General features: G+C 44.8%; 1 protein-coding gene and 2 long non-coding RNA genes across 3 annotated transcripts in view; all 3 read left to right on the forward strand.

Moving 5' to 3' along the window:
• LOC135982642 (uncharacterized) overlaps positions 1 to 1,145 on the forward strand; it is a 2,414-nt gene extending 1,269 nt beyond the window's left edge. Inside the window, exon 2 of the long non-coding RNA XR_010600122.1 lies at positions 737 to 1,145. This is a non-coding gene — a long non-coding RNA (uncharacterized LOC135982642). The remainder of the gene's footprint in view (positions 1 to 736) is intronic.
• The window catches only part of IYD (iodotyrosine deiodinase), a 24,753-nt gene extending 16,131 nt beyond the window's left edge, over positions 1 to 8,622 (forward strand). The window contains exon 5 of the mRNA XM_008177387.4: positions 6,005 to 8,622. Coding sequence (XP_008175609.2) covers positions 6,005 to 6,187 — 183 coding nt within the window. The 3' untranslated portion in view covers positions 6,188 to 8,622. The remainder of the gene's footprint in view (positions 1 to 6,004) is intronic.
• Positions 8,623 to 11,971: 3,349 nt separating this feature from the next.
• LOC135982643 (uncharacterized) lies at positions 11,972 to 43,339 on the forward strand. Its single transcript, XR_010600123.1, has 3 exons — positions 11,972 to 12,376; positions 30,215 to 30,341; positions 42,217 to 43,339. It is a non-coding gene; the product is annotated as an uncharacterized LOC135982643 (long non-coding RNA).
• Positions 43,340 to 72,089: the final 28,750 nt, after the last annotated feature.

Consider the following 72,089-nt stretch of genomic DNA (forward strand, 5'->3'; position numbering starts at 1 on the left):
GGGGTAAGCCCTGTGGAAGCTAATGCAGCATCCTGTTGATTTCTTCATGAATTCTGACCCAATCCCAGGTGCTGATAGCTGCAAACATTTCCTGAAGCAGGAACCCCAGATAGGCATATTTTCCAAGACCACTTTAGTAGCTAATTAGGCCACTCTACTCACAGGGCCAGATTTACACCTTACACACCCATAAGGTGCATCTTCAGCACCCCTACCTCCTGCCTACAGCTGACCTTTGTGTTTGCCAGAAAAAATGAAACTTTTAACCTTAGGCGCCGCATGAATGCCGGCACCCGTAGGCACGTGTCTACTGTGCCTACTTGGAAATCCGGCAGTGTCTACTCATAGATGTGCTACTCAGTCACTATATATTTGAATACTTCAGCTGCCTATACTGCAGGTTTCCTACCAGCAGCTTTGCCAATATGCCACCACAAGATGGCCTCCAAAATGTGAAGTGATAGGAAAAGTCTTTTGTAGCAAGGTCACTGACTCCTCCGTACCCCAACATAAGTAGTTCTCAGAGTAGCAGCTGTGTTGGTCTATATCTGCAAAAAGAACAGGAGTACTTGCGGCACCTTAGAGACTAACAAAGAAAGCATATGCTCAAATAAATCTGTTAGTCTCTAACGTGCCACGTACTTCTGTTCTTTTTATAAGTAGTTCTGCAATTTTTGTAAAACAAAAACAGCTTAGAATTTTTAACTTACCATTGTCTCTGCATTACTTTAACTAGGCCGTGTCCAGGGAGATTCTGTGGACTGAAACATCTCTTTCACAATATATCCCTCCACAGCTTGACCCCTGACAGCGCAGGACAAGCCTGGCCCAGCATACCTCCTGGACTGTTCCAAGAGAAAGCATTTCTGTGATGAACTTATGGTTTAACAAGCAGGGCCAGTACCCGAACCAGAGGGACTTATGACTGGAGAAAAAGTGTGCCAAGAGGCAGGAGGAAGACTGAGGCTTTCTGCACAGCTAGAGGTCAGTGTTTCAGCGTGGGACCAGGCAGTTGCTACGCAGTTCCTGGTTTTTTGGAAATGTTCTTTTGTAACTGTTTGGATATTGCAAGGGCAGTTGCCTGCATGGCAATGGGTGACTGTTGTATTGTTTCAACATATTTATAAATAAAGCCTTTTATCTCATCAAAGTTTATTGCTATCAATGCATCTTGAAATAATAAAGCTAAACACATGATTGGAAACAATTAGGATTTAATAAACAAACACTATTCCTCTATACAGTTAGGTACAGCAATCCACTCTTCAATCACTTCCTTATATGAATACATATTGTGACTCATCCCCCACCCCCATTTTATAAGTGGTCATGTCATTAGTAAGTACATTGTGTGGCAATCAAGCCCCCACCCCTCCAAGCACTGAACCCACCCCAAAGCAATTAGCCCCATCCCTCCCCCCCAACAGCACATTCATAGAGTACTATTCCCTCTCTTCCATGGGGCCATGCAAGTCCATAATGTGGGAGCACAAAGCATCCCTGACTTCTGATGCCTGCGTGCACCCAGGGCCAGCTGTGCTAGGTGCACTTTCTGGCTGAGGGCACTGATTCAGCGGCCCCTCACTGTCATAGGTCCATTCAGGGGGAAATGGCTTACCTCTGGCTCCACAAAGATTGTGAAGAGCACAGCAAGGTACACTAATGCAGACAGCATTGATGACACTGGCATCCAAACATGTCTGTAGACCTCTCCAGTGGGATCGCAATCTGCCAAAAGCACATTCAAACAACCATTCTACACCTGCTCATTGCGTAATTAAATCATCTTTTGTCAAGGCCTCTGAAATCAGGGCATGATTCATATGCCAAGGCAAAAGGGAGCACCTAGCGTCCCCCAGAATAATGGTAGGGACATTTATAACCATGTCATTTGGTGGGAATAGTGTCCCAGCCTGTCCATGAATGTAGACTCCTGATTGGTGAGAAACCCTGGCATTGTGAATTTTCCCAGTGAAGCCTACATTGACATTCATAAATTGATCTTTGTGGTCCACGAGGGCCTCTATAACAATGAAGTAGTCCCCTTTGTACTTTATGTACTCATGTGGTCCTTGAGGAGGGTAAACTATGGACACATGACTCCTGTCAATGGCCCTGGCACAGTTTGGAAACCCCATTCTCTCAAAGCCAGCTATTACCCCAGGAATAGTTTTGTATGCATGCCATCTTGGAGTTAACCAAACGCCTGACTGCCTCAGAAACCTCTGCCACTGCTGTACCCACTGTCAACTTTCCAACACCAAACTGGTTGACCACGTTCTGGTAGCAGTCTGGGGTAGCCAGTTCCAGACAGCAACCTGTTTCTGAGCAGGCAAAGGTACCCTCATGCCTTTATGTTGAAGCGTTGGGACAAGCTGCTCACAAAGCTCCAGAAATGTAGCTTTCTTCATGCGAAAGGTCTGAACCCACTGCTGGTCATCCCAGGTCCCTATGACAATGTGATCCCACCAGTCTGTGCTTATGGCCCAGCACCAGTCTTGGTAGGAGGCGTCAGTGGCTATGCTGAGTGTAACAAGCAGCATCAGCTAGTGTGAGTCTGCCATGCCAGGTTACTCTTCTTCCTCCTGCTGCTCCATCCAAAGCTCTGTTACGCTCCTTTGGTGTGTCAGAAAATGCTTCCAAAATGTCCACCAGTGCCTCATGGAAGCTCTGCCTGTTTCCTGACACCGGAGTGAAAGTGCAAGCAAGAAAACTTCTTGAAAAGGGGTCTCCTCCATGTTGCTTGGCAGGCTGTGTTGGCTGGCTATAACTTCCTGTGACATGCAGGGTGGGCAGTACAGTTTTCCTACAGTGGACCAGTCAAAGGGCTAGAGCGACCACATTTCGGGAGAGTGCTAGGAGCCTGAGATATGGTTGGTTTGACTCGGGTCTGCATGCTGCACTGTGGAAGCCAGAGCCCCAGGTTAGAAAATTCTTAACGTAGGGTTAAGAATCAGTGTAGATGCTCAGGCCCTGGGTTCTTGAACAAAGGTCAGCTGATTTGAATCTCTCTCTAACCCTGGTTTTACATTGCAATGTAGACATACCCTATGTGATTCTCCACTCCCCCTCCACGTAACTGCGTATAAAGGAGATGCAATGAGGATGTGGCTAAAGGAAAAAGGGCAGAACCAGCATTTTATGTCCCCAGATGCATAGGTGCCAACTTCTTCTGGTGCCGGTGGGTGCTCGACCCCAGCCCTGGCCCTGCCCCGACTTCACCCCTGCCCCACCCCCATTCAAACCCCTTCCCCAAAGTCCCCACCCCAACTCCACCCCCTCCCTGCCCCTATTGGACTCCTTCCCCAAATCTCTGCCCCACCTCTTCCCCACCTCCTCCCCTGAGCATGCTGCGTTCCTGCTCCTCTCCCCCCCCCAGCTTGTTATGCCGTGAAACAGCTGTTTTGCAGTGGCAAGTGCTGGGAGGAGAAGCGGGGACGCGGCGTGCTCAGGGGAGGAGGTGGAGGTGAGGTGAGCTGGGGCGGGGAGCTTGGCTGCCAGTGGGTGCAGAGCACCCACCAATTTTTCTCCATAGGTGCTCCAGCCCCGGGGCACCCATGGAGTTGGTGCCTATGCCCAGATGGCATGGTGCTCCAAACATCCTGCTCTTAAGTTACTCTAAGTGTCTGTACAGTTAGTCAGTCAGCCATCATCCCCAGCTACAGAGACTTGTATTGCACACCTTGCTCCCTTTCCCAGTCAGAATTAGTGGGTGTGATCAGGCCCCATATTTTCTCCAGTGCCACCTTAGCCAATGCCTCATTCAGCCTGACTCTTGATGCTCCCTGCCAGCTCAACAGTGGCCCTGCTCCTCATGGTCACTTGCCCAGCTCAGAGGCAGATTAAGGTTTCCTGGGGCCCTGGGCCAGAACAAGTGAGGGCCCCTCCCCACCCCTTCCATCTGAAGCCCCGCCCACAGCCCCACCGCTTTCTGCACCTTTCCCGGGGCCCATTCCTATTCCACCCAGGGTCCCCTCCATTCTCCCCCCCCCCCCGCCCCACTGCAGCCCCAAAGCCCATTTTGCTCCTTTCTGCCCCCCACACTGCAGCCCCAAGACCAGAGAAGTTCTGTCCCTGGGCCCCCCTGGGGCGCAGCGGGGAGTGAGAGCTCCTCCAGTCCCAGGGCTGCAGCAGGGGGGCAGAGCATGGGGGCTTCCCCTGCCACCCCATGGCTTCTGCCAGGGACAGGTGGGGGGCGCTGGGGCTTCCCTCACCCGGGGGCTTCTGCCAGGGATGGGATTGGGTCCACTGTGGGGGGAGCTTCCCCTTCCCCACCCGGCACTGCTGCCGCAGAGCAAGGTCAGGGTGCGGGAGTTTCCCCCGCCCCACCCACCCAGCGACTGGTGCTCTGGGCTTCTGCCACCCGGCAGCAGATTTTTTCCAGGGCCTCCCAGTTGAATGGGGCCCCTGGCATGGGCCCCGTCGGCCCAGTGGCTAATCTGGCATGGCCCAGCTTCTAGAAATTATTTTATACTCTTTCAGAAGAGAACCAGCCCTATGACTCCATAATACTTAGCACTACTGCAGCTAGCACTCTGCCTCTTCAGAGCACTAGACCAGCTATTTCAACATGGGAGGTGGAACCTGTGAAAATGTCATAAAACTGGCTCTCCTTTAAACTTAGTATATGCCCTTTCATTCTAAAGCACTCCCAAAATGCTTAACCAATTAAGCATTGGGCCATGTTCTGCAGTCAACTTCTGGAACTCCTTGCCTGAGGAGGTTGTGAAGGCTAGCACTATAACAACGTTTAAAAGAGAACTGGATAAATTCATGGAGGTTAAGTCCGTTAATGGCTATTAGCCAGGATGGGTAAGGAATGGTGTCCCTAGCCTCTGTTTGTCAGAGGGTGGAGATGGATGGCAGGAGAGAGCTCACTTGATCATTGCCTGTTAGGTTCATTCCCTCTGGGACACCTGGCATTGGTCACTGTCGGTAGCCAGGATACTGGGCTAGATGACCTTTGGTCTGACGAACGGTATGGCCGTTCTTATGTTCTTAAATCCACATGCAAACTACTATTGAATCAATGAGAGCTGTATGCTCATGTCATGTCTAGTATCTGATCTTACAACAACAACCTCCCCCCACCACACCCCACCCACACACTTTCATAGAAGATTACAGGCTAATCCTGTGTGGCACCTCCTGAGAGGCACAGCACTAAAGGTGCAAACCCTGGGGAAAGGGGAAAAGCCCCGGGTGTAAGTTTGAGCAGCCCACAGGATTGATCTAACTTCCAACAGCCTCCTCCTTTGGCCTTGGCTACACTGGTGCTATACAGTGCTGCAACTTGCTGCGCTCAGGGGTCTGAAAACGCACCCCCCCCCCCGAGCGCAGCGAGTGCAGCGCTGTAAAGCGCCAGTGTAATCAGCGCCTTCAGCACTGCACGGTCGCTCGCAGTGCTGCAAGCTATTCCCCTCGGAGAGGTGGAGTACTTGCAGCGCTGCAAGAGAGCGCTGTGCTGTGAATCCCCAAGTGTAGCCAAGGCCTTTGATCAGAATCCCAATAACTCTGAGCGCTAAGGTTAGGTCCCCTCTCAGCCCATCTACCTTGAGGCCTGTGAGACAATAGGCTGCATAGGATTGCTTAGGCTAGCCTATGCTACTCCCGCAGTGGAGGAGTTCCTTTTGACTCCTTCACTGCCCTCTAGGCTGCTGGAACTATGTGCAGGGGCTGGAGTGAGAATTGGCCTCTGAATATCAGTGGTAGTGGTAGTGGTAGTGGGGGTGGGGTGGGGGAGGAGGGGAGTGGAATGTGCCATTTGCCCAGCAGCCCAGTGTGTTTTATTTATAAGTAGGGTAGGAAATCTCCTTTGCTCCTGGTAAGGATACAAATACGTTAGAGATGAGCTTTAAAGGTTCAAAGCGTGTGAGAATGTTTGGACTGTACAATAGGAAGATGGGCATGGAAGGTCAGCTACAAACTTGGAGGACTGAATTTTGTGTCATTCAGTTTAAACTGCACCTTGCTTCTGTTTGTCTATCTCTCTCTCTTGTTCTAGAACGTGGGTCTGGTCACAGTGACCTCAACACCTCTGAACTGTGGTCCTCGCCTCAGGGTGCTGCTCCAACGCCCAAAAAATGAGAAGTTACTCTTGCTGCTCCCTGTTGGGTACCCCAGCAAAGATGCCACTGTGCCTGATTTGACACGAAAGCCACTGGATAACATTAGGGTGGTTATGTGAGCATGGAACAACCAAAGAAAGAAACTACTAAAATGCTCACTGTAAAGCAACAGCCCACTATCTGCTGCTTTTCTGTCTATTATACACAGCTTCTTTGTCCTCTTAAATGTACCTGTGGGTCTGGCGGTTTATACTCACATGCCTTCTTAGCACTAGTAATTGCAGTGGCTGCATCCAGTAATAGCAGCAAGCAATCAAGCTCTGTGAATCTGACAGCTCCTATTATTGATGAGCCTGATTGATTGTTCCAGGGGATATGCACAATAGCACTTCAATTGCTTTTATCTCTTCAGTTTCCTCTCCCCGTTAGGGAGCGACTCTTTCCCTGAATTGGAAAGAACCTCCTCATCCTGATATCTTTTGATTGTCACTTGCACAGTTATCTTCACTTCGGGGGTTTCAGCAGAGCAAGGCAGCAGAGAGGTTAGCAGAGAGTAAGCCATTTGTACATTGCTTGATGTACACCAGTCAAAGATCCCCTGCCCACCAGCTGCATTATCCTTTGCAGAGGAAGAGGATATCTTCACATATGTTAGTACTACTTCTGCTTGACTGAGCTACTTGGAGGCCTTGTCTAAGCTAAACGTTTTCTCTAAACTTCCTTCCTTTGCTGCCACTGGTGCAAGTCCCCATTAGGGGAAATCTAGGGCAGACATGATACCCACGATGTTTTAACTGGTGTCATCTACATGTGCTCTGGCCAGTTAGGTGGCATGACAGTGAAAATGCTGGTTCCCTGTCTATGCTAGTGCTCCCATCATTGCTGCCCCTAGTGAAGCAAATAGAGGGCATGTCTACACTGCAATTAATAACCCATGGCTGGCCTGCACCAGCTGACCTGGATTCGGGCCAAGGGGCTGTTTAATTGCAGTTCAGATATTCAGGCTTGGCCTGGACCCCAGGCTCCAGGACTCAGCAAGGTGGGAGGGTCCCATAGAGTAAACCACAATACTGACTTTGGATCTGTCTGCACACAGAGGTGCTCCAGCTTAACTGAAGTTGTCATTTTTAACTGATTTTGTTAAACACATGCAAAAGACTATGTGTGTGGACAGTCTCATTTTGAAACCTTTTACTACAATGTTACAATGAAATGTTAACATACTACATTGTACATCATTTCTTCGGGATCTGGTTAATATTCAAAGAACCTGGCTAAAAATTCTGTCTGGGTAGCCTACCTCCTCTTACACTAAAAAGGGTGAGCATATTTCTAAACACCCATCCTCTTTTTGGCATTTATCTTGTTTATGTATTGGTATGAAAGCTTTTCATTACAAGGACAGTCCATATTTTACTATATCACAGTTATGTAGGAGGAGGTCACATTTTCCCAATAAAATGCAATGCAAAGTCTAACAGTAAAAAAAAAAAATTTTTTTTTTTTACTTGTCATTCTACTTACAGTGCAGATGCTTTACTGGAGAGTTAAGTAAGCAGGTCAGGGGACCTCTAGGAAGCCAGCATGTTGTTTAAGATAAAGCTCTTTAATAATTTCCTTACAAAACCATCTAATTCCTGCACATAACCACCACATGTGCAAGTACGTTCCCTTTTCTCCACAACCACTGCAACAGAGCACCTCTCTAGCTGCAAAAATATTGCTCTTAACTGGAGTCAAATGCCATCTATGTGGTCATTCATAAACAATTTCTATGAGCTACTCTCTTGTTTTGGTCTAAACCAGACTTATTGTGGTTTAGCTTAAGTTTATTAGGAAGAGGTTTAATCTATACAAAACTAAGGCCTTGTCTATAGTGAAAAGTTGTACTGGTGTGACTTCAATTAGTTTTTAAAGGAGTATAGTTAAATTGGCGCAAAGCTGTGTATGGACACACAAAATTTGGTTTAGCTTACACCTGTTCCCAGTTGACTTAAGATAAACCAAAGTTCCTTTTAAACTGAAATAAGTGGACCCACCTACGGGTTTCGACTTGTTTAACTGAACCAGTTTAATTAAACCAGTGTGTGTGAGCAAGGTTCTATATTATAGGGTGGTGGTTAAAAGAGAAAACACAAAATGAACTGTCAAAAAACAAAAACTGTTCTCTTTTTCCATTTGTTGACTCTGGAAATTAACATTAACACATCAAAAAGAAAATGAGCCTGTAAATTGTTCATCAATTGTATGGAAATGACTCTGGTGAAGATTCCATCCAGCAAAGAACCTTTGACACTGCAAAGCACATGTAAAAAACAGAAAAATATCAATCCAAATACAAACATCTTGATAGTATTACAACTGTTGATGACGCTGCATGAGAGAACCTTTTCAATCATGTTTAATGCTGCTGTTATGTCAAGCCTGCTTAGATCTGCCAATATTCTACAATTGTGCTATCATTTTTAAAACAGAAGTGAAATTAGAAGATAAGAAATTTTGCTCTTGTGTTTTCCTGCAGGACTTTCTTAAATAAAATGAAACATTCCATCTACAGTGGTTATTCTCTTATTAATTAAAGGCTTTTAACTTGTTTGGTTCTAATAACTAATATGGGCAGAGACTAGCATGGTGGAAATGTCTCCCAGGCATTTTGTGAAGGGTTTCATTTTATATTCAGCCACCCATTAAAAATTTGAACCACGGTAAACCAGAGGTTCCAGATTTTCTGAAGAGCTCAGCACCCAGCTGCTCACCTTGTGACACTTATGGCCAGGTTTTCGAAACGGCTCAGAACCCAGATTACGGAGCTTGTGAAAATCTGGTACTGAGTGAGCAATACACGAAAGCCTGGGAAATCAAAGGTGTAAATGGAAAACACAAAGTTCTTAAATCATCTAGTCCATCTCCCTGCTAATTCAGGGTTGTTCCCTACAAGACACTTTCTAATGTTTTCATTATTCAGTTTCTTACTGTGCTTAGTTACAGCTCAGAAGTTTTTGATTCTTAACCCCCTTCTGAATCTCACCCAGTAGAAAGCTTGACCTTTGAGAAGCTGTTAGCATGGAATAAAGATGATAAACTCAACTTTCTGATACCCCAGAAAGCTCTAACGGCTGGCCTCATATTTCAATAGAGTATGATTTTTCCCCACTGAAATAGTTATACTAGTATAAAGGTGCCTTATACCATGATAGCTTATTCCCCTTCCTGTGTGGGAATAACTGTGTCAGTCGGCAATGCAAGTAGGGCGGTCCAGTCCAGTACGCCATACCAGCAAGATATTTATAGTTGATATGGCGTACCGGAAAGACACAGGAGGAGCAGAACATGGGGCCACCAGGCGGCCCCACACCAGCAGCTCCTCCAGTGTGGCTGTACCGCCCCCAATCCTGCTGCTGTACAGACGGAGGAGACCCTGCATGGAAGGGCTGGGGCGGTAGAGCGGCTCCACATTCTGCTCCTTTCGCCACTGCCGTTCTGAAGTCTCCAGTGCAGTGGGAGGAGGAGAAAGCCCCCCCCCAGACACCGGTAAGGGGGGTAGATCATGGAAAGGGGCTGGGGAGAGCGTGGAGGCCTTGGGCTGGGGGCGAGGAGGGTCATGTGAGGTGGTCACGTGCCCCCTTGTTAGCTGCTTCCCCACCCTGTACCAGTAAGAAATGGAGTGCACTTGCACCATTGGTGCCAGTATTGTTAAAGCAGTACAATTTCTGTGTGCAGAGAAGCCCCAAGAATCAAATCCAGACCCGAGCTGGGTCCTAAGTAGCCAGCATGGGCAGCGCAAGAGGGGATTGAATCCTTAATGCCTGATTGTGGATCTACTCTGCATAAGCCACTTCAGCTCAAAAATGAAGGAGCAAAAGTTAAATAAAGAAGCAGAACAGCATATAAAAAAGAGAGGCAGGCCAAAGCTGAGTGCTGCTTTCACTGAAGTCCATTGAAAAATTTCAGTGAGGGAAGAGGTAGGCCATCACTGTCCTTTCAAAAATCCCACCCACCTTGTATGACTTAGCCATCTCACTATTGTGGGGCTTATCCTATATTCAGTCATGACTCAGACTTGACAGGGTCTTTTCATTGTTCCTCTGCCTCTCTTACATATTACTTGTTCCACATACTGGAGAGATCTGTAACATCCTTGCTTCTCGGTCAAAAATGTGACTGGGATGGCTGGGGCACACACATGCTTGCTGAAAAAATAAGGAGAAGCCTTAAAGGTATGAAGAGTGACTATCACTTGTGCTTCCAAAGTTAGGAAGGAGGGGCATGCTAGAATCTAGAATTTGCAATGCAGCACGTGCTGTCTACCCGCTGAAGATCACATCTTCTGAGCAAAACAACAGATAGAGGACCTCTCCCTTTGACTAGATTTGCTGTGTTCACAAGTAAAACACAAACCAGGAAGAGTCTTAAGAGCCAGGGGCAGCAGCCTTATTGTCCTGTTGTGGTTACTGGAAGATGATGGGCCTGGCCCACCCAAACCTAAAGGCCTAGTCCCTCAACATAGGGGAGGAGCTGTTGAACCCAGGCCACAAGTCAAAGGTTAAAAATCAGGGAAGCAGAAGGGGACACCCAGTAGAGAGTTCCTGACAGCGCCCACTGCTCCTTAAAGGCACCTAAGGAGTCAGTGGCCATGCCCAGAGGAACTCTGCTCAGAGGCATGACTTAACAAGGGATCAGAGATAAGCCCCTCACTCTCAGAGCACTCTCCTTCCTCCTCCTCCAGCTACCAGCCTTTTTATTTGTGACCTGAGTAAAAGCCTGCTCTAGCTGAACCTTTGCTTACATATTTATTAAGTTACACACAGTGCCACTGTCTGAACTGCATACAGAATAGAGAGTGGGATTAATAGTGGGGGGTCAGTTTGCATTTCAGGCAATCATGATACCAGCTGAGCAGAGAGAATCCATCCAATCATTCTACTATAGTCAAAGGGACATTAGTACAAGTCTTGGCTTCATTTTCTGATGTAAGTGTGAATTCCAGATGCACATAGGGAATGCAGCAAGGATGACCAGAGTTAAGGCAGGGATTGTGTCCTGGGTAGAGTTTAGGGAAGAAACTCATTACAGCACCCTTTTAAAAGCCTTTAAAAACAAGGAGTGGTTTGCAAAGCTCCTCACACACCAGCCACTTCAGAAAAGGATTGCTAGCGAACGATTAAGGTTGTTGCTGTGGTTGGAAGGCAGAGACAAGAGTTCACAGGCTGGGTTGGTTGTTCATTTTTTCTCCTAAAATGACTGTTGCCACTAGAGCTGTCCCAGACAGCAACCCCATTTAAAAACACTTGCTACACAGTACTTTTATTTATAAAAGAGTGAATGCAGATGCTAAAAAAAAAAATTGATAGTCATAAACGTATGCATTAAATGTAGGGTCTGCATTAATCAGCTGATTGATTACACACTGTCCAGGTGCAACTCCATAGCAGTGATCCCCAGCTACTTGTCAGACTCCAGTGCTACTTTTGTGACATTCTCATGCCCTATGCTGTGAATTGCCCAAACCTCACCAGGCTTAGTATTTTTTCAAACTATCCAACGAGCTCAAACCCATAAATATAACAATTTGCAGCTTGCAATAGAAATTTGTATAACCCGTTGTAGTTGGGACTAGGGCTAGCTCACTCACCCTGCCCCCTCTACTTTGTTTCATAAAAGAGGCATGTTCCCCACCAGCTCACTCCTAAAGACACCCTGCAGCTGAACAGCAGCATTGCCAGTTGGAATGGTGTAAAGGAAAAAAAGAAAAGAGAAACAAATATCTTGGGATAGCAGTTACTTCTCCCAGTGATGCAAGGTAAGTCCTAAAGACTGCTTCCAGGGCCTACCCCTTTCCTACCTTCACTATTTATCTGGGTCTGGTTCCAAGCACAGCCCAATTCTATCTCTCTGTAGAAATCTTCACTGGCTTTATTGGTTACAGCCTGAGCCACCTCTTGTCTAGCCTTGACCATGTACATAAAATCAAGAATACTGTAAACTAGCAGCAGGAAAAAGAAACAATCTCTTCCAGTATTTAAGCTACAGCTGCTCTCTACCACAAGCTCACATGTCCTGGTAGAATCTCAAGGACTAACCAAGGTTAATAATATACAGCACCTGCTGACTCAGGTTAATGAGGGCCTGAACTTAAGTGTGCAAATGTGTTCTGGAAAGAGGTGAATTCAGTGGTGTTGCAAGGTTTTAGTTGGTCAGTTTTCTGGCCCATAAGATAAATTAGCAGTATTTTGTACTTATATGTACTCCCCCCCCCTCCCCCGAGGATCTCAATATGCTTTACATAAGAATGGAACCTCAGTGTCCTGGTGAGTTAAGCAAATGGTTATTCATGCTTTATCAATGAGTAAACTGAAGCACGAAGAGTCAGGGAGTAGCTAGTCCCTGAGCAGCCTTGCAAGGGGAGGAATGGGTTGAAGATGAAAGGAACTTTCCTGCACCTTCACCAGAGTGGCAGGAGATGCATTTTATAAACGGGGGGAAATGGGGGTGTGTGTTTTTTTTCTAGAGAGTCCACTTTGCTACTTCATATGACTTTCTCAGATAAATAGGATCCACCTGAAACATCTTTCTTCCTCCCTCTATCCAGTTATATGCTTGGACACCCTAACATATGAGAATTGACTCTAACATTTCAGCAGGAGGGTACTATGAAACTACTAAAAATGTATGCAATTCAAAATGATTAAGTAGTAGAGCCATACTGACAAGCAATGATTGGGAGTGGCTGATAGGGGATGGGTCACTCAATATTTGTCTGTTCTGTTCATTCCCTCTGAAGCACCTGGCTCTGGCTACGGTCTGAAGACAGGATACTGAGCTAGATGGACCATTGGTCTGACCCAGTATGGCCATTCTTATCTTATGCCTTATTTAGCTACTACCAGTTTGAACTATTATGATGCAACTTTTATTTTGTATAGAGAAGCGTTTCTCAAACTGGGGTCCCCGAGGGTACTCCAGTTAGTCCGTGGGCCCCTCTGATCAACTCCTCCCTGTCTCTCCCAGCATCTCTTGGAATCAGGTGGGATCTCCTGGAGGCTATTGAAGCCAAATTGGGAGATTTTAGGTGCTAAAAGTCCAGCGGGGGCTAAGGCAGACTCTCTACCTGCCCTGGCTCCACACCGCTCCCAGAAGTGGCTGGCACATTCCTGCAGCCCCTGTGAGAGGGCAGGGGGTCTCTGTGTGCACTGCCCCCACCCCGAGTGCTGACTCCACAGCTCCCATTGGCCAGGAACTGCAGCCAATGGGAGCTGCAGGGGTGATGCCTGTGGGCAGGGGCAGCATACGGAGGACCCCTAACCTGCCCGCTAAGGAGCCACTGCCAGAGGGTTGTGCCAGTCGCTTTCAGGAGCTGCCTGAGGTAAGCACCGCCCAGCTGGAGCCTTCACCCCTCACTCTCTCCCGCACCGCAACACCCTCCCCCAGCCCAGAGCCTGCACCTAAACTCCCTCCTAGAGCCCTCCCCCCTTCCTGCACCCAAACTCCCTCCCAGAGCCTGCATCCAACCCCCTGCCCCAGCCCAGAGCCTGTACCCAAACTCCCTCCCCAAGCCTGCACCTCCTCCTGCACCACAACCCCTCCCCCAGCCTGGTGAAAGTGAATGAGGGTGTGGGAGAATGAGCGATGGGGGGGGGGGGGAATGGAGTGAGTGGGGGCAGGGCCTCAGAGAAGGAGCGGGGCAGGGGCATGGCCTCTGGGAAGGGGGTGGGACAAGGGCTGAATGGGGGAGCTCGGGGATCCCTGAAAAACTTTAAATCAAAATGGGGGGTCCTCGGGTTGCTAAAATTTGAGAACCGCTGGAATAGAGTCTCTCATACAAGCTATATCCTCAAATGCTGTGCAGAGTTCATTCAATAGCAGATTCAGAGAGAGATTTTATTTCAATTTTTTTGTTTTCTGTGTAATGTTACTGTACAGGTGATGTATATAGAAAACCTACTTCATCCATAATTGCAATGCAGACAAAGATAAATGTTGATCAAATGCATAATATAAATAGATCATTGAAAAATAATACAAGACTTTCTTATGCATTGAAAGGTGTCAGCTATAGCTTGTAGAGTTTCGTAAGGGTATAAAGTATAGCAGTAGCAGCTATGTTTTAATCCAGGGTGAATTGTCAATTAACTTGGGCAGTGGCTGGCAGACTTCAAAACAAAGAATTTAAATATTTATTATTGTAAGATGTATTTAGAAAACAAAGTCACTAGAAATACTGACTACCAGCTGGAATTGTCAGAGGAACTGAGGAGCTGGGTGACTGACGATGCTCTTTTGAATATCCCAGCAAGAATGTGCAAGTGGAATAATTTTAAAGCCATGTAAGATTCATTTTATACCAAGAATGTGTTTAAATAAAAGCATATTTCAATCTTTCCCTGAAACAATCTGTAGTGTTTCCAAAATGTACTGCTATGCCAGGATGTCAGCCCAGGATTTGAGCATCACGATGCTGTTCTAATTTATAACCTTAAAGGCCCACTATGAGATAGGCCTGCTATAGAATCATAGGACTGGAAGGGACCTCAAGAGGTCATCTAGTCCAGTCCCGTGCACTCATGGACTAAGTGTTATTTAGACCATTCCTGACAGGTGTTTGTCTAACCTGCTCTTAAAAATCTTCTATGATGGAGATTCCACAACCTCCTGAGGCAATTTATTGCAGTGCTTAACCACTCTGACAGTTAGGAAGTTTTTCCTAATGTCCAACCTAAACCTCCCTTGCTGCAATTTAAGCCCATTGTTTCTTGTCCTATCCTCAGAGGTTAAGAAAAACAATTTTTCTCCCTCCTCTTTGTAACAACCCTTTATGTACTAGAACACTGTCATCATGTCCCCCCATCAGTCTTCTCTTTTCCAGACTAAACAAATCCAATTTTTTCAATCTTCCCTCATAGGTCATGTTTTCTAGACCTTTAATCATGTTTGTTGCTCTTCTCTGGACTCTCTCTAATTTGTCCACTTCCTTCCTGAAATGTGGTGCCTAGAACTGGACACAATACTTCAGCTGAGGCCTAATCAGCGCAGAGTAGACCGGAAGAATTACTTCTCATGTCTTGCTTACAACACTCTTGCTAATACATCCCAGAATGATGTTTGCTTTTTTTGCAACAACGTTACACTGTTGACTCATATTTAGCTTGTGGTCCACTCTGACCCCCAGATCCCTTTCCGCAGTACTCCTTCCTAGGCAGTCATTTCGCATTTTGTATGTGTTCCTTCCTAAATGGAGTAGGATCATAGAATATCAGGGTTGGAAGGGACCTCAGGAGGTCATCTAGTCCAACCCCCTGCTCAAAGCAGGACCAATCCCCAGACAAATTTTTGCCCCAGATCCCTAAATGGCCCCCTCAAGGATTGAACTCACAATCTTGCGTTTAGCAGGCCAATGCTCAAACCACTGAGCTATCCCTCCCCCCTTTGCATAGCAGAATTATATCTGACTGATATCTGAATGGTCAGTCATCTACAAGAGGTTTCAAGCACTCCCCTAGAAAGGAAGAGCTCTGACTTTCTTAGGGAGACATCAGATATCGCTGTTCTTGGAAGACAGAATCACTTGAGGGGGAAAAAAGCCCCAAGGGAAGAAGAAATCTTTTGCAGTCTCCTCTCTCTCCTCTCAGCCAACTTTTTGGATTAACTGCTGGTGAGGTAGAGAAAGACTACTGAGCTTTGAAGGGAGGGCGGTTGACTAACTTGATAGGGTAGGAGTTATTATAAAAGTGGAACAGTAATTAGGTGAAATGGATACTATAGCTTAGGTAACAGCCAGACACCACAAGGAACCCAATAGCCCTAGCAGAGTATCAGCAAGTAATCATATGAATATCTTCCTCAGAGCCATTCATAAACTCTACCTAGCATCCCAATCAATGGCGTAGCCAGGTTCTAAGAGCAGAGGGAGCAAACATTAAAAAGGCACCCCCCCTTGGCTCCTTCTCTGGCCACGCCCCCTTGGCTCCTCCTCCAGCTGTGCCATGCCGCCCCCGCAGTCCTCCCCCGCCCATGGCTCCTCCGGCCGCGCCATGTGCTTCGCTCCCCCAGGCTCCTCCGGCCGTGTCGCCCCACCCCATGGCTCCTCCAGCAGTGCTGCCCCCCCTTGCCTGCAGGAGCCCAGCGCCGGCTCGGTAGGCCAAGTTTCAGAGCGGAGCGTGGGCCCTGCCTGCTGGCGCCATGGTAACCCCTAACTAAGGTGCCGGAAGCGGCTGCTTCCCCTGCACCCCCCTAGCTATGCTACTGATCCCAATGTGTTGTTCCATTAGCAGTAAATGGCATGGAAGACCCTCCTTGAACTGCTTAATAAAATCATCTCCTTCTTCTTCAAATCTCTCCCTCAGACCTACCTCTACTGTGATGCCTACAAGTAATTAGCCAATTACTAATGGCTAAGTGAGACGGACAGGCAATGTATATATTTTTTAACTGTGCATATTTTGTCCCTCTTTTCCACCCTGCATTTCTCACTTGTCTTTTTAGGTTGTAAGCTTCTCAGGGCAGGGATTGGGTCTTGCTAAATGTATGAACAGAAAGTAGTGTCTTGTCCCCCCTTCTTGCCCCCTTTTTACAGAAAGACAAAACATTGCTTTCAAGAATATAGGTGTCATTATATGCCTGCTACCCTAAGAGAACAGTTCAGTACAGTTATGTCTACACTGCAGTTAAAAACCCACAGCTGGCCCCAGGGCCGACTCCAGCTTTGTTGCTGCCCCAAGCAGCAAACCAAAAAAAAAAAAAAAAAGCCGATCGGCGGCACTTTGGCAGCAGCTCAATCGCGCCGCTTCATTCTTCTGCGGCAATTCGGCGGCGGGTCCTTCGCTCCCTCTCTTCCTCTTCGATGGCACTTCAGCGGCAAAGAGGAGAGAGGGACTGAGGGACCTGCTGCCGAAGACCCAGACGTGCCGCCCCTTTCCATTGGCCGCCCCAAGCACCTGCTTCCTTTAGCTGGCTCGGGCGAAGGGGCTGTTTAACTGGTGTAGCCATTTGGGCTTGGGCTGCAGCCTGAACTCTAGGACCCTCCCACCTCCATGCTGGAGACCTACAGAGGAGATGTGAGTCACCCATTGCTGTGGCTCAGACAGCAGACATAGCTCCCAGCTGCTGCTTGTTATGTAACGCTGCTTGTCACTTTGGATCCCATCACCTTCTGTTGACAGACAGGCTGAGTTGTCCCTTCTTAAACCTGTTTTGGCACAAAGCCAAGAGTAAATGATAAGCAATAAATCACCAACACTAAGAAAATCTTTTATTAAAAAACTGAGAGAGATTCCCCCCCCTTTTTAAAAAAAATTCTATTCTCACTATTGAACTTGTTCTCTACCCCCACCTTGGGCTGCTTCTTCTCCATTCCAAAGTTTGTTTATGGCCATTGATAACTTTCTGTACAAAGCTGAGCTTTCCCACCAATGCCTTATCTATTAGATCTATTTCTGTTTACCTGTTCCGTCAAATAGAACCACAACTATGAACATCTTTGTAAGTCTAAATTTTGCAGGATGCTTCTCCTCTCTTTTAAACGTCAAGATGCCTATGCTAGGTAGCACTGGGTTAGGAGAAGAACCTTACTTCACAAGAGTTAGAAGGTAAAATCCTATTGGGCTAACTTGATTGCTAGCAATACAACTACAATTCTTTTTTTTTTTTTTTAATCTTTATAATGGAACAAGTTCTATATAAACTTAGGACCAAAGAAGGCTATTTTGGAAGGATCTTTGTGAGAAGATTTGAAAAGTCAAACCCCTCTGGTGTCACATTTCCATGTGACAGTAAAAAAAATTGAATAATCCTCTTAAATAACAGGCTTACTGAACATGAAATGAATGTAGAGGTGCTGGTCTAAAGAGAACTATGATATTTGTTTTCCTCTGGATTTACAGCTGGAGTAACAGCCCCACTTGATCTTATTAAGATCGCTCATGGCTTATCAAGTTGTAGGAGCTTTAGGCTGATGTCACAGATAAATGGGTCACTCTCCTCATGCTAAATCATACTAACATATGAAAATCTCTGCATTTCTTATAAATAAAAATATGTTTATCTTTAAATGCCATGCTTTGGGTTTAGAAGCAGTGTTCCTATAATTGATCATCCAAACTAGACTGTCCTGTAGAAGCAATTTGGAAATACACAATTGTTTTTTAAACAATGGGAGGAAATAGCCTGTAGACATATCCCAAAGAGCTAAATTACTCTCATGTCCACAATAGATGGTGGTGACTGTTTCCTACTTATGGTTAGGAGCTCAGCCTACAAAACTCTGTAAGGCAAGAGTTTCCCTGTGCAAACTATTTCCATTTAAAGAGTACGTGTCTGATAGCTAAGAGGTTTTGAATAAAACAATTGTTAATCAAAATTCACAAGAAATCCTGTGCATGTAAAGTATAGCTGATTGCACAGTAGTGAGATTTTCAAACTATATAGAGACTGTCTCTTACTAACATCGTATGAGATGAAAACAACAAGGAGTCTGGTGGCACCTTAAAGATGAAGAAGTGAGGTTTTTACCCACGAAAGCTTATGCCCAAATAAATCTGTTAGTCTTTAAGGTGCCACCAGACTCCTTGTTGTTTTTGTAGATACAGACTAACACGGCTGCCCCCTGATACTTGATAGTATGAGATGGTATAACACAGAGATGGTCCCTGCCCAAAAGAGCTTACAATTGAAGCTTAAGACAAGATACAGCACCTTGATACAATAAACAATCAGGAAAAGTACGAAGTAGCAGCGAGACAGTTATGAGCCGTGTAATAAGGAAGGGTCACAGCAAACCATCTGCCCATCAATTGTCAACGTTAAGTGCCTGCCGTGAATTTTCATCATGAAACCATCCTCCTCTCCTCTGAATAGAACTGAGTAACTTATCTGGTGAGTATTGCCTTCCGATTTGTGTTGGTAAATGGTCTGGGAATTGGCTGTGAAATTCATGAATTTAGTCATTACTCAGAATTAATTGTGAGTTTCTTTAGCACATAATTGATGTTCTATGGATCATTTGAATTGCAACTGAACATACAATTTCTCATTCATGCTGTAATTAGATAACACAGTGTCCCTGGTAAATTTGATTGCAATATTCTAACCTTGTGCTACGCTGGTTAGTTGCAAGTCATCCAATCAGTGTAGAAAAGCAATACTTTATGACCTCTGTAACTAATCCAGAGTGAATTTTCAGATTTTATGACCAAATAGCTAAACACTAGTTTTTCATGTGTATTTGTACTAGTAAAGGTGGAATGCTTGAATGTTTGTAGAAAACAAATGTGAAAGAGTTGCAAATGTTATTGAATCGAAATTCACTTCAGAATTCAGACACGTTAGTGCTGGCCTACTAGTATTCATGCTTTCAAACCCTATTGGATGTGGGAGGTAGAGTGGACAAAGGCCCAAAGTCTATGGGATTTCCCCTGCAGAACTCAAGATCACTACCTACTCCGTGATTGTGAAACTGTACCTCTTTCACCCCAACCTATCGGTTTCAAGTTGCAAAGATCCCACGGCATCAAGTAATTGGGTTGGGGGAGAGGGGGAATATCCCTCCAGTGGGTTATTCTGTGTGATGCAGCCTTTATAATAATGGATTGTACTCTACATGACTGTAATTTTTTTAACTGAAACTACCTTTCCATAAGCAATGGCAATTAAAATATATAAATGGATCTTTTCTCCATGCATCTTAGATTCTGAACATCAAAGCTGTTTAAGAATGTTTGTTGTGCTTTTTAAGAACTGGAACGCTATTAAATGTTGGAAGAAGTTGCTTGATTTTAATTAGTTATTTTCTAGATTTTCTAATTTATTTTCCTAAATAAAGCCTTGGCACTTATCGGTTAACTGTTCAATTGTCCTTTGTGTAGCTTTAATGATTTTCCATCTCTATCTGCTTCTAACTGTCAACAAGGAAATGTGCAAAGTAATGACTAGCAAGAATTGAATTAATTGTTGTTACCTTGCGACCACTAGATGGCATAATTACACTACGCGAAACATGGGCTCTTGGGTGCAGGGTCAAAAAGGGTTTGCACACTAATTAAAAATTTGGCATATTGCTAAATCACTTGAGATTTCATTTTCCTGTAACTATAAATCCTTATAATTTCATTTTAACTTTATGCTTGATAGATAAACTATAGATGTGCTTCGAGTTAGTCACTCAAACAGACTGTCACATAGATGATGTTGCTTTAATAAATGTTTGTTGTCCCTCTGATACATCCTGACCAAGAAAGGGCCCCGTTATTCTTTTGTATATTTCCCATTTATTTTCACTCATCTCCCTAATGCCCACTTACACCTCTATACTCCTGCTCAAATCTCCACAGGCCTATCCGACTTGCAGTTAGATCATAGCAGCTGGCCAATTTCTTCATACAAACTTTTCCAATGCTAGCTAATTCAAAAGACTTCACTTGTAAATGTAAGTCATAAACCATTTCAGCCTTGATGTGCCATGGCTGGTGATGACTCATGGGAGTCCCATGTTACAGTTCTGCTACGTGACTGAAAGATATTTGGGAGTGATTTCCCTACTTGTGATGGCATTCACCTCTCTTTGGCTACTGCTACGGCAGTTAATTAATTATGGAAAACAACATTATCTGCAGTTGAACATTTTCTCCACTGTTCTACTACTAATCAGTGCAAACTCACTTACACTAAAGAGCAATGTTATGCCACTCTGGCAACAGAAAGGGGCTTTAGAGTGGGCAATATGGTATATTTACACTAATTTAAGACTTTTCCACTGCCAGAAAGAGTGTAAATCAACCTTAGTGTTAATGAGAATCAGGCCTATAAGTAAATAGCTTAATACACAACTTCTTTTATGTTACAAACTAAAGTGGTCTTAATCATAGAATAGCAAGATTGGAAGGGACTCAGGAGGTCATCTAGTCCAACCTCCTGCTTGAAGCAGGACCACTCCCCAGACAGATTTTTGCCCCAGATCCCTAAATGGCCCCTGCAAGGATTGAACTCACAATCCTGGGTTTAGCAGGCCAATGCGCGCGTGCACACACTCTCTCTCTCTCTTATGGAGATATACCTATCTCCTAGAACTGGAAGGGTCCCTGAAAGGTCATTGAGTCTAGCCCCCTGCCTTCACTAGCAGGACCAAGTACTGATTTTGCCCCATATCCCTAAGTGCCCCCTCAAGGATTGAGCTCATAACCCTTGGATTAGCAGGCCAATGCTCAAACCACTGAGCTATCCCTCCTCTCCCTTAAGAACTAGAACAGAGCAGCTTTCTGTCTGAAGAAAGCCTAAAATGGGAGGCAGCCAGGGGTGAAATGCAGTTTGTGTGTACAGATACGAGACATGCAAACTAGCTTTAACATAATGTTAAAGTTGAGAAATTAAGTACTCCATGTATGTTGGCTGGAATTTTGAAAGGGGCTTAAGGGAGCTAGTACCCAACTCTCACTGAAAGTCAATGTGAGCTGGTTGCCTAGCTGCCCTCTGTGCCTTTGAAAAGGTTCTGCCCCCCCCAATCCCCTCCCTTAAGAGCTAAGGAATTCTACATGAATTCCTATTACACATTCTGTACATTTTAATGGTAGACAGTAGATGTAATACACAAAGTACAATAGTATTTGTGGTAGGAAGATAGCCTGGTGGTTAAAGCCCAGGACTTGGAGCCAAGAGATCTATTCCTGACCCCTCTGTGACCTTGAGCAAATCATTTAACACCTTTGTGCCTCTCTTTATCCTTCTGTATATGGTTACTGGAAAGCATGTTTGAGTGTAAAGAGTAGTCCACATAGGAAACTCAGGAGAAAAAAATAACAAAGCAGTCCTTGAAACACAGATGATCTCCTGATAACCCGCTCTCACTTTTGCTGAACACATCGTTTTTCCAGATTTCATATCTGTGTTGTATGTGCCTAAGCCTTGTCTTTGTGTGCTCATTAATCATGCACATGTTCTTCCCGTAAAAGTCATACATACTGAAAGAATACTGGAAATGTAGGAGGCCAACAAGGAGTGGATAAACACTTCAGAAATATTTTAATGTCATGCACACTCTGTCAGCAATGAACTCTGTGCACTGAGGGGAACAAAATGTGTAGGTGGGAACATAAAATCCTTGTTGACTGTTTTTTTTTTCCTCTGCATTTTGGTTCTTTCCAGTGGTGATTTCAGATTTCTATTTAATACAAAATGGTAAATAATCCTCATCTATAGTCTGTGTTGTCCTGCCTTTCATGAAGAGGAAAGTAATGTATTAGTATGAGACAGCCACTGGCTGGAACAGTACAGTAAAAGGCATCATCCACTATTAGGGCAAAAGGACACTTAGAATACTGTGTGAATGATGCTTAGGTAGGTATGATCTTTGTAAGTTACTTGTATTGTACTTTGATTAACTGATTCTTGCATGCTTTGCTTGGTTGCCACTATGGGCCGTGCAGACAACCAAGGGAAAAATGTTTGCAGGCTTGTGAGGAAAGTAGAACTCATTTTTCATTCTTCCAGTGAAATAGTTGCTAAAGAGGAAAATCTGTCTGGGAAGTCTGAGCACTGTAAATTGATAAAGAAAAGGACAAATTCATGAAAATTCATGGCTTTGTGTGGAAGGGAGAAGTAGGAGAGAGGCGATCAATTTGATTCCCCAAGCTAATTAACAGACCTGAAAGACCCTATGGCAATAATACTGCAGTAAGCTTCCTACATACTGTAGTGGCATTGTTGTAAGCTAAACTCCCATTCAAGATGCCAGAGAGATCAGATAACGTTTTTTTTCTAGGGGAAATGTAGGAGGGCTTAGTGAAAGGAGGAAACCATTGTTAAGAGCAGACTAACATTCTCCTCCAGCACTTTCCTTCCCATCACACCTGCATCCTGATATGATTGAAAAAGAAGTGTGTGTGTGTGTGTGTGTGTGTGTGTGTGTGTGTGTGTGTGTGTGTGTGTGTGAGAGAGAGAGAGAGGTTTTTTGTGGAGGATGGGTGGCTACAGGCGGGAGAGCTGTACTGAGGATGATGAAGAGTTAACTGTTAACACTGAATTAATTCATCCTTTTACCCTACTACACTCATTTCTCTCAGAGCAGGGGAATGTCTGCTCAGGTAGGGCCTGTGCTGATCACTGTCACCTTGTCCAATTGGTCCATCAACCCTCACAGAGATAGCACTGATTTGTATTGTTCTAGCCAGTCCTTCAGCCACCTGCTGGCCAGGCTTTCAGTGGCACCAGACACCTGATTGGCTTATCACAGTGCAGCCCAGAACCCATAAGCTCAAGCGATCTGCCAAGTTTAGCCTCCCAACCTCCCTAGGATGACAGGTGCGCACCACGAAGCCCAACATATTGATCACTGTATCCTTATAAAACTAAGAAGAAAAGGTGGCTAATTGGTGGGGTGAGGTACTATTCAAAGCAAGTAAGGGGTGATGGAAATAGGCACCAATCCACAAAGCTATTTAGGGACCTAAGTCCCAGTTTTAAGGTCCACTGTGATCCACAAAACACCAGCTCAGCTGCCACCTAACCCTGTCAGCGTCTAAAATCAAAAGGTACCTAATTTTACTCCTGGAGAAATTCTGCAACAAAAATTTTAAAATTCTGTGCACAATATTTTAAAATTCTACATATATAATTTTTCAAAATAACTCAATATAATCACTCCAGTTTCAATTATTTTGGTAATTTATTTCAAAATACCTGTCAACAAGTTAGTCAACAATACAGACCACAGCAAAAAAGATTCCCCACAGGAGTAGAGAGTTTAAAAAAACCTACAACAACCCAGTTCCAGTTGGTGGGTGCTGGATGGGGCTGTGTGGGGCCCCCAGAGCCCACTCACCTGCAATCCCTTCCCCTCCCCCCAGACTCCAGCTGTGGGGTGCCCCCAGCTCCCACAGAGCTGTTACTCCCCCAGCTTCTTTACTGTCCCGCTGGGGGACGTGGTGTGGTGCAGACCTGTCCTTCCTCACCCTTTGCCAGAGCTGGGCCTCCCAGGCCCTCTCCCGTCCCGGGAGAATGAGGCTCAAAGAGCGAGCAGCCTCTAGCCCCACCAGAACTGAGCTCTGCAGAGTCCAGCAGCCCCTAGTGGCAGCCAAAAATTCTGCAGGAGAAGCAGAGAATTCTGCGAAATTGTGCAGTGGCGCAGAATTCCCCCAGGAGTATAAGTTGTCAAGGTAAGAGTTTCTTAGGCACCTACGTTTCTGCTTCTGGGAATGCCAAATGCTGCCACCCTCTAGGCATCTGCCTTCCCCGTTGCCTGCCTAAGGCCTGGAGCAATCCAAGAACCAAGGAAAGATAGGTGTTTGCCTCCCTAAGTCACATATGAGGCCCAATTGTAGGCATACTCAGAGGCTGCCTACTAGATTGGGCCTTGTTCAAAATCTGGCCTCCACTGAAGAGGTGGGGGTGCCCATCATATAACTTTTAGCCCAGTGGAGAGAGCACTTCCCTGGAATGTGGAAAACCCAGGTTCAGTTCTCCCCCTCCCCAAATTGCCTGAAAGGCAAGAGGATTTGAACAGGGATCTCCTACCTCTGAGGAGCTTTAACCACTGGGCTATGGGATATTCTGATGTGGGGCTTCCTCCATCTCTCGTGCTGAAGCTATTCCACTTGGATAAATAATTTGAGTGACTGGACCCAGAGGCTCCCACTTCCCAGGTGGGAGCCCTGACCACTAGGCTACAGAATCATTCTCTTACTTGTTTTCTGGCCCAGCAGTGATAGGGGGAACAACTCTTTATGGAGATTGCCTCCCCCTAAATCCTTTCCTATAGGTTTTTACCATAGTAGTGTGTGTGTGGGGGGGGGGATCCAGGCCATTATTTTGGGACTGGTCAGACAAGCACTGGTACAGCCTAGCATTTCTCACTCTCGGTCAGGGTTGAGTTTGCACACATTGAACACATTGTCAACTGATTAATTGTATTTTTAGACAGTAACTGACTATTTGGGATTGGCTGCATAGTCTGTGATACTGGTGTCAGGATGTTTAGAATAAATATCCTGTGTTGTTCCTACCTCTTGGCATTTCACATTAGAGAAATAAGAAGGTATTTAGAGATCACCATTCAGCGCTGATGCATGCTGTGTGCACTTGCAATGACTTCATTTGGAAATGTCCAATCGTATCTGAGGGGGAGCTGTAAAGCGCACGTTACAATGACAACATCTTTTGTCAATAGTACAGGATTTCCTGGGATTATGTTCGATTTCTTGACGATTGTGGGGGGGAACATTGTGGTCCCTTCAGTATTACGTAATTTTACAAGGTCACTGGGCATTATTCCAACCAGCAGCTTCCTTGTAATGATTCTGAGTTGTATGTAGTCCTGTTGGATGATATTTAAAATCCACAACTTCAGTGCAATCTGCATTTTGGTACATTCTTATGGCTCATGTCTATGTTCCTTGAAGAGTTAAATATTGTGAACATACGTGTACTTGTAGCAATGGATCCTTAGTGTCAGTTTGCCATATAGACTATGGTTATGTCTACACTACAGCTTATGTCAGCTTAATTTGTGTCACTCAGGGATGTGAACAAACCCACCCTCCTGAGCAACATAAACTACACCAGCAAGCGCTTGTTCACACAGTGCTATATTGGCGGGCAAGCTTCTCCAACCAACATAGCTTCTGCCATTCGCTGAGGTGGTTTTATTATGCCAGTGGGAGAGCTCTCTCCTGTCGGCATAGAGTGTCTTCACCAGATGTGCTACAGCAGCACAGCTGCATTGGTATGGCTGAGCCACTGCAGCGCTGTATGTGTAGACGTACCCTGAGTGGCTTTTGCCAATAGCACCGAGACTGACAGGTTATATCATCTCCCTGAAATTTTCTCCCTTTGGGTTTTCAACTCTCTCACCTTCTGATCCAAGCTGAACAAACAATTTGAAATGAATTATTTAATGAAGGTAGCTGCTTGTGCAAACAAATTCTAATTTCCTTGAATTTAATCATTATTTGAGTTTATTCAATTTTTGTGTTTGATTTTTTTCACTCTGTATATTGAGGGCAAACAGATCACTGCAAACATTCAATACTTAATCTTCAAGCTATTTTGCTTAGCTGTAATTAGGCAAGTAAATCACCTGATTTTTTTTTCTTCTGTTCCCTGGTTGGTGAGCACATCACCATGTTTAACACAAATTTAAAAATTAATTTCTTCAAACATGCATTCAGCTTTGAAATTTGTTTTTGTGAACATTCATGCCATTAAGTTTGACAGAGCGAATGTTCATGGAATGTGAATATGCAACTGGCACAAGTGGCCACTCAACTTTATTAAATTAACTTGCTTTCAGTATTTGCAGAAACATTTTTGCAGTATTTGTCTTGCTCTGAATCCATTAACTGTGACAACTCATGGATTGTTTCACCAATAGTCAGGGCCAATATACCTGGCCTCTGACAGCTCAAATCATGAGTTTAGAGAAAGGGAATGTTGGTGCCATTTGAAAGGCACACAGCACTCACCCCAGCCATCGCTGAACATTCATTTTTGCATCTGAGTCATGGGGTTTTGGTACATCTCTCCAAAGCAAATGCCAATATAGGTGCTTAGTGGTACTCTGATCAACACCTAGGATATAACACATTCTATAACATAACTAGAGAACCCTCTTTTCCCATCCACATTAGCAAATATAATGTTGTCCAACACTAACTGTGCAGCCAGTTTTTCTAAAATATAGTTATATTTGTAGAGTAGATGGGCTCTTAATGGTTATTTGACTTGCCAAATGATTCCAGGAATATGTTTTGATGTGATGGGGTGTCTGCCCCACACTGGGTTCTAAGGGGTTAATAGCGTCCTAGGGTGGCTGCACAAAGGGCAGTCAATCAAAGAAGGGCTGAGAGGAGCAGACAATCATGGCCTGGCAGGCCTATATAAGAAGAACTGCAGGGCAGAGCAGCTTCAGTGGCTGCCTGGAGCTTGAGGAGGGAAAATCAGGCTCCTAGCAGGAGGAAGGAGTGCCAACACTCTGGGCAGAGCAGTGCTGCCAGCCGGGACTGAGGAAGCTAGAGAGAGCTCCTGGCTAGTAGCTAAGAACGGCAGACTTAAGCCCTGAGGTAAAGGCGAAGAAGGTGCTGAGGGCTGCAGGGAAGTGGCCCAGGGAAATGAACTGGGAAGTTGGAGGGGATGCAGTAAGTGGAAGCCATCAACAGGGTCCCTGGCCTGGGACCCAGAGTAGCGGGCAGGCCTGGGTCTCCCCCTCTCCCCCCCTTCCCACCAAGAAGTGGCCAGACAATTGGCTGCAGTTGCCACTGGGGGAAGTGGCTGGACAGTGGACTGCAGGTCCCCTGGAAGTGGGAAGAACAGAGCGTGACACAGTCGGAGGGCCGTGTTACTGAAGAGGATACCACAGCCCTGAGTGTAATGTGGGTCCTGGAGCAGAAGTGATAGCAGCGAGATACCACCAGAAGAGGGCGCACTGGCTAGCAGAGCTAATCCCCAAGACAGCCCGCCGGAGATGTCGCTGTGGTGAGACACACCCCGACATATTTGGTCACATGATTCTTCATTTTCAGGATCCACCAGTTATCAGCTCAGCTAAGAGGTACTAGATAGCTGGCTTTCCTTTATCTTTCCCTTTTGGTTTCTCCTATAGCTAGTATTTGATGTTGGGAATGGGGTCTGGAATGCACTTCCTTCCTGATGGCAATGGGAGGAAATATTTCTTGGTCAAACAGTGTGACCAGGAGCTTGGGAATTCTGCAGGAAGTACACCGCCTGTTGTGGGTGCTTTATTTGTGTTAAGCAAGAAACCATCACTTTTGCTCGGTGCAGTTGGTTGCATTGGTACATCACACACTGCACCTACACACATTTTGGTGCACTTGATCATTTTCAGAGTGTTTGTCCTCACATTCTTTCTTCTCAAAATGGATAGTCAGCCTGTGCTTTCTCTCTCTTAGGCAGCTGCACGTTACCATTTTTGAAAATGTAGCCCTTAACCTTTCCTGGTGCTGAGTGGTTGATCCTGACAGAGATCTACCCCTGGTTTCTTCTATTTACATTTGGTTGAAGGCAAACACAAAGGGTCCAGGCTAGATTCCAACTCCCAACGTATCTGATCCCCATCCTTCCCTAGCCGTTGACCCAATGAAGACATTCTGTCATTTAAAACTCATAAAAGCTTTCACGGAATTAGCAGCAATCTGTGCAGAGATGACCTTGCAGGTAAATCCTGCGGGAAAAGTCTCTCTAGTTATAAGAAAACCTGCTGATACAGCAACCATGTCACATTAATGCTTGTTTCTGAGTCAGCAGTGATTACCAGGCAACATGAAACTGGCAAACATCCATGCTTTCTACTCCTGCCTGGGAACTGCTGATGTCACTGCAAAGGGAAGAGTCTGCATTCAGGTGCCTGGTGTACCCTTATCATTATTTCACATAGATTCTAGGCCAGATCTTCTGGCCAATATCAGGTCTGCAGAGGATCCCCATTCCCAGTTCTTATGTGGAGTGGGGCAGGATTAGTCAACCCCAATGCACTGTTACCTCTGTTTGGAAATTGTGGAAAAGCTAGCAGGGAATTAATGCAGCCTTGGGCTGTCTTAACTTTTCCATGGCTCCCTCCAACCTGGGGAAACTCAACGTGATGCAGGTGGGGAGAAACTTGGTGGCATGGGAGCCATGCTGTCAGGGAGTTGCAGGTGCATGGGGTCCCCTGGAATCAGATGCAGAAGGTATTAGCATTCTCAGGATCCTTGTGGTTTAGGAAAGTTCCTAAGAAAACCCTAAGGCATTGTCTGCCTGCCCTCCCACCCGCCCACCAGTAGAGCACCCTCTCATGAGAGGAGGTGATTCAGGGCATTGTGGTGAATTTAGGAACACTCTAAAAATAATAATGGGACTTTTCAGTTCTATAGAGCTTCCCATCTGAGGATCTCACAATGCTAAGTTACCATTAGTGAATGAACCGCTGGGAGGGAAGGAGGTGGTATTATCCTTGTCTTCCAGAAAGACAAACAGAAGTCTAGATAAGTTGAGTGACTTGCACTGGGTCATAAGTTAACCAGTTGCAAAGTTGGGAGAGAACCCAGATCTCTACTCTCCTAGTCCTGTCCTTTAGGCACAAGGCCATGCTCCTCAACTCCTCATTCAATTTGTGTAAAAAATGATTCTGCTTTCATATCTCACAAACCCATCTTAAGGTAGGGAGCAAAGGAGCAAGATCTGCTGGAGAGGGTGGCAGGGGATGAGAAGAGATAACAAATTGGTCCCATAGTGACAGACTCTTATCTGTTAATTGGAAGCTGTTGACATCTGAAAGTGGGTAGGAAAGCCTGTCATCTCCTAATCCACCCTGGCTGCAGATTCATGTGGAGCAGACTGAGGGAAGCTATTGGCAAACCACTTGGGTGGGAGGGAAAGAGAAGTCTGTTTCCTTTTTCTCTCTCCTATCCCCCTTCCTGTGCTCTGAACTGCTGGAACCTGAACTTTTCAAAATTGGGCCAGGCTTTGTAATGTGTATATAGCCTGCTCTGGTTGTATTCTGCCTAGATGACTACTTGTTGGCTGTAACATGTTATTTGTGCTAGCTGTGTAATGAAGGAGTTTTGTTTGTGCTTGAGGACCTTTGTCATCAAGACACTTCAGCATATGCACAAGTGCCTTGAATTTCAATGTTGCTGTAGCCATGTTAGTCCCAGGATATGAAAGAGACAAGGTGAGTGACAGGGCCGGCTCTAACTCTTTTGCTGCCCCAAGCAAAGCGCTGCCCCGCCGAGCCCCACACCAGGTGCCGCCCCAAGCATGTGCTTGGTTGCCTGGTGCCTGGAGCCGGCCCTGGTGAGTGACATAATAGCTTTTATTGGACCAACTTCCGTTTGTGAAAAGGACAAGCTTTTGAGCTCCAGAGGGCTCTGCTTACCTGAACAAGAGTCCTGTGGAGCTCAAAAGCTTGTCTTTTTCACCAACAGAAGTTGGTCTAATAAAAGCTATTGCCTCACCCATCTCGACTCTCTTGAATTTCAATGGGACTTAAACCTCGGCTTAAGTGCTTTGCTGCACTGGGGCTTTGATGAAGAAATGCAACAAGTTAAAATCTTTATAAAAGCATCTTTTACTAAGTTGAGGATCCATCCCAAAAGAATGGGTGTTTTAGTTTCTTCGGCAGGCATTTTCAGTCACTCAGCCAAGAGGTCTCTAAAATCTTCCCTCTCTTTCAGTACTAGGGTTTCCAACTGGTTCAGTGTTTTCCACACTGCTACAGGTTGGTGGATGAGTGCTGGATACTCTTTGGCATCATGTGAGGATGGGGGAGAAGAGGTTTTGAGATGACAGCTGCTTGGCAAGGTATGAAACAATGCACAAAATATTTAATATCCCGAGAGTCACACAGGAACTGAAAGCTGTGGTCTTTTTCTAAAAGGTATATGGGCAAGAGGAGGCCACGCTGCAATAAAAGAAAATAGTTCTTATTTCCTCTCCAAACACGTCTGGAGGTCTTCACTTTCAAATGGACCAATTTTAATAAATGTCTTTGACCTTCTTAGGATGTAAAAGAGGCATTTGCCAATATTTTATAATATTACTCATGAATGGCCCTACAGTATGAATAGGACTATGTCTCCTTGTATAGTTTTAGACTGGAAATATGTCCTTTGGGGGAAGGCAGATTGCTGGAGTATAAAACAGTGAATAGTCCTGTTCAGCAAAAGGAACTCTTTCTATGTTTTTTTTTTTTCACTTTTCCTGTATATTTTTTAAAGCTGTAATTTCCCCCTTACTTCCATTTTCCCCCTTCCCCTTTGAATTTTTTTAAACACTTCAGTCTTCCTTAGTGCAACATGCTTTGGAACAGCTGAATCGTGTGTACAGTTTCCATAGTGAATAATAGAAGCATGAGGTAGAGAACAGACCCATTTGGTGACCTAGTCCAGGGGTTCTCAAACTTCATTGCGCTCTGACCACTTTCTGGCAACAAAAAATACTACAAGACCCCAGGAGGGGGGACCGAAGCCCAAGCCTGCCTGAGCCCCACTGCCCTGAGCGGGGGAACCCCCCAAAGTCAAAGCCCAAGGGCTTCAGCCGCAGGTTTTGGGGGAGGGGGAGCTGTAACCTGAGCCTTGCCACCCAGGGATGAAGCCCTCAGGCTTCGGCTTTGACCCCAGGCGGTGAGGCTTGGGATTGGCCCTGGGCAGTGGGGCTCGGGCTTCGGCCCCAGGCCCCAGTAAGTCCAACGCCAGCCCTGCAACCCCATTAAAACAGAGCTGCAACCCACTTTGGGGTCCCAACCCACAGTTTGAGAACCGCTGACCTAGTCTATCCCTTGGCTAGTGAATGGTTGTTTCCGACATTGTTGTTTTTTTTTTTTTCCCCAAGTGCTTTGCCCAGTGCAGTTCTAAACTCAGTTGTAACAGACGGGTGGAAGAATGAATACAACTTCTCACCATGAGCCTGATCTAATACCTATTGACGACAATGGGAGCTTCCCATCAGTGTTAGAATAGGCTCCGTGCAGACAGCCTTTTTTAAGGAACTAGGGCACAGCTCCAGTTCCATGTTTCATTTTCGTCTCTCTAGCACTGCCAGCATGGCGGTTTTCTACAAATAACTAATGACATCAACATTTTTTCCCTCCCACATCAAAGCATGTAAACAAACTTGTGCACACATACAATTGCGGACATTTAATCTTTTGACAAGTTCTCAGATGCCAGATCCAATGGAGGTTTGCTCTTATTGCAGCCACTGTGCCTGATGCTTCTCAAGCTTCTGTTACCCAAGCATTAGATGAGGAAGGAGCTGAGCCTAAAAGCTCAGGATTCCAGCGGACTCTAAAGCAAACCCTAAAGTTTTGAGTGTGGCACCTGGTAACATAGAAGTTATAATGATAAGTCCAGGGTAAATATACTAAGTTGGGTGTCTGTATTGTTCTGTTAGATTGCAGAATGGGAATAATGGAGAGAAACTAATTATTTGGCAGGCAGTATAGCTACAGCACAAACCTGTGTATTTGAATGGCTGAAAGATCTAAGGTTCTGACTTTCATACTTCGTTATTGAAACATAATCAAATGACTCATCAAGGGATAAGGAAAGTGTTTTTCCAGCTGATTAAAATGAGTCACTGTGATATACTGTATATTGTTGTTGTTGTTAAAGTATCTACCGCTTTTGAAATCCTGGTAGAAGTTGTCACCCGGAAAGACACAGGGCATAAAATTGCATTGATACCACACAGTTTTCATATGAAGCATCAGATTACATTGTGTATACTGCTATAAATAAACCTCCATATAAACTAGAGAGTCTGAGAAGCTGCTTGTGAAGACTGAAGTTCTATATGGCCTGTAGATCCCCCTTGAGATTGCTAGTGACTTGGGAGAGACTGGGGAGATTTCATCACCTTATTACTTTCTGAAGACAACAACAATTGTTAATGAAGAACGTCATTCCAGAAACTTGCTTTCCTAGTGGTTGTCATAAAGCTACAGATATATCTGTCAGCATGGAGGTAATGAGCTAGAACTGCAAGGTCCCCATGCTGCTGCTCTGAATAAAACAAGGTCTGTTGTACCACAATGTAGTCTTCATTTTTCCTTAAAGAGTTTGAAATATTTCCTCCTAGAATGCTGAACATTTTTATTTATTTGTAGTTAATGAAATTCTGAAAACTGACACTAAAGGTATTTTGTCCAGACACGGCTATTAATACCTATGGCTTCTCCGGCCCCTCTTTCCTTCCCCCAACACTCCTTCACCGTGAAATATATATTTGGGTAGCAAGTGGACGAAGTGCCAGCAACCTACGGTTTAATAGATGCAGAAAGCTTTGTTTGTAAATGACAGCCACTCTTGCTTTGCACTCTCCAGATGCCACAATTTAGTGCTTGTACACTGATAACTCCATGGTGCACTTTGGAAAATGTTGCATCCAGCTGTTTCTGTCATTGTCATCAAGGGAGTTGTTTATACAATAGCATAAGTTCCTTGGGCCCATCTGGTGACTGCGCTATACTTCCTAGGATAATTGGGTATCAAATTATTTATATCTATCAATTTCATATTTGCGTCTGAAAATGAAAGAAATGTACATCTTTTCAACTTGATTTATGCAGCATTGCGTGAATAAATGTGAATGAACTCAGCTTTATTTGCTGCTTGATTATATGAGCAGATCATGATTTCTTTGGGTGTATTTGTTATTCATGTTTGTTCAGACATCTTAAAATATTTTAACTTATGAATTGTTTGCAAACACTTGAAAATCAAGACATTGTGGTTAGCTGTGATTGCTCAGAGAAGTTACATATTTGGGGGGATGGAGGGCCTGTTGCATGACTGGATGAGTATACAAGCACTTCCAACATGAATACTTGGGTGCGCAACATTAACATTTTGATTCTATGAGTATTCACATGTGACTCTCTGAAATTTGTTTCCACAAACATTTGTGTCTGTAAAACTTAGTCATTTCACAGTTCATGGTTGGCACACACAAAAGAGGCATGTTTATAGCACCAGAAAGTTGATTATAAAAAAAATCAAATGAATTTTAATAGAAAACTTTTTTGCATTATTCATCCAGGTTTGTTAATATGTCTGAGAAGAGGGTAAGATCATCCTCAGATACTATGGGGCGGGCGTCATACAGATACTTACATGAGCAATTAAAGGAATGTTTTTACATACCATGTGAAAGGAAACTTTTTTAAAGCTATTTTTGTGTTTTATCTATCTATATCTATATCTATCTATATTAGTGTGTGTGTGTGTGTGTAGATGATGCCTTCTATTAGCCTGCTGTAGTCCTTCACTGCTGCTAGTGACCACCTCATGTTGTGCACTTGGCAAATTCTGAAGTTAAACAGGGTCAGGTTAGATCATTACCTGGAAAGGAAATCCCAGGTGCTGTAGAAAGTGGAAGTGATAGTTCAGTATAGACTCTCTTTTTCAGATGTTGACTGAGTCCTGTGTGAGTAAGAGGACATAGTATCTTTAGAGAAGCCTGTGTTCTTTCATATATTTTTCTTTTTAGATCATAGAAGATCAGAGTTGGAAGGGACTCCAAGAGGTCATCTAGTCCAACCCCCTGCTTAAAGCAGGACCAATCCCCAGACAGATTTTTTGCCCCAGATCCCTCAATGGCCCCCTTAAGGATTGAACTCACAACCCTGGGTTTAGCAGGCTAATGCTCAAACCACTGAGCGATCCCTCCCCCTAGTCACTTGTAAATAGTGGTACCACTTGTTGGCTTCATCAAGCCATCTTGACTTATTGAAAATCTGTAATCTAATATTTTAGCAAAATTTTCTCATGGAATGCTTACCATATGATGCACTCAGAAGCACAGTGATGTAGTTAAGTTACCTTACATTAGATACAGGGGTGTGGACTTGGTGAGTGACCTATGAGGTGCATATATTTTCAGATGCTGCAATCAGAGGTAATAAATCTCTGAAATATAAAAATATAATATGGTGTGTAATATTTGCTCTCTGTCAGTGAGTTTCTAACAAGTGTACTCATTTTCTAAGTGAAAAGATAATTTTTTCTAGTTGCCAACATTGCAAACTTAGTGGGATTTGAAAATCTAATTATATTCTTTCTGACTCTTAAAATTATTCATAATAATTTTGCAGTCAGAAATTAGGAGACAATATCTTATTGATAATGCACAAATGATGACAATCCAGCTCACTCGTCTATATATGCATGGGCTGTGCAGTAAAAGTGGGTTGTTGGTTTTTTTAAGCTGTACCTCATTAGTATGATAGCTGGTTCTGTAACCTTTGTAGAGCACGCATCCTTACTGCTACTCAAGGGGAGCAGAGCTCAGAACTCCGAGATGATGCCAGCTGTTGTCAAAGAGATAAAGGCTGGAGGGAGTCCATCAGGCCACTGACATCATATGCACTTCCTAGCTGAAATGTAACCGATCTGCTCAAAAAACAGAAACAAATTTGTTTCACAACCCAATGGTCCTACTGTAGGACAGCAGACCAGACTCTGCTTCATTAGACTGGTGTAAATCTGGAGTAACTCCACTGGCTGACTGCACAACTTGGCCTGCTACCTCTGTATGTATGAACTGCTTTCCCTGTTCAGAGTTCTTCACTAATATCCCTTTGAATTTAAAATTGAAGCATTATGCTAAGGGGAGCTCTCACTACAGTGATGACCACGCCCCAAACTGCACTGCAGCCTGGTCTACACTAGGAGTTTATCTCGAATTTAGCAGTGTTAAACCGAATTAACCCTGCACCCGTCCACACAACGAAGCCCTTTACTTCGATATAAAGGCTCTTAATATCGATATCTGTACTCCTCCCCAACGAGGGGAGTAGCGCTGAAATCGGTATTGTCATTTCGGATTAGAGTTAGTGTGGCCGCAATTCGACATTATTGGCCTCCAGGAGCTATCCCACAGTGCACCATTGTGACATCTCTGGACAGCAATCTGAACTCGGATGCACTGGCCAGGTAGACAGGAAAAGCCCCGCAAACTTTTGAATTACATTTCCTGTTTGCCGAGCGTGGAGAGCACAGGTGACCATGCAGAGCTCATCAGCACAGGTAACCATGCAGGCCGATAATCGAAAAAGACCACCAGCATGGACCGTACGGGAGGTACTGGATCTGATTGCTATATGGGGAGAGGATTCAGTGCTAGCTGAACTACGTTCCAAATGACAAAATGCCAAAACATTTGAAAAAATCTCCAAGGGCATGATGGAGAGAGGTCACAATAGGGACTCATATCAGTGCTGCGTGAAAGTTAAGGAGCTCAGACAAGCCTATCAAAAAACAAAGGAGGCAAACGGTCGCTCCGAGTCAGAGCTGCAGACATGCTGCTTCTACGCCAAGCTGCATGCAATTCTAGGGGGGCCCGCCACCACTACCCCACCTCTGACCGTGGATTCTGAGGCGGGGGTAATCTCAGCCATGCCTGAGGATTCTGTGGATGGGGAAGAGGAGGAGGAGGAGGAGGAGGATGACGACGAGCTTGCGGAGAGCACACAGCACTCCGTTTTCCCCAATAGTCAGGATCTTTTTCTTAGCCTGACTGAAGCACCCTCCCAAACCCCAGACAATGAGGCCATGGAAGGGACCTCCGGTGAGTGTACCTTTGTAAATATAAAACATGGTTTAAAAGCAAGCGTTTTTTAATGATTACTTTGCCCTGAGGACTTGGGATGCATTCACGGCCAGTGCAGCTACTGGAAAAGTCTGTTAACGTGTCTGGGGATGGAGCGGAAATCCTCCAGGGACCTCTCCATGAAGCTGTCCTGGAGATACTCCAAAAGCCTTTCCACAAGGTTTCTTGGCAGTGCAGCCTTATTCCATCCTCCATGGTAGGACACTTGACCACGCCATGCTAGTAGCAAGTAATCTGGTATCATTGCATGACAAAGCCTGGCAGCGTATGGTCCCGGTGTTTGCTGGCATTCAAGCAACATCTGTTCTTTATCTTGCTGTGTTATCCTTAGGAGAGTGAGATTGTTCATGGTAACCTGGTTGAAATATGGGAATTTAATTAAGGGGACAGAGGTGGCTGTTCCTACTGGGCTGTTTGCCTGTGGCTGAAAAGAAATCTTTCCCTGCAGTTAGCCAAGTGGGGGGAGGGGGGTGGGATCTTCCCTGATACCAGCCACGCGGTGCGGGGGAGGGATAAAGTGATCATCCCAGAGAATTGGATGGGTGGGGAGTTAGTTTGGTTTCTGCTGCTGCACGTTAACAGGAAAACTGCAGCACTCAACGGGCTTTGCTTGGTATGTGGGAAAGGAGGGTGCTGCTTGTAGGAAAGCTGCAGAAGCCGAAAGACAATGGCTTACCATTGCCGCATGCAAGCCAAATTCTGTTGCCCGGACCTGCGTCTGTGCTCGCTAACACCAAAGCTGCAGGCACTCAATATTAAGATGCAAAATGTGACCTTGTACCGAAATCACATGTGCTATGTAATGTGAATAGTGTTGTTCACCGTGAAAGAGTATAAGCATTGTTCTGTAAAATGTATCTTTTTAAATACTTCTCTCCCTTTTTTCCCTCCCTCTCTCCCTTTTTTCCCTCCCTCCCGCAGCTGCAAATTTTTCAAGCCTCCCTCCTCCCTCCTGAAGGCTATCTCAGATAAGGCATAGAAAAAAGAGGACGTGAGATGAAATGTTCTCTGAAATCATGGAATCCACCTGCAATGAAAGAGCTCATCTGAATGAGTGGAAGGACACGGTATCAAAGTACAGGAAAGATGCCAGTGAACGTGAGGGCAGGAGGGACGCTCGAGATGAGAGGTGGCAGGCTGCAACGCTGGGGCTGCTGCGTGATCAAACGGACATGCTCCGGCGTCTGGTGGAGCTTCAGGAATGGCAGCAGGAGCACAGAGTGCCGCTGCAGCCGCTGTATAACCTCCCTCCCCCGTCACCATGTTCCATAGCCTCCTCACCCAGACATGTAAGAACGCAGGGGGAGGGGGGAGGCTCCGTGCACCTTCCCACTCCACCCCAGTGGACAGCCCAAGCAAAAGGCTGTCATTACTTTGAACATTTTTAGTGGTCTTTTCCTTCCCTCCTATCCTCCTCCTAAACCCCACCCGGGCTACCTTGTCAGTTCTCTCTCTCTTTTTATAATCAATTAATAAAGAATGCATGATTTTTAAATGATAGTGACTTTATTTCCTTTGAAAGCAATCTGGGATCGAAGGGGGAGGGTGGGTTGCTTACAGAGAATGAGTCAATCAAGGGGGTGGGTTTTCATCAAGGAGAAACAAACAGAACTTTCATACAGTAGCCTGGCCAGTCATGAAACTGGTTTTCAAAGTTTCTCTGATGCGCAGCGCTTCCTGGTGTGCTCTTCTAATTGCCCTGGTGTCTGGTTGCGTGTAATCAGCGGCCAGGCAATTTGCCTCAGCCTCCCACCCCGCCATAAAGGTCCCCCCCTTACTCTCACAGAGATTGTGGAGCACACAGCAAGCAGCAATAACAATGGGAATATTGGTTTGGCTGAGCTCTGAGCGAGTCAGTAAAGTGCGCCAGCAACCTTTTAAACGTCCAAATGCACATTCTACCACCATTCTGCACTTGCTCAGCCTGTAGTTGAATAGGTCCTGACTACTGTCCAGGCTGCCTGTGTATGGCTTCATGAGCCATGGCATTAAGGGGTAGGCTGGGTCCCTAAGGATAACTATAGGCATTTCAACGTCCCCAACGGTTATTTTCTGGTCCGGGAAGTAAGTCCCTTGCTGCAGCCGTTTAAACAGATTAGTGTTCCTGAAGATGCGAGCATCATGAACCCTTTCCGGCCATCCCACGTTGATGTTGGTGAAAGGTCCCTTGTGATCCACCAGTGCTTGCAGCACCATTGAAAAGTACCCCTTGCGGTTTACGTACTGGCTGCCCTGGTGCTCCGGTGCCAAGATAGGGATATGGGTTCCATCTATCGCCCCACCACAGTTAGGGAATCCCATCCATTATGGCCTGCACATTTCCCAGAGTCACTACACTTGGTAGCAGCAGCTCAGTGATTGCTTTGGCTCCTTGCATCACAGCAGCCCCCACAGTAGATTTGCCCACTCCAAATTGATTCCCGAATGACCGGTAGCTGTCTGGCATTGCAAGCTTCCACAGGGCTATCGCCACTCACTTCTCAACTGTGAGGGCTGCTCTCATCTTGGTATTCTGGTACTTCAGGGCAGGGGGAAGCAAGTCACAAAGTTCCATGAAAGTGCCCTTATGCATGCGAAAGTTTCACAGCCACTGGAAATCGTCCCACACCTGCAACTCTATGCGATCCCACCAGTCTGTGTTTGTTTCCCAGGCCCAGAATTGGCATTCCATGGCATGAACCTGCCCCATTAACAGCATGATCTCCAAAGCGCCGGGGCCCGCGGTTTGATAGAAGTCCCTGTCCATGTCCTCATCACTCTCGTCGCCGTGCTGCCATAGCCTACTCTTCGTCGCCTGGTTTTGCAGATTCTGGTTCAGCATAAACTGCATGATAACGCGCGAGGTGTTTACAATGTTCATCACTGCTGTCTTGAGCCGAGCGGGCTCCATGCTTGCCGTGGTATGGCGTCTGCACTGTTCACCCAGGAAAAAGGTGTGAAACGGTTGTCTGCCATTGCTTTCCCGGAGGGAGGGGGAGGATGTACCCAGAACCACCCGCGACAATGTTTTTGGCCCCATCAGGCATTGGGATCTCAACCCAGAATTCCAATGGGTGGAGGAGACTGCAGGAACTATGGGATAGCTATGGGACAGCTACCCACAGTGCAACGCTCCGGAAATCGACACTAGCCCTGGTACATGGACACACACCGCCGAATTAATGTGCTTAGTGTGGCCGCATACATTCGACTTTATACATTCTGTTGCCAAAAACCGGTTTCTGTACAATCGGAATAATCCCGTAGTGTAGACATACCCATACCCATCTATCTTCAGCATTTGTGAACCAGGACCCCTTATTGCCAGTTGGCATGGGGTACAGAGGGAGGCAGAGAGGTTACAGGGAGCTCCTGCATCTGGTATGTATATTCTAGTTCACCAAAGAATGTCGTGAGGTCTCAAATAAAAGCTGATGTCACACAAAATCATTGTGAAACGGATGTTGTGTGAGGAGTGATGTATAAACACCAAAAATATGTTTTTAGAGTCTCTGGCTAGGAACTGGTCATCAGCAATGGTGAAAAACAGGTTTTCTGTCAGACAAGAGATGTTTGTTCATCTATCTATCTATCTTCTACTTAGTAGTGTAAGTATAGATTTATGTGCCTAACTAGGCTTCCACTTGTGGTTTTGGTTTTGTGTGTTATTGAAACCTGTATATATTTCCACATTTGCTGTACTTAAATCATTCAAAAAAATTATCTAGTTGCTTATACCAGCGTTTCTCAACCCGTGTGTTGAAACTCAAAATTGGGTTGCCAGAAAGTTTTAAAAGGGTTGCGTGGCAGCTCCTGTCCCATGGGGCTTGCTGGGCTCGTCTCCCTGCTCCAGGCACTGCAACCTCTGGGGTCCCAGCACCACCCAGGTTTGGCCCAGCCATCATGATGACAAGAGTTCGGGTAGGACAAATTTGAATGAGTGGCCCTGCAACCCCATGAGCCAGGTCACAAGGCCACTCACACAAACTTGGTCCAGTCAGGGAGGTGGGGCCAAACCGTTTCTTCCAAAGCCTTGGGACTGACACTATTCTGAAGGGAGCTAGTGAGAGGACTGAAATAAAAGGTCTCCATGGACTGTGTTGTTAAAAAGGTAGGCTGCTGTATTTTGGACCAATTGGAGTCTTTTTGAGGACACAGATTTCACTCCTAGGCAAACTACATTGCAACAATCAAGTCCAGAGGTCATGGATGTGTGGTTCACCATTCACAGGTCCAAGTCTATTAGCCAGGCATAGATGAAAGTCTTTTCCCCCAATCACAGCTATTTGTGTATCCATTGCCTTTAAGGACCTAGAGGCAGAATACATTTTAACAATCTGAGGCCTGAACACCCGAAGGGAGGATGGCAATCTCTTTGAAGTACTTCCTTCTCCCAGTCTGTCAGTTTCAACTGCTCTTAATTTACTCACTGAGGTTCCTCAGAGATTTGGGCAAATGGGAGATGATACTCTTTAGCCTTAATGCAAAGTTGAGGCAAAAGTTGGGTGTCATACTCAGACTGCTGGCATCTGAGTCCATGGCACCTCAGTAGCTTGCAGAGATTTTAAATAGCAAACGAAAGTCTTGCTCTGCAGTCAATGGTATCATGGCTCTTTTCCATTTGGGCTACGTGTTCCTGTAAAAGTCAGAGTGCATCTGTCACACATGTTCAAAGTCAGAATGGTCAGTGTTATGCACCAAGACAGGAAGTTCTGACTCAGAAGTAGATCAGCCAATATTTCCTGACATATTCAGTTTTGAGGACTTGCATGTTTTTTAGTTTCAGAGTCTACTGATAATTCACCCCTTTGAACTAAAAGAAAAAATTGCATTGCCAGGCTTTTAATAGATTTTTTTTTTTTTTTTTTTTTTAGAAGTCCAGAATCCCCCTCCCCTCCCCCCCCCCCCCACACACACACAACTTGGCAGATAGAAAACCAAAGACTAAACTAGAATTCTAAAATGGGAAACATCTGAGTGTAGGAATGGAGCAATTAGTTGGCATCAATCAACAGTATTTTATATTTCTAACAAAAGTATGTCTGCTTCCTAGAATCCTTAAATAGAAACTTGCTACAAAGCACATAGCCTTGTTCCATGGCGATGACTTGTTCCAGTTAATGAAACAGTTAAAACTAATTGATAATAGTTTGGGTGAGTTAGGAAGTGGTTTAACATGCTCATTTCCTCTCCCCTCCCCCCATTAGCAACCTTATATTCAGTTATGTATTATGATTATGGCACAAGTGAAAATAAGCATTGGTATTAAACATTTGTCACATCACAAAGGGTTGAAAGTGCTAGAAAGGACCAGTTAAGATATTTTACTTAAATATTCTATTGGCTTTATAGCTCATGCATTCATGTAATGCTAATGCTTACCAATAAAAACTACATGCTTCAAGATCTTGTAAAGTGAGAAATGAAGAAAGATGGAATTGCTAAAGAGATTCTATTGCTATGAGACTTGTGAAAACAACCTTAACTCTGACCCACAAGACATACTTAAAAATTATTACAGTATATACATCCCTAATTGTGTATTTTGCATAGTTGATCATATGTTTTAATGATTTAGATGCTGAAAGATTTTTTGTAAGCTATGTGGGTCAAAATTAAAGTTGTTTTCAAAAGTCTCATTGCAATAGAATCTCTTTAGCATTTAGTAATCTCTTTCTTCGTCTCTTCTCTCTTCACAAGCTCTTGAACTCAAATTTCATTGCTAATAGTGCAATAAATTTCAAACTTGCCCATGCTGACTCTCATAAATCCCTGGGTAACAAGTCTAGTGTGATCTTTGACATAGAAATGATGAAGCTACAAAACTCACACAAAAGGCAAGAATCAAAGTTGTGTTTCATTTGGAAATGTTTTTCAACTCTTTGGAATTTGAAAGGGTTAGCACACAATAGTAATAAAATGGTGACCGTTTTTCAGCAAAGTTGCTTTCCTAAGCAAACCAGGGTTTGGTGTTTGAATAAAAATGCTGAGAACAATGCACATGGAAGGGCTCCTGCGTGCCAGCTGTAATTAGGGCCAGGGATATCTGTTTGCTTGACCTACATTATGTGGTATTTCTACTTGACAGGCAACAGTGCGTCCATCTGCTTGGCTTAGTTCATTACCGGAAATTAGCGGCAACTGTTTTGAAGTCAACTCTTAAAGCATGCTGGAAAGTGGAAGGGGGGAAAAGAGCACTTTCTTCTTTGCCTTGGTGACAGCTCCAACGTGAAGAAACAGATCTGTACATTGGATTGTTCTGCCATGTGCCTAGTCTTTACATTTTCTACATCACCATTTATTTTCAATCAATCCTTTGTTCTTAATGGAATAAAAACACTTAAGTGATTCCTCAAACAATCCTCTGTAGGTGCCTGTGGGATTCCTCTTCCCTCGCTCCCTCCCTACCACTCCAGATCTCATGAAAATAGAGCTTTTAATTCTGACCCATCAATACACTTTTACTCCAAGGAAGTCCCCTGAGTGAGGCTATTCTCTGAAGCACCTTTGACATCATCTTCCCTCCCCCCACTCTTAACAATTCACTATTCTTATCTGAATTCATGCTTGAGTTGCTTTTCTGAATCTGGCACAGATTGGATGGCCCAGATGCTTCTCTCCCGCACTTCTGACCAGCTTTTGTCCCATGCTCAAGCGCCTTCTGATTTATAGCATGCTGAAATAGCTTGGGAGGCAGCAGACAAAGCCAGGGCCTGCGCCAATTTCTCTCGCCTTTACAGCTATTATGTCTCCGGGGTATGCAACAAAGGCACCAGCGGTACAAAAGGAGAGGCAGAAGAAAAGATGGGAGGAAAGGAAGAAGTAAGACGCTGTTGTGTAATGGATCACGGTGAATGAGCAGGCTGGCAGTTGAATCACCACTAAGAAAATACTCCAAGGCAGAGGGACTAATAGGATTCATGGGGAAAAATTCTGGCCTCAGAGTATCATCTCTGTACAGAAAGACTCTGTATTAGACAACAACCTGCCCTTGCCTCTTTCCCCACCTCCCAGCTGTTTCCACTTCCTTAACATATGGTGAACCAAATAAAGTGTTTTCTAATTTCACATCCAGCTTTTTAAAAATAAATAAATAAATAAATAAAAGTATGCACTGCCAGCACAGGAAGAAGGTAAAAAAAATGAGCAGACAAGAAGAATAGTGGAAAATAAACTAAGGAGTTGAATCAGTACATTTCCCTCAGAGTGCTTCTGGCTTAACCAATTTATGGCCAAACTAGACATTAAGAACAATCTCAGGCTTTACTAGACTCACTGGCCTTGTGTTGACCTAGCTGTGGAAGTGTCTTCACTTAAATGTGGTTCCTGCCGACAAAGTGCCTGTCTACGCTGATTGAGTAACATTACCTTCCCAAGCAGCGTGGAATCATGGTCGATGTAATAAGTCGACACAGTGTCAGGGTTGACACTGTGTTGCTTACATTAACTGTTACTGGCTTTCAGGAGCCATCCCACAATGCCCCATACAATTGATACAAGCACTCCTGGTGAGGATGCGCACTGCCAACACAAGGAGCCGAGTGTGAACGTGCACAATGATTTCATAACTGTGGTGGCTGTATGCTGACATAAATTAGGTCAATATAATTTTGTAGTGTTGACATGGCCATAGGAGCTGAGCTTTGCAGCTCAGGCTCATCTCCAGGGACAGTGCTAAACAAAATTCTTTCAAGCACCAGAAAAAGTTGGGGTTTGCTTTAAGTTTTCAGATTGGTCCTTATTTTATTTGAACTGCTGTATGTTTCTTTCCCCCAAATAATGTGACTCAGTGAATGAGGAGGAAAGGGAGTCTTTTATTGTATCATACCAAGCTGACAACACCTACCTTATTAAGAGAATCCAGAAGCAGAATCATGGAGAACAATTGCTTTATTTTTTTAGCTTTATCTTTAACACATTACTGGCGATCTTGTTGCTGTGATACCTGCTGAGTAAGGAGGGTGTGGCCTTAATCTAGCTGCTTCAGGATTCGTGCCAGATAGTTCTTCCTCCTGAGTCAGCAGTGCCTGTGCTACCTCCACCCACTGAGATACAATGACACATTGTTTCCTTCCTTCATTACTGTTCTTTGCTAAGAGTCCTACCTCCCCATCCCAGGGCAAACTCGGCAGGGACAGATTCCCTAGCCTCCAAGGAAAAACATATAACAACTGAGATCATGCACATGCAGCCACAAGGGAACATTTTATACTTTGCCTATGAGAGATAATCTGAGGAGATGTTACCGGTCCTATGAGATTAAAGAAAACACTTCCACTGCCAATAGATGAGGCTAGTGGCCTCACTAGGTAGCTAGACAACTCAGATATTCACAAGCTGTATCTTCCTTCCTCAGTTAGAATGACCCCATTCTCATTTATCACACTGTTGTGTGGAGTCCACAAATGGAGGGGATGCAGGCAAAGGTCACTTTAAGCACATTCGCACTCCCCATATCTTGGGGCCATTCAGAGCGGGATGATCTCTAGTGTCATTTAGAGCAGCCTCGTGGCTGCTCTAATTAACATTATGCTTTTCATGGTCCCCTGGTCCATGGGAAACATAGTATAGCCATAATACAGTGCAATCTAGGCACAACCCCTTCCTGTACCTGACAACGGCTGGGAGTAAGGTTGCCATAAGGCTGTTCTTGCAGTTCTATGGTGGCAGTGGAGATTTCTTATGCAAAGGTCTAAGCATGAGACCCACTGGCTGGTACAACTCCTGATGGCTGGGCATGGTACAGCAGGCTTGCTTCCTTTACACACACACACACACACACACACACACCCTACCTCCCGCTGACAGCCCCTCCGGCTCTCTAGTGGTCTGATTCTTCTTACAACTTAGCACTCTGGCTGGGTCATAGAGGCCCATCTCTTCCAGGAAAACCAACAGTCCAACAAATAATAGTCCATCAACTTCACTTTGGACCTTCAGTCAGAGTCTGGACTCACTAGTCCTTACCCCTGGTAACAAAGGGCTTCAATAGTCCTTACCTGTAGTCGAGAGATTCTGTTCCACCTTCCTCGGTGGGTTGGTAGGGGAACCCAAGTGTTCCCCATTCACAGGGATCCTGTCCAAGGGAAGAGAGCCTTGAATAGGTAGTCAAGGCCACATTACAGAAACACTTGCTGCCTTCCTGGACCACTTCCTACCTTGCCCTGGTCCTGGTCCTTTGCCTCAGCCTCTTCCCAGGCTCTCACCAGCTCTGTTATCTGTAATCCTCTTCCCCTTGCTCACTGCAGAGCTTCTTAGCACCTTCTCCTATCCATATGGTTCTACTGGAAGAGAGTTTTCTCCACTCCCTTGCCAGGGTAGTCCCTGACTCATCAGGAGTCTTCCTGCTCCCTACAGACCTCTTCACCAGCAAGCAAAACCCTGGGTAGACTCACTCCACCCACTTTCCTTCCCAAGTGCCTTGTGCGCTCTGTTGAAGGTCTATCTTTTTTCAGAGAGGCTCTGTCTGCCAGCAGTGAAACTCAGCTCCCTGACTCCAGCCTGGCTTCTCTCACTGACTGAGAACTGCTCCTCTTCCTGGTCAAGGCCTAACTGACCCAGGTTTAGCCTTTTTAACTCCTCCCTCCATGCTTGACACCTATTAGAGGCATAGCAGGGTGAGGTTGATTGTGCCCACAGGCTCTCATTAACCCCTTCAGGCCCAATGTGTGGTTGGCATACCACATCACATGAAGATATTCTCTGGGGCCTAATTCTGCCTCCTTTACACCTCCAGAATGTGTTAAAAGTCCTTAGTGCAACAGATAATCAGCCCCATAGAATCTGGTCACAATAATTCATTACCAAAGACATAAGAACATCAGATCGGCCACACTGGGTCAGACTAAAGATCTATCCAGCCCAGTATCCTGTCTTCTGACAGTGGCCAATGCCAGGTGCCCCAGAGGGAACGAACAGAACAGATCCATTCCCACGCACAGATTTGCTTACAAGCACTTAAAAATGTGGCCAACACCTACTAGCTCAAGAACTAAGCCTACTGTGCAAGACAAAACACACAGATGCCCCAGTTCACAGCCCCTGCCCAGCTACAGTCCTGTCTGCAATTTAAAGGAACGGTAATAATGTAAATATAAAATAGTATATTTTCTGATAGTGAAGATATTTCCTGAGAGTGAGGGAAAGAAAGGGAAATAATGAAAAAAATTACATGCTATAAAAGAATCTGCACATTCCTGTCCCTAGACATCTCCTACTGGTCCAGTCACCAGCAAGGCTGCCTATTCCCAGTTGGCCCACTATGCCAGGATGTTCATCCCCACAACACGTCTGGTCTTCCATCTCCCCCTGCTGGCAAAGGACCTAGCCTCCTACCATTCTGTTTCCCACTGCTGGCCAGGTTACTACCTGCCCAATCTCCCCTCCATGGTTTGGTCCGAAGACCTCAGTTTTCCAGTGGTTGGGTCCCTTGTGCAGCTTAGGCCTAAAGACCCCAACCTTTCTCTGATTAGGCCCCCCTACCTGTCCAGTCTCCAATAGTTGGGTCTCCTGTGGCTTGGGCCTAAAGGCCCTAGCCTCCTGCTGGCCAGTTCCCCTTCTGCCATCTGGTTCAGAAGATGATTAGGTGACCACCTGAGGAGTCGAGGTTTGCTCTGTGCCTCCTGTTGCTGTACAAAGAGATCAAGGCCTGTGCTTGTGCTGCCAGAGGCTGTAGTTTCAGGGAGCTGATCCACAGCAGGCACAGACATGATTGCTTCACACTAGGGACGGTGGTGGCATAGGTGCCAACTCCCTGGGTGCTCCGTGGCTTAAACACCCACACACAAAAAAAAAAATAGGAGGTGCTCACCACCCACCAGCCACAATGATTCTGCAGCCTGAGGGCTGGCCACTGATTAGCTGTTCAGCTGGCGCTGGGGCTGGCGGGAGGCGCTGGGGATAGAGGGAGCAAAGGGGAGTGAACAGCAGGTGGGGGGCTCTCAGGGAGGGGGCAGAGCGGGGGTGTGAAGAGGTGGAATGAGGGTAGGGCCTTGGCACAGAGCAGTGGTGGAGCACCCACTGGGCAAAAGAAAAGTCAGCGCCTATGGGTGGTGGTGAGGCGTTTCCCAACCCTGGTTACTTCTGGGGAGCATCACAGCATTACCTTAGTGTCTATGGGCTAAATATTTCATAATCATTCAACTGCTTTACCAGGAGCCTGAATATAGCGGGACAATGGAAAGTAAACCAAAACCACAAGTGGAAGCCTAGTTAGGCACATAAATCTATACTTACACTACTAAGTAGAAGATAGATAGATGAACAAACATATATATATGATATATAATTACAAGCTTACAGAATTCCAGCAGGATAGTGGTTATGAATGTGTTATTACCTTGGATGATAACTTTAAGGGAATAGAAACTGCTTGGGGTGAGCCTGTGATTCAAGACCTTTAGCTAGGGTGACATTGGGTTACTCAAGTCCACAGTCAGAGTCGGGGTATCAGAAGATATCACTCTTTGTAGATGTTCGGGGCAACTGCTGGCAAATAGCGAAGAAGAAATGCAGATGGCCAAAGCTTCCTCTTCCAATAATCTAAAAAGAGACTTCAAACAACTAAGAAGCTGGTATCAGAACCTTCTTCTGAAGTGTGCATTTGCTTCTCTAACATTATGAGTGACGGTTCTTGTTTTCTTGTTGTTTCCTGTGGCATAAACACTTATTTTAAGTATCTTGGGTCATCTGTGTAGATTTTGTCTGGAGGAAACATGCTGTCCTGTGACACACTTCCTGTCCTGCTGCTGTTTTTCTGGCCTCAAAGGCAATTGCAGGATATTCCTCTTCCAGTTCCTCCAATGCTTCTCCGCAGTCGAATATCCTTAAACAATTAAGTAGGACTGATGTCAGACTTTTCTTAAGCACCCGTGCAATTGCATAAATAAAATATTTCATCTCCTAGGATAGCCTGTCCCTGATTTTTTTTTTCTTTTCATAAAAGGACTGAAATAGTCTTAAGGCTTACATTTTGTTCATAAAAGGGATTGGAAACTTATGTAAGTAAAGCACTGTATTGAAATGTAGTTTGGTAAGAATAAGATTGGAGAGAAGTGGGGATGAATGGACCAACCTTTGGGTTAGGAACCAGCCTCACAAACTACATGTACAGTTGAAGGCTACACATGGAGATGAGGGCTGCAGTACTAACATTTAGTAGCTGTCAGAACTGATAGGCAATCCAAGGTAATCAGTTGCCCTAACCCAGGGGTCGGCAACCTTTGAGAAGTGGAGTGCCGAATCTTCATTTATTCACTCTAATTTAAGGTTTCGCGTGCCAGTAATATATTTTAATCTTTTTAGACGGTTTCTTTCTATAAGTCTATAATATATAACTAAACTATTGTTATATGTAAAGTAAATAAGGTTTCAAAATGTTTCAGAAGCTTCATTTAAAATTAAATTAAAATGCAGAGCCCCCCAGACCGGTGGCCAGGACCCGGGCAGTGTGAGTGCCACTGAAAATCAGCTCGCGTGCCATAGGTTGCCTACCCCTGCCCTAACTACATAGAGGTATGATTAAACCTCATTCCTTTTTCAGTCCCTGATCCCCCATCATACTGCTGCTGTCCAAGGAACTTACCCTTTCCCCCCAACATATATGTATAAGGTGGATTTTGCAAATGTTTTCAGGACCTAGCATTCCTTATGTTCCTGTCCTGTTTGTGACTGGTTTCTATAAATGTTTCTGAGAACAAATCTTTCTAGCGAAAGTGTTTATGGTACTGGTATTTATGGATACCCATTTTAAAACTTGCACAGATGAGTATTCCTGCTGGAAGTGCCTCCCCAATCAAGGAACAGAAACAATTCCATATGACCTTTCTGACCTATCACAGCTAGGCACCAACTCAATTTTTTTTTTTAATTTGCAACCAGTCCATAGAGTAAATTTTTTAAAAATATTTGAATAACAAACATATATACAAGGAAACGACTATGTGCTTGAGGACATTATAAAATCAGAAAAGGTGATTGAACTAGTCAAACAGCTTTAGATCTGGTTGACCTTTGTCATAACATGGGTTTGGAAACAGGGTCTACGTGTCTGAGTAACATTCAGAGGGATCAACATTGCAAATTCTTTGTCCTGGAAATATCTGCAAAATCCACCTTCTAGGTACTTGTTGCGGGGGGAAAGGTTAACTTTCTTGGACAGCAGCACTATGATGGGAGATCAGGGACTGAAAAAGGAATGAGGTTTAATCTTAATTTGAAGCAATGAGCAGGGATAATTGCTCAGAATTAGATAGATATATCCCAGACAATCAATTTCCTGGCATTAATTGACCTTGGCCTTTCCTTTCTCCATCTATTTTTTTCTTTGTAATACTCCCTTTCTGTAATGTTGTGTTATACTGGTTTATTCTAGACTTTGGTGGAACAGAGAGACTGAGAGGTCATGTTGTGGAAGGTGGTAATGTAAGAAATGTATTGAAAAGAGAAGGTAACAAGTGGAAAATAGGCCAGTATTTAGCTGTGCACATAGTAATCAATAGGGATGCAATATAGAGAAGGTAGAATATTAGTCATTCTTGATAACTAAACAAACTAACCCTTTTAAATCAATGGACAGACAGAATGCTAGATCTTTACCTTTATTTCATTTTCCCTTCAGCCACTTGTACAACGACTTACATGTTGAACAGAAACAAATGCAACCTTCAGAAAAATATCTGATGAGTTTTATTTTATTTGTTTTCGCTGCTGGTATCTTCTGACTGTTTACTCCATTAGACAATAGCCAAGTGATCAGGAGGAAATATTTATCTGACTCTAGTTGGTGTTTTGTACACATGTCAATTAAGATAAGGGTCATAGCTTTAGGTTTCAGCAAACCAAAGGTCTGGATGATATCTGGAAAATGTTTGTTTATTCTAGGGAACCCTGGCTTTGTTTCCCAAGGCAGATGGTCTTTATTTAGAAAAGAAGAAAGAGGAAGGAGAGGGGGAAAAGTATTCTCAGGTCATAAACTTGCACTCCAAACTTCAAATGGAACCTTTAGTTTTTTCTGTCTTTATGGAGTGAGAAGACTTTGCTTCTGGGAGCATTAATAGTGTCCACCAGAGTCTTTTTCTGCATCAGTGTTACGTGGGCCAGAGCTACACACAGTTTTTGTACTGATTTAAGTGTTTCTATTAGGGGTGTGATGTATTTTACTGAAATAGTTAAATTGGTCCAACCTCTAATGTGGACACACACATTCTGGCAAAAAGGTGTGGCTGGTTCCCCAAAATTGACAGAAATTAATGTTACTGGTCTGAGAAGCTTTATATCAGTGTATAACTGCCTCCACATTAGAAAGATGTATTGCTTAAATTATACTGGTTTCAAAATGAAATAGTTAAAGCAATATTAAAAACTGTATCTAGACAATCCCTAAGGGTATGTCTAGAACTGCAGCTGGGATTGTGCTTCCCAGCCCGGGTAGATAGACTCACACTAGTTCGACTTGCTAAAAATTGGTCGGGTGCGTTTGAGAGTCCAACCCTGTGCCCAAGGAGTTGGGTCTGAGCTAGAGTGGCTAGCCAAGTCTCCGCCAGAGCAGCAGCATCCACACTGCTATTTTTAGCATGCTAGCTCAAGCTGATCTAGTGTGAGTCTGTCTACTTAGTCTAGGAGTCTTGCTCCCAGCTGCAACGTAGACATAGCCTAAGTGTTGGAGCCTATGATTAAGGCCTCATCTAAACACAGTTTATATCTTGGTTACAGGTGTGATTTTGTTTTTGTCGTTTTCCTACCGAAATAGTTAAATCTTCATAAGCCTTCATGTGAACACAGTTTTATTCATATAAAGGGTTCTTTATACTGGCCTAGTTTATTCCCCTTCCCTACAGGAATAGTTATAAAAACCAGGATAAAGCACATTTTTACTCATATAACTGCATCTACAGAGGGGAGAGGGGTGTGTACTGCTTAACTATACCAGTATATTAAAGAGGTACAATATTTGTATGTAGACAAGACCTAAAAGGACATGTTCAGAACTTTGAGAAACTTCTCCCTTTGTAGCAAATAGAGCGAGTGTAAATATAGCAATAGTCTAGATCTGTAGTGATTGCAGTCCTATAATCCTGTAATCTTAAAGGAAAACTGAAATGTAATAATAGGAAAGACTTTCTAATCACAACGTTTCATTTTTATAGTCCATATAATGAAAGATAATTAACATTGAAACAGAACGCTGCCATTTTGATAATCTAATGAGCGATTCTGAGACCCAAGAAATATTGCTTAGCATTTGAAGACAGACTTTCAAAGCTATTATAAAGCAAGTTCTGTCATTTTATAGATTTCTATTATGTTAATTTCATAGCATTTAAGGAAAAGCTGAAATGAATTTCCTGTGTATTTAATTTATCCATCAGAATGAACTTCCTACTAGTGAATAGCATTAGTATTGCAGCTGCCTTCAGGGCCAGTCTCAGCTAGTGACAGTGAAAGTGACAGGTTTCAGAGTAGCAGCCGTGTTAGTCTGTATCCGCAAAAAGAACAGGAGTACTTGTGGCACCTTAGAGACTAACAAATTTATTTCAGCATAAGCTTTTGTGGGCTACAGCCCACTTCTTCAGATGCATAGAGTGAAAAACCTAAAGTGACAGATACGTCTAAAAAGCGACTGGAAAATTCCTTTTCCTGGTGGAAGGTGCTAATGGCTTACACAGTGGGGCTGTTGAGGTAGAAGCACCCAAGAGGAAGTTCCTCAGAGAGCTAAAGGAGCCATGCTGTAACAGCACTCAAGAGTCATTAAGGGCTAAAGTGTGTGGAAGCAGAGAAAGAACTGACAGGAACGGGATGCAATGCATGACAGTTCGTTAGCAAGAGTTAGGCTAACTGTAATCCTAATAACGCGAGATTTGTAGAAGCGAGGAATGTGTGAGGCGAGTGGGAAAGAACTGTGTGAGAAGTTGTTGCGACCTTGTGTAGATAATATGGAATGTAGACTAAGAGTCTACATTAGTGAGCAAAACAAGATATCAGAATGACCTATGTATAAACAAAATGCAACTGTTGCTCATTATTGTCTGTAACAAAAGGTATAAATGCTTGCTGTAATTGTTTACCTGTTGAGAGACCTGCTTAGCTCTCTCCCTCTGCGCAATTGTGAGAGTTAATAAAGCATCTGACTTGCTGTACCTAAACAAATAGTGAGAACTCTGTTTTTCTCCGACAAGTGCTTGCCTTCCTTTGGCAGTTGAAGGTGTGTGAGGTTCCTTTGTGTTGCAGAGTAACTGTACAAAAGGAGAGTAAAAAGAACGAGGAGTCCTTGTGGCACTTTAGGCCTTGGCTACACTTGCAGCTGTACAGCGCTGTGAGTGAAACCTGTCTTTGTACAGCTGAGTAGGGAAAGCGCTGCAGTCTGTCCACATTGACAGCTGCCAGCGCACTGTCGTGGCCACATTTGCAGCAATTGCAGCGACATTGGGAGCGGTGCATTATGGGCAGCTATCCCACAGAGCACCTCTTCCCATTGTCGGAGAATAACAGAGTTCTCACTTTTTGATTGGGCACAGCAAGTTAAATACTTTATTTTTTCTAACAATTGCCTAAAGGGAAAGAGCTAAACAGGTCTTTTTACAGGTAAACAATTACAGCAAACCTTTATACCTTTCATTACAAACAATAATAAGCAACAGCTGCATTTTGTTTATACATAGGCCATCTTAATATCTTATTTTTTTCACTTGTTTTAACTTTAGTCTACATACAGTATTTTCTACACATTATTTATACAAGGTCGCAACAACTTTTTACACAGTTCTTTTTCACTCGCCTTACACAATTCTCGTTTTTACAAATTTCGCGTTATTAGGGTTACAGTTAGCCTAATTCTTGCTAACACACTGTCATGCATTGCATTCCCTTCCTGTCAGTTTTTTCTTTGCTTCCACACCATTCTGGCGCCATAGGTTGTGGGAAGGGGGCGTGGGTGCGGGGCATTCTGGGTCCTGTCCCAACACCCCGTGATGCAACGTTTCCCATCCCAGAAATCCCTTTGTTTCCGTCCACCTTTGGCACTATCTTTCAATGGTTTCTGTGTAGCGTGATCTGTCTGTGGGAAAGGGAGCCCAAACTGCTGAGGCGTATGCTGACGAGTCTCGCCAGCACGTCATGTTTGGCTGTTGAACTATTCCTTAAGATCCAAAGTGAGAGTGAGGAGTCAGACAATGCTATCGAGCCGCGTAACGCGTATGGCACGAAATTGTTTGTGGCATTCACGGACATGCTCAGCACCGTGGAACACAGCTTGTGGGCTCGGGAAACAAGCACTGAGTGGTGGGATCGCATTGTCATGGAAGTCTGGGATGATGAGCAGTGGCTGCAGAACTTTTGGATGAGAAAAGCCAATTTCATGGGACTGTGTGAGGAGCTCGCCCCCACCCTGCGGCGCAAGGACACAAGATTGAGAGCTGCCCTGCCAGTAGTGAAGCAGGTGGATATTGCAATCAAGAAGCTGGCAACTCCAGACAGCTACCGGTTGGTCGCAAACCAGTTTGGAGTGGGAAAGTCAACCGTTGGAATTGTGTTGATGCAAGTTTGCAAGGCCATTAATTGCATCCTACTCAGAAGAACCATGACTCTGGGTAACCTGCAGGACATAGTGGATAGCTTTGCACAAATGGGTTTCCCTAACTGTGGAGGGGTAATAGATGGGACGCACATTCCTATTCTGACACCACCCCACCTAGCATCCGAGTACGTTAATCGGAAGGAGTATTTCTCTATGGTTCTCCAGGCGCTTGTGGATTGCTGTGGGAGTTTCATTGACATTAACACAGGCTGGCCAGGAAAGGTGCATGACGCATGCATTTTTCGGCACATTTGGCTGTTCAGGAAGCTTCAGGCCAGGACTTTTTTCCCCGGAGTGGAAGATCACAGTAGGGGAAGTTGAAATGCCCATTGTGATCCTTGGAGATCCTGCTTACCCGTTAATGCCGTGGCTCATGAAACCCTACACAGGGAGCCTTGACAGCAGCAAGGAACGGTTCAACTACAGGCTGAGCCGGTGCCAAATGACTGTGGAGTGTGCCTTTGGCCGTTTAAAGGGCCGCTGGCGATCTCTGTATGGGAAGCTGGACTTGGCCGAACACAGCATCCCCGCGGTTATATCCATGTGCTGTACCCTCCATAATATTTGTGAAGGGAAGGGTGAAAGCTTCACTCAGGCACGGACCTCCGAGGTTGAACACCTGGAGGCTGAATTTGCACAGCCAGAGAGCAGGGCTATTACAGGGGCCCAGCCTGGGGCTGCAAGGATTAGGGATGCCTTGAGGGAGCAATTTGAGGCTGAAAACCAGCAGTGATATCTGGTGCCCTGCACGGCAGTGAAGTGCAGTAGTTCCAGTCTTTAGGAATCAGTGTTTGCTAAGCAGACTTGTAGTGCATGTTTATTTCCTGGGCTAAGGAATCTTTTACTTTATCCAATAATAAAGAATGTTTTCAAAGCCAAAAAATCCATTTATTGAAAAGAAAATTTATTTATTGAAAAGAAACAACTGCTTGGGAATCAGAAAGGGCAAGGGGGTGGGGTGGGGAACGGTACAATCACAGATTCGCGTATGTCCTGTCTGGTGTGCTGTGCAGTGAGTGCTGCACTTCAGGATAGCTATACTGCATGGTGATGGGGGTTGAGTGCAGAGGATAAGGGTCGTGGTTTTCAGGGCTGGGTGGTGAAGATACTGGTGTTGGAGGTAGCTGGTGGCATGAAGAACCCGTAAGTTGGGGAAAGTGGGTTGGAGGTGACAGTGGGGCACAAGGGAAAAAGTTTTGGGACAAGGACTGTGGGGGGGGGAGGGGAAGCATTTGCATTACTGCTCCTTCTGCATGGCTACGAGCTCCTGGATAGCCTCTGCTTGGTGCTCCAGGATGCTTATGCGCTGATCCATGCTTTGCTGCCGGTGCTCCGCGCTTTGCCGCTGGTGTGCTGCGTTTTCCTGGAGGATCCTGCTTTCTCTCTCCCTCCAGTTCTGTTCTTTTTCATTCTCTTTAATAGATTGCCGCATCACTTCTTGCAGCATGTCTTCTTTGGTTTTTCGCGGTCTCTTCCTGAGTCTTTGCAGTCTCTGAGCAGGCGATAAGAGGGACGGCTGAGGTCTCAAGGTTGTTGCAGCTGTATAGCCAAAATGCAACATTTAACAGAGGCAGCATTGTTTATACCAGACAGAGTAATGATTTCCCCCGCACTTAAGGAGGGCGCACACAGGGTCTACACAATAGCATAATTTTCCCATCCCAAACAGAGCACACACAACCCACGGGAGCCTCAAAATTGTGAGTAAGGGGGACTGATTATTTCAGGGCTGTACTGTCCTCTGGGTTTCTGTGCCTTGGGGAAAGCCAACAGCTGAAGGGGACACCTACACTGAACACTGTCCCAACATTTTCCACAGGAGTTCGTCCTGGACAATATCTCGCTGCTGAGGGTGACCTGGGAAGCAAGGGAGGCTCTTCTACTGCAATGCGGCTTCTGCCTTGGCCCATATGCAGCTTGCCTGTGTGCAGCAATGGTCCCCCCGCGGCACAGTGGCGCGGACACGTTAGCCTGGCTGGGGCAAGGACCACGGTGGCTCTCCCGATAAACCTGCGCAAGCGCATTGCACACGTTCTGGATGAGACATTCGAAGAGATTACCGAGGCCGATTACCGCGATGTGATAAACCACATCAATGCACTATTCCGCATCTAGGCATGCATGCCTAACCCTCCTCTCCCAAAGAGCCCGCACCGAAAAAATTCCTTCCAGAAAAAAAACCCGCTTACCGGGAACCTGCTCTTCTGTTTGTCCTCCACCAAGTACCGGCCGCTGTGACTGGCTACCTTCCTCCTGGCTCGAGAAGAGCTCCTGGCTGCATGCCTCCAGGGATTCCAGGCTGTTTCCATCCACCCCACCACCCTCACTCCCGTTTTCCTCCTCCTTCTACTCCTCCCCCCATCCCGGCTCTGAAGTGTCCATGGTGGTGCTCGGAGTGGAGGTGCGGTTAACCCCAACTATCACATCCAGCTCTTTGTAGAATTGGCAGGGTGCGGGGGGAGCGCCCGAGCGGCCGTTTGCATCGCGGGCTTTGCGGTAGGCACTCCGCAGCTCCTTCACTTTAATCCTGCACTGCCTGTTCATGGCCCCTTTCCATCATGTCCTTTGATACCTTCCTGAAGGTATCGTAATTCCTACGGCTGGAGCGCAGCTGGGACTGGACAGCTTCCTCCCCCTAAACACTGATGAGGTCCAGCAACTCGCCATTGCTCCATGCTGGGGCTCGCTTGGAGGCATGGTCACCTGGAAAGATTCGCTGATAGCACTCCATGCCACGCCTGGCTGAGCAAACAGGAAGGGGATTTTTAAAATTCCTGGGGAATGTCAAGGGCGGATCACATCGTTGGTTACCTGAGGACAGTAGAGTTTGAACTGATGACCAGAGTGGCTAGAACAGGCATTGTGGGATACTGCCAAATACTTCTGGAGGCCAGTCACAGCGCATTGGGTGGCCACACTGGCGGCGCAATACACAGTATTCCTCTCAGGAAGGTGGAGTACATGCAGCGCTGTAGCCGCGGAGATACAGCGCTGTATGTGCCTTGCCAGTGGGGACGGGGAGTGAGTTACAGTGCTGGGGGAGGCTTTATTGCGCTGTAACTCGCAAGTGTAGCCAAGGCCTTAGAGACTAACAAATTTATTTGAGCATAAGCTTTCATGGGCTAAAACCCACTTCATTGAGGTTTAGCTTTCTAGGTCAGGTGGTTTCAGTAAGCAGGTTTGGATTAGGGGTTTCCCCTATGACACACTAGGACAGTGGTTCTCAACCTTTCCAGACTACTGTACCCCTTTCAGGGGTCTGATTTGTCTTGTGTACACCCAAGTTACACCTCACTTTAAAACTACTTGCTTACAAAATCAGACATAAAAATAAAAAAGTGTCATAGCACACTATCACTGAAAAAGTGCTTACTTTCTCATTTCCCCCCTACAAATCAATTGGAATAGAAATATTGTACTTTTCAGTGTATAGTATATAGAGCAGTATAAACAAGTCATTGTATGAAATTTTAGTTTGTACTGACTTCACTAGTGCTTTTTATGTAGCCTGTTGTAAAACTAGGCAAATATCTAGATGAGTTGATGGGCCCCCTGGAAAACTTCTGCATCTTCCCAGGCGTACACATGCCCCTGGTTGAGAACCACTGCACTGGGGGACTGGGAGACTATTAAACCATGAGACTGCAGCGAGGCACTGGGGAGGGGGGGGGAGAAAGAGGGAGTTGTATGACAGCTGCTCCTGTGAACAAGACAGGTGCAGGTCTGAAGGTTCTGCAAGAAGGGAGTGCCTGTGTGCCGTTTGTTACCACTGTTTGAGGAAACAGGGCTTATACATTTTGTAAATGAACAAATTTCCCTAAGGAAATACTGGACTCCAGGCCACTGATTTCTGTTCCAAATAGTAAACGGACCCACAAAGCCTCAAAAATGTTACCACTTAGCAAAGGGGTAGCACTATTTTTATTTAGTAAACATTTCTTTAGCTATCGAAGATATTGTCATAGCAGGAAAGAAACCTCGATATACCTCTTCCGTGGAGTGGAAGCCTTAAGGCGGAATAGTAGGCATTCACCTAAAGCTGTATATTTCTGTGAGCAAAGAAAACATGTTCAACTGTCAGACTTAATGTGCTGCTCATCCTGTGTTCATGTAAAAAGTTAAACAGAAAAAAATCAGAGGTCAACAAAAATCAGGAAAAAGAGTCTTCACAACATACTTAAACAACATTATTTTTCCTGTAACTTGGTCCTGCCATATTGTTAGGGTAAAAGAAAACATCATCATGCCAAATTTTTTAAAATAATTAAATTTGGGGGAGCAGGGTAGCACACTTTACCTTGGTAATGTGAAGGTGTGTCCCCTCCCTCTCCCTCTCCCCCTCCCAGATAGAGCCCTAAGGATCTCATTTATCAGAACACGTTCATTTCTAATAGCACCCAAGCAAAACATTCCTCCAATATGTTGGGTATCACTGATGTTCTTTGGCAAGTTACTTAAACTGTGCCTCTGTCTTAGGCCAGGTCTACACAATGGACTTATATTGGTATAACTATGTTGCTCAGAGATGTGAAAAATCCACACCCCAGAGCAATGTAGTTATACCAACCGGTGTAGTCTGTGCATGTCAACGGGAGGACTTCTCCCATTGCCTTAGGCTCTGATCAGCCTCCAGAAGGGTCCCACAATGCCTGTTCTAGCCCCTCTGGTCATCACTTTGAACTCTACTGCCCTGCCCTCAAGTGACCAACAGTCAGATCCGCCCTTTAAATTCTCTGGGAATTTTGAAAATCCCCTTCCTGTTTGCTCAGCCAGGCGTGGAGTGCCATCAGTGAATCTTTCCAGGTGACCATGCCTCCACGCGCCAGGCGATCCCCAGTATGAAGTAATGGCGAGATGCTGGACCTCAGTGTTTGCGGGGGGGGAGGAAGCTGTCCAGTCCCAGCTGCACTCCAGCCATAGGAATTACGATACTTTTGGGCAGCTATCAAGGGACATGATGGAAAGGCACCATGACCGGGTTGCTCTGCAGTGCAGGGTTAAAGTGAAGGAGCTGTGGAATGTCTACCACAAAGCCCGCAAGGCAAACAGCCACTCCGGTTCTGACCCCCTGACCAGCCGTTTCTACAAAGAGATGGACGTGATACTTGGGGGTCACCCACCTCCACACCGAGTACCACCATGGACACTTCAGAGCCCAGTCCAACAAGGCAGGAGGAGGAGGAAAGCGGAAGCGAGGGTGCTGAGGCGGAGCAAGACACCCCGGCATCCCTAGATGCATGCAGCCAGGAGCTGTTCTCAAGTCAGGAGGAAAGTAGCCAGTCGCTGCGGCCGGTGCTTGGGGAAGGACAAACACCAGAGGAGTTTCCCGGTAAGCGGCTTTTGTTTTGGGAAGGAAGTTATTCGGTGCGGGCTCTTAGGGCAAGGAGGGTTAGGGTTGCATGCATGCCTAGATGCAGATTTGGGTATTGATGTGCTCTCACATTGCGGTAATTGGCCTCAATTTTTTCAAAGGTCTCAGCCAGAACTTGGGCAATGCACTTGCGCAGGTTTCCTGGGAGAGCCACTGTGGTCCTTGTCCCAGTCAGGCTAACATGTCCATGCCACTGCGCCGTGAGGGGCAGGGGGGAACCATTGCTGCACACAGGCAAACTGCATATGGTCCAGGGCAGAAGCCGCATTGCAGTAGCAGACCCTCCCTTGCTTCCCAGATCACCCTCAGCAGCAGGACAAACTCCTGTGGAAAATGTGGGGACAGTGTTCAGTATAGGGGCCCCTTGCAGCTGTTGGCTCTCCCCAAGGCACAGAAACCCAGAGGACAGTCCAGCCATGAAAGAATCAGTCCCCCTTGACTCTGTGCTTACTCACCATTTTGGGGCTCCCATGGGTTATGTGCTCTCGCTTTGGGATGGGCAAATTATGCTATTGTGTAGACTGTGCTTGCCCAGTACGGGGGAATCATTGCTCTGTCTGGTGTGAACAATGCTGCTCTGTTAAGTGTTGCATTCTGCCTTTACAGATGCAACGTTGAGATCTCAGCCGTCCGTGTTATCACCGGCCGAGAGGCTGCAAAGAATCAGGAAGAGGCCTTGTAGAAGCAAAAAGGACATGCTGCATGAAGTCATGCAGCACTCCCTTAATGAAAAAATCAAGAAGTGCAGGAGTGGCAGGAGAGTGAAAGGAGGGTCCACCAGCAGAATGGGGAGCGCTGGCACCAAAACACGAGCGCTGATAAGCATGATGGAGCACCAAGTGGACTCAATCCAGGCGCTCATAGCTATGCAGGCGGAGCACTACCATGCTCGTCCCCCTCTTCCGCCTCAGCCCTTGTCCCAAAACTCTTTCCCTTGTGCCCCCATGTCACCTCCAACCCACTTTCCCCAACATCTGGGTTCTTATCTCCACCAGCTGCCTCCAACACCTTTAGCTTCACCACCCAGCCCTGAAAACGACGACCCTTACCCTCTGCACTCAACCCTCATCACCATGCAGTATAGCCATCCTGAAGTGCAGCACTCATTACACAGCACTCCAGACAGGAAGGCTGAGTATGCTAACAGGACATACGCAAATCTGTGATTGTACCGTTCCCCACCCCACCCCCTTGCCCTTTCTGTTTCCCAAGCAGTTGTGTTACTTTTCAATAAGTAAATTTTCTTTTCAATAAATGGATTTTTTTGCTTTGAAAACATTCTTTATTATTGCATAAAGTAAAAGATACCTTAGCAAGCAAGCGTAGCCAACACAGATACATTGGAACCACTGCACTTCACTCCCGTGCAGGGCACCAGACATTACTGGTGGCTTTCAGCCTCAAATTGCTCCCTCAAGGCATCCCTAATCCTTGCAGCCCCACGCTGGGCCCCTCTAATAGCCTCCAGGTGTTGAACCTCCAAGTTCCATGCCTGAGTGAAGCTTTCACCCTTCCCCTCACAAATGTTATGGAGGGTACAGCACGCAGATATAACTGTGGGAATGCTGTTATCGGCCAGTTCCAGCTTCCCATACAGAGAGCACCAGTGGCCCATTAAATGGCCAAAAGCACACTCCACAGTCATTCTGCACTGGCTCAGCCTGTTGTTGAACCACTCCTTGCTGCTGTCAAGGCTCCCTGTGTAGGGTTTCATGAGCCACAGCATTAAAGGGTAAGCGGGGTCTCCGAGGATCACAATGGGCATTTCAACTTCCCCTGCTGTGATCTTCTGGTCTGGGGAAAAAGTCCCAGCTTGCTGCTTCCTGAACAGGCCAGTGTTCCGAAAGATGCGTGCGTCGTGCACCTTTCCGGGCCAGCCTGTGTTAATGTCCATGAAATGACCATGGTGATCCACAAGCGCCTGGAGATCCATAGAGAAATACCCCTTCCGATTAATGTACCCGGAGGCTGGTGGGCTGGTGCCAGAATTGGAATATGCGTCCCATCTGATTTAGGTCAGTGTGGGATGGCTTCTGAAAGGCAGCCAGAGGCGATGTAAGTGATGCAGTGTCGTCGACCTAACTACATTAACCTAAGCGGTATGCCTCTTGTGGAGATTAAGTTATTAAGTCGGTGTAGTGGGTGAGTTACATTGATGGGAGCTACATTGTAGTGGAGACACTTACAGAGTTAAGTCAATGTAAGCTTCCTTACATTGACCTAACTCTGTAGCGTAGACCAGACTTGAGTGACGGAAGGTGCTACCTGCAGTTATAAATCTCCAGGGCTTGAAGTACAGTGCATCATTCTGCACTGAACTGCTCTCTCAAATGAGCTGCTGTATATAGTTTCTATATTTAGCTTGTAGAAGTCTCCTTAACAGGAAACCCAGTCATACATGTGGCATCTGATCCTAGGATTTTATATAATAAGGAATTAGAGGTGGTTACATTCTCTCCCCCCCCCCCCCCCCCCCGACTAGCAACTAGGCATGTACATTTAGAAAAGCCTCAGCACTTCATTCCCCTCTGCCAATTACTTCATTAACACTGTGGCAGATTTGCTTTGCAAGTGGATGCTTCCCCTCTAGTCTGACAAATTATTTGATAGTGACTTTCTATTTGGATCTAGTCTGCAGTCTGAATGATAGTCAGAAGATAGGGACGCAGACTGACACTGAGGCATAGAAAATCTATCCCGCCACAGCTGTGATTGACAGAGGTTAAGACAATCAGTTGCTCCAGGTAAACTAAGCCTCCTCTGTAACAACTCCTTTTCAACAACCCATAGCGGTCTGAAACAAGGCTAATTTTTATCCAGTCTGCTCTGCGGTTGGCCTGCCTGAACCCTCTTCACTCTGCTGTCTAGCAGTGAGGACTCCTCCCTGGGGTATCCTGCTGGCTCATCTACTCCAAACCCACTCCTCCTCCTCTCTGCTGGGCTGGCTCGCTCCTTTTCCCTCCCCATTTTGCCTTTCTCAAATGAGTAGTCCCCTTGATTTGTATGGAACTACTCAGGGAAACTGAGGCAGTAGGATTGGGCTCCGTATATAGTAGGCATTTCTGTGTGGCCCCAATCTGCTTCTGTCCCCCAAAAGACTTTCTGCCAGGGCTGGCTTCCTGTTAACCCTAGCTTCCTTCACTGTAGGGCAAATGAAAGCTTGTAGAAAATGTGATTAGCCAGACATAGTTTTAAGCACTGCATTTCTGGGAGGGATCAGTTACAGCCCACCTCCAAATTCCATCATTGCCCATACAGGAAATGAAATAGAAAGTGCTAAAAACATATACCATTTTGTTACCACATCTTAAATTGTGAGCTTCAAATCCTGTTCCTATTAAAATGGATGGGACTTTTCCAACAGGATAGGGTCCTATGTGAGTAAAGTGACACAGTTACAAGTCTAGATTTAATCTGACTGAGAGACACAGCGGGTGTTAACCACTTTCTTCCCAGCTTCCTCCAAGATAATAATAGTGGAGCTTCTCAGGACGGGCAGTTTCTTGAAGAAAAATCTGTGTGGCAGTAGCTAACTAGTTATTCCTCCCTTAGGCCTGGTCTACACTAACCCCCCAATTCGAACTAAGGTACGCAACTTCAGCTACGTGAATAACGTAGCTGAAGTTCAAAGTACCTTAGTTCGAACTTACCTCCATCCAGACGGGGCAGGCAGGCTCCCCTGTCGATTTCGCGGTACTCCTCTCGCCAAGCTGGAGTACTGCAGTTGACGGCGAGCACTTCTGGGTTCGACTTATCTCGTCCAGACAAGACGGGATAAGTCGAACCCAGAAGTTCAATTTGCTTGCCGCCAAACTACCAGGTAGTGTAGACCTACCCTTAGTCTTTCACCAGAAAACTCCAAACATTGTGACAAAGCTCTGTCCTTATCTCCATGGGTCCTGCGTTTCCTGACAGATTTAGCTAGCCTCAGAGGCTCACTGTGACCCTCCTCTCTCTAGAGAAGAGGGTCACAGTCTATATTTTCATCATAAGCCAGCAAGGGAGGGGAGGAGAGGCTATTCTCCCTTGCACAGTCTCTGTTGTCTCATTGATTAATCAGGGGGCAAAGGGGGGAAGCCCAGGCCTGCCCTCTACTCCGGGCTCCAGCCCAGGGACCCAGATAGTGTCAGCTATGGTAGCTGACCTTTTAGGAACAGGACACGTACAATTCCCTGGCCTACTTCCTCAAGCTCCACTTCACCCTTACCTCAGGGCTTCCTTCCTTGTACCTAGTATGATGTGTACAGCTCAGCCTCTCCAACAGCATAACTTCTCACAGCTCCTGACATGCACACCCACCTGACTAACTAGGAGACTTTTAACTAGTTTCAGCCAGCCCCTGATTGGCTTCAGGTGTCCCAATCAACCTAGCATCCTCCCTGCCCTCTGGAAAGCTATTAATTGGCCCCAGGTGTCTTAATGGACCTGGAGCAGCTGCCATTTAGTTATCCTGGTACCAGGGATTTGTTTAACCTGGGGTTAATATATCTATCTCCCACTACTTTTCTATAGCCATCTGGCCTTGCCCCATCACAACATGTATAAGGTAACATCCTAGTCGGTTTGTGTAAATGCATTCACAGACCCAATACGACGAGCTGTATTATGTTTAAGATTTTTGCTTAGGGGTGTATCTACTTTGTCCCAAAAGCCTCTGACTGAAGGGCAATGTCCTTCTTCCTGGAAGTATTCCACTCTATTGTGTTCATATTTCTGATTTACCTGAGGTATTTATGTTAACTTTGAAATATTTATGGGTGCTCACTGTGCTGCTGAAGGTGATACAAAACTAAGGTCCTGACTATAAGTGATGATTAAAGAGCCAATGACACTATTCACAACAGTTGGAATGTCAGCCCACTATATCCCACTCAATGCCAACTGGCTAACTACAGTCTTCCTGGCTAAAGTTTCATCTTCTGTAATCTGATATGATTTTACTTTTTATTTTCTCTCCTTGTGTAATGCTGCTGTGTACTATGGAAATAGCTTCTACACTCCACCTCTGGGATGGCTGCATTTCAATGGTAATCAGAGTGGTGTGTGTGTGTGTGTGTGGTGTATACACAAACACCTATGGCACTATATGTAAACGTTAAATCTCTTATAAATTCTTTAGAATACAGCAGGATGAAAGATATTGTATACATAACAGTATTACTGTATTTGAGGGTTGCTCTTTTGCCATTGGGAATCACAGGAGACACAAATTTCTGGCTTTTTTGAGGGGGGGCAGCATTGTGATTTGCTGTTGTTAGTAAATAGTAAATTCACCAAAAATGCATTTTTTTAATGTATGTATGTATGTTTAGGGCACAAATATTTTTCACTGGGAAAAAAAAGAAAAAGAAAATAGAAAAATTTTGAAAACCTCAAAATGGTTAGTTTTGACACTTTCAAAATGAGCCCTTTCAACATTTCATTTCAAAATGCCATTGTCTAAAAGAAATGTAATTTCAAATTGACGTGTGAAATTTCATTCAGCCCAAACAATTTTCCAGGGTGGGGAGGTTGTCATTTTGGTGAGGGGATCTTTCTGTTCAGACACTGAACTGAAAAAACATTTGTTCACTCAGCTGTAGTCATTATTTCTTCCTGATGTCCCGGGAAGAATCCCACAGATCCTGAAGTCAGGAGAGAAAATTTTCCCCCAAAAAATTAATAATAATTATTAATACTGGATCGGTCACAAATCTGGAACTTATCAAATTGCTGTGAATGATTTTTCTTGAAAAAATTGCTATGGCAAAACAGGGCTGCTATTCATTATCAATATGTAAAATAAATAATCTCTGGCTCCAAAACCCTGGTTTGAGAAGGTGAAGCAGGCATTGAGGAACATGCTTAGAACCCCAAATTATTTTAAGCCAGACTTAATGCCAGATATCTGACATTTTCAGAGCAAGCTTTTAAAAGCTATTTAGGTGTTGTTCCACTCAGCATTGCAATGCTTAACTGACTAGGCATTACAAACTGACTGTTGCAAAGCCTAATTTTTTTTTTTAAATCTGGGCCTAAGGTACTAGCTTTCTAGCAGCAATGAAGATGTAATAAAAGACCAGTGATATTTCATTTGGGCGCTTGGCCATCATTTAAAGGGAAGAAATCAATTTACAGCAACTGTGAAGAGTTATTCATGTCTGGAGCCTGATCAATTTAACTGTGGAAACATGCTAGTGCAGTCACGGGATCAGAATTTTAACACATTTATCCAGTTAAGCTTTCAGGCCATCAAGGTAAATAGCTGACCACAGCTGCTCAGTTTGCTTGAATTAAGTGTCATTCATTATTCACTTGAGACAAACTGATAAGCCCCTCGCTGTCCTAAAATACCAGTTCTTTCTAAGCAAGCATGTGGCGTAAAGACAGTGTGGATCAGAAAAAGCTCTTCCCAACCACATGCAGGATAAAGAATGTTCTTGAGACCCCGTTCTATTGTGTGATGCTTCAAACAATTTCAAATTAGGTTACTAGTCATGGGCTGTGTAAGATCCTAGTCAATCTGCTGCCAGAACTGTTTTACAGTATGTGGTTTGGGAATCTGGAAGTTTCTCTTTAGAAGTTAGCTGATGGAAAACACAGTCAGTGCTTTCATGTGAGCTCCTGATAGGAGGCCATAACTTTAGAGAACATGTACAATTGTTGGCTTATTTATGAGGAAGGGGGGGAAATAACTGTTGTGGGAAATGGACATATCATTGTTCCTATGTTGCGCTTTATACTATTTATATTTTACTGCCAGTGAGATAGCACATACACACTAGTGACAAACTCCCCTGGTGATTACCAAGCCCTCTTTTGATCTTAGCTTAAAACCTAAAAGGAGGGAGTAGTTCCGATTTGTGGCTCTGTTTCTATTACTGCATTGCTCATGGTATGTTTTACTTCTGCTACTGATCTATTATTACAGGAACATTTTCTAATACAAAACACAGCATTAGGAATGTAATAACCAGCATCAGAGCTTATAGTCTATCCTCCTAGCTTTGGTGGATGGTATAGGATCATAGAACCTTTGGGCAGTAAGACAGGTAAGAATATCATAGCCATCTCTTTCACGTCTGACTGTCTCTTCTGGTGTTTGGAATAACATTGAACAATCATATCAGACTCAAATTCAAAAGTGTTTCTCTTTTTCTTTAAGAAGAGATACATTTATTTGTGTGAGCACAGGAATGCAAAATCAGTTGCTGGCTCCTTTGCTCAGATTTCTGGGGATTATTTTACTTTTTCAAATGGTTTCATTCCCTATAGGTCTGAAAATACTTTGGTTGGTTCTTCAGGAGAGGATTTTCTCTAAACAAATATTGGTCTCAGTTAACGTGTCCTGGCCTCCACTGTAGTACTTAGTCTTGATGACTCCACTAACGCCCACTGCTAAAGGCAGAATGATCTATTTCAGACTCCCCTGCTGATTGAACTTAGCCAACAATCCACTCGTGACTCCAGCAGATGTTTCTGCTTTCTTCTCTTTTCCAGCCAGTGAAAACTTTATAAATCTTCCCACCGTCATTCCAGAAATGTGAGATGTTTCCCTCTTGACACCAAAAACATCTCATTGACCTTATCTGCATGTGACAGAACATATGTTTGTGGATGACCCAGACACCCAAGTTTAAACTAACACAAAACAATAGTTAACCCTTGTAAATGATGGATCTAAATTTGAATAGTGTCTACAAAAATCATAGGATTTTCATTTCTGCAGTGATGGTTAATTCTGCTGCTCCTGCACCTAAAAATGGATTAAAAGAAAAACTTGATTACCATATAGTAATAAATCAAAATACTTAATCTTCTCAGTATAGTTGCCCAGAGGCAGGTATAAATCACTATGGAGATAACGAGGTTAGTTCAATTAGGGAGGGTGAGGTGCTCTGCTAGCAGTTGAGGTGTGAACAGCAAGGGAGGAGAAACTGCTTCTGTAGTTGGATAGCCATTCACAGTCTTTGTTTAATCCTGATCTGATGGTGTCAAATTTGCAAATGAACTGGAGCTCAGCAGTTTCTCTTTGGAGTCTGGTCCTGAAGTTTTTTTGCTGTAAGATGGCTACCTTTACATCTGCTATTGTGTGGCCAGGGAGGTTGAAGTGTTCTCCTACAGGTTTTTGTATATTGCCATTCCTGATATCTGACTTGTGTCCATTTATCCTCTTGCGTAGTGACTGTCTAGTTTGGCCAATGTACATAACAGAGGGGCATTGCTGGCACATGATGGCATATATAACGTAGGTGGACGTGCAGGTGAATGAGTCGGTGATGCTGTAGCTGATCTGGTTAGGTCCTGTGATGGTGTTGCTGGTGTAGATATGTGGGCAGAGTTGGCATCGAAGTTTGTTGCATGGGTTGGTTCCTGAGTTAGAGTTGTTATGGCGCGTTGCGTGGTTGCTGGTGAGAATATGCTTAAGGTTGGCGGGTTGTCTGTAGGTGAGGACTGGCCTGCCTCCCAAGGTCTGTTAAAGCGAGGGATCATTGTCCAGGATGGGTTGTAGATCACTGATGATGCGTTGGAGAGGTTTAAGCTGAGGCCTGTAGGTGATGGCCAGTGGAGTTCTGTTGGTTTCTTTTTTGGGCCTGTCTTGTAGCAGGAGGCTTCTGGGTACATGTCTGGCTCTGTTGATTTGTTTCTTTATTTCCTTGTGTGGGTATCGTAGTTTTGAGAATGCTTGGTGAAGATCTTGTAGGTGTTGGTCTGTCTGAGGGGTTGGAGCAGATGCGGTTGTACCTCAGCGCTTGGCTGTAGACGATGGATCGTGTGGTGTGTCCGGGGTGGAAGCTGGAGGCATGAAGGTAGGCGTAGCGGTCGGTGGGTTTTCTATATAGGGTGGTGTTAACGTGGCCATCGCTTTTTACAGATTCAGACTAAAACGGCTACCCCTCTGTTACTGTACAACCGGATTGCCTTTGATGGGTTTGCACACTGGTGGCTGACTGAATTTTAGTAAATCATGCCCTTTAGTAAATCGTGCCCTGCACCGAATCAATGGGAGCTTCGCCACTAACACCAGTGGGAGTAGGACTGAGTCTTTAATGTGCAAGGAATTGAATCTAGACTTCACTTAGTTGTGTTGACTCCACAGAGCTAATAGGAGTGAAAATCTGTAAAAGCTTGGGGAGGTGTCATTAAAATCTCTGTGTGTGCTCTGAATGCACACAGGAAGCAGGACTGTTGACCAAGAAGGTGCCAGTTCTGCCTAATCACTCTGCTGAGTATGCCAGCTCTTCAACGTTTCGTAATTAGAAATGACTTGTCTCAAAAGAGAAGTATTATCTCTGTCTTAGTAATCAACTGAGTTTTAGATTTACAGCCTGTGAGTTTCTGCACTGGAGCATCCCAAACTGGGCACATTTCTGTGTCCATCTGGGGCCCAGATCTAAATCCCTGGTTGTGATGGATTCTATTGTTAATATTGTCACTGTAATCCTGTCATATTAGCCCAGATTTTACACAGTTTTGTTCCTGCTAACGTGTTTCTGAGATTTTGGCTTTGGATAGCGCTGCACTCTCAACAGAGGGATGACTCATGCATCTGGATTTTGCATCAAAAGTACACATTCTCATTTGTATGGAACTCATTCAGAAAATTGCCTGAACTGTTTTTCAAGAAAGAGCTGGTTTATTTTGATGCCAAAGGATATACATTAATTTGTCCTTGTTTCGGGTTGCAGGAAAAGACATTGATACAAAGCACATGTTAAATCCCCTCTGTGAAATGAAGAAAATATTTTGACTACACTGAGTTTTTAAACTAATCTATTGTACTTGCAAATACTATCGTGCATGGGATACAGGCTAAAGTGATGGATTCTCAGCAGGTTAAGGAACACATTATGTTCCTTTAAAGGAAATGTGGTGTGGAGATATAGCCTTCTCTCTTTTCTTATTTTTGTAAGAATCAGGCTATGTCCTTATGTATCTGGTGGCAAATTCATGAAAGAAAAGTCTGCAAGGGAATAGAGATGGGCCTAATTATCTAATTTAAAGCCTGACTCTACAGACCTATATTGCTGGGGAGAAATCTTGGCCCCACTGAAGTTAGTTGAATACTCCTACTAAATTCAATGGGCCAAGATTTCACCCCAGATGTTTTGCCACCATTGTAATGGTTTAAATCCACTGCACAGAAAGCAGTGGGGTTTAAATGCAAGAATTGTTAGTCAGGTCTGTGGTTTTCAAACTATAACCTAAGGGAGAATCTCAACTAATTAATTGAATTAATATTTTTAAAATAGGAGTCTACATCCAGTGCTCTGCAGCCCTGAGGGGTTCTGACCAGATGGTTTGGGCGCATCACCGAGACCCTTTGCTGTCCAATAATCACAGCTGGAAAAAAAAAAAAAAAAAAAAAGCTGGATCTGGAATTTTCAAAGGGGGTGGGGGTGGGGAGCTAAGAAATTCAATGGGAATTGAACATGTAAATCCTTTAGATCTCCGAAAATCCCAGTCTAAAAGCTAAAATATGTACTTTTGGGTTTGTTTGTTTTTTTTTAATTTAAGAATGAATCTTACATTTTTAATGGCTGATAAATGGCTTTTAAAGTTAAACTTTTTTGCTCTAGTTATGGGGCACTTTGCCAATTCTAGGAAGAACCAAATCTCCCTCACAGCTGTGGAACTCTTTCCCCCCTCCCCCCCTCCTTTTTTTTAATTCAAAGGTGTAATTTTATAATAAATTCATCTAGTCCATCATATTGCTTCTTCCAAAGAAGGCTTGTCCCAACAGGGCATCGCATATTTGAGTAACAGTTTACAGTAGAGTTGCTGGGTGTTTTCCATGTGGAAAGTTTTACTGCCAAAAAATACAGTTTAATCAATCAGATTTTTTTGCTGTGAAAATGTCGATTCTGATGACAAAAAAAAATGGGGTTTTTTTGTTTGTTTGTTTTTACCATGGGAAATTTTCGATCCAAAATGTTTGGTTTGAATTGACATACCAACTTAAAATGTTGTTTGGTTTAGTTCGGGGGAAGAGGGTGTTTAACCAGAGAACTGTAAGAAAATTACATTTTAAGTCTGAAATGAAAATTTTTAATTTTGTTTCAAAATACTGACTTGAAACAATTTTTTAAAAGTCAGTTTGAGTTAAAATTAGGGCTTTTTAAAATTCTACTATTAGTGTGGAGCAGCTGGCTCTTATTGACAGATCTGATTCCACTAGAGTTTGATTCATAATAATCCTGCTGACTTTCCACCTCAGTTACAGTGAATTAATCTGTTTGTTCTTCTTGGCTTTTTTAATTATCTCTTGTCTCGGTTAGGTTAGGTTGAGCTGCTATCTCTTCACGTCTTTCTTTTAAATGTATCAGTTAAAAGGAATTAATTTACATGGCAATTCTACCCGGAAGTACAATAGATTGAATGTTAAATAGCACCAGACAAAACAAGGGAATATTATGAAAGATCAATGGGGTCGTTTAGGCTCAAAGGATTCTATTTAATTCAAACCACATAACACACAGTTGTGATATCATTAAAACAAATACTCCAAAAGAGCTGTCCCTCACCCTCCCATATCAAAGGGCTGACATCATTTCTGCACATTGTATTGATAGAATTTTCCATATTCTGTACAAAGTTCAAATGTGTTAGTAATGAAATCCAGCCTGGAAGCAAGCTGTGTTCCAAGACACCACACCAAGTCCCAGCATGATCTTTTTGCTTTGCACAGAGGGTCGTAGAAAGAAAGTGGTCCTTTTTTTTTTTTTAATCAGCCATTTTGTCCACCTGTCTTTATTGTAGCTGTATGGGCCTATTCCTTTTTTCTGATCAAATTCACAATATTCTTTTCATCTTATCTTGAAAAAAAAAAAAAGAGAAGGCAGAGAATGCACATCAGATGATTTTGCTCACAGACTGCTGTCTAGGTATTTATACTGCACTCATCTTTGTGGTGTCTGAGCACCTTCCAGAGATTACATATACTAAACAGGTTTCAGTGGTAGCCGTGTTAGTCTGTATCAGCAAAAAAGACAACGATTCCTTGTGGCACCTTAGAGACTAACAAATTTATTTGGGCATAAGCTTTCGTGGGCTAGAATCCACTTCATCAGATATATGACTAAAAAAAATCAGGAGCAGGTATAAATACATGAAAGGATGGGGATGCTTTACCAAGTGTTAGGTCAGTCTAACAAGATAAATCAATTAACAGCAGGAAACCAAGGAAGGAAAAATAACTTTTGAAGTGGTAAGAGAGTGGTCCATTACAGACAGTTGACAAGAAGGTGTGAGTAACAGTAGGGAGAAATTAGTATTGGGGAAATTAAGTTTAGGTTTTGTAATGACCCAACCACTCCCGGTCTTTATTCAGGCCTAATCTGATGGTATCTAGTTTGCAAATTAATTACAGTTCTGCAGATTCACATTGGAATCTGTTTTTGAAGTTTTTTTGTTGAAGAATTGCCACTTTGAGGTCTGTTATTGAGTGACCAGAGAGATTGAAGTGTTCTCCTACTGGTTTTTGAATGTTATGATTCCTGATGTCAGATTTGTGTCCATTTATTCTTTTGCGTAGAGACTGTCCGGTTTGGCCAATGTACATGGTAGAGGGGCATTGCTGGCATATGATGGCATACATCACATTGGTAGATGTGCAGGTGAATGAGCCCCAGATGGTGTGGCTGATGTGGTTAGGTCCTATGATGGTGACCCTTGAATAGATATGTGGACAGAGTTGACATGGGGTTTGTAGCAGGGTTTGGTTCCTGGGTTGGTATTTTTGTTGTGTGGTGTGTGGTTGACGGTGAGTATTTGCTTCAGGTTCGGGGGCTGTCTGTCCTCCTTCCACTGCTCTGTATTTTAGAGGCTCCAGGCTTTTTTTGACCACAAGGATCATTGGGGATGTTGCTGGCACTGCTCTCCTCTCCAGCCTGCTATCTGGAGAAGGACAATTTCTTATAAGCGGTGGAATAGTACAGTGGTGGATTAGCCACTGGGCCAAGGGGGCTCATGCCCAGGGGCCCTGGCCAATTGGGGACCCTGGTGCCCTCACCCGCTCTGACTGCCTGGTGTTCTTGCT

This window comes from Chrysemys picta, chromosome 3, assembly GCF_011386835.1.
Source record: "Chrysemys picta bellii isolate R12L10 chromosome 3, ASM1138683v2, whole genome shotgun sequence".
Classification (NCBI taxonomy): Eukaryota; Metazoa; Chordata; order Testudines; family Emydidae; genus Chrysemys; species Chrysemys picta.